This window comes from Triticum aestivum, chromosome 2A, assembly GCF_018294505.1.
Source record: "Triticum aestivum cultivar Chinese Spring chromosome 2A, IWGSC CS RefSeq v2.1, whole genome shotgun sequence".
Lineage (NCBI taxonomy): Eukaryota > Viridiplantae > Streptophyta > Magnoliopsida > Poales > Poaceae > Triticum > Triticum aestivum.
Genome location: NC_057797.1, coordinates 37,393,766 through 37,465,854, shown reverse-complemented (window position 1 = coordinate 37,465,854; position 72,089 = coordinate 37,393,766). Strand labels below are relative to the sequence as shown.

The following is a 72,089-nucleotide window of genomic DNA, read 5'->3' as shown; positions in this document are numbered from 1 at the left end:
AAAAATGTAGGGAAAATGTAAAACGGCTATAACTTTTGCATACGATGTCGGAAAAAAACATATAATATATCAAAATGTTCAAAACGAAAATCCGCATCTGATGGAGACCGCCTATGGCCTGTTTGCAATTTTTTTAGAATCCTCAAATTCTAAAAGGAAAAAAAGTTATGCTCAAATTTCAGTTTTTTTGATTTTTTGTTAAATCTGGTCAAACTATGGTCAAACTACTTATTCAAGAAGTATTAGTGTTACTAAATAATTATTCAAGAATATTAGTGTTACTAAATAATTATTTTAGTTTTTTTGAATTTTGGTCAACTATGGTCAAACTGTGGTCAAACAATGGTCAAACTACTTATTCAAGAAATATTTGTGTTACTAAATAATTATTTTAGTTTTTTGAATTTTTGTCAAATCTGGTCAAACTATGGTCAAACTGTGGTCAAACTAGGGTCAAACTGTGGTCAAACTACTTATTCAAGAAATATTAATGTTACTAAATAATTATTGATTTTTAGAACAATAGTTTCAAACTCAAACAGTGAAATGTGTGACTTCATGCTCAAGCTAAATTCCTGAGGGTTAATAGGATTGACATCTTACTATTGTCAGGAAAACAACAAGTGCAGACTTGGAAACGAGGGAGAATAGAACCCGGAAGTTAAGCGTGCTCAGGCTGGTGTAGTGAGAGGATGGGTGACCGTTCGGGAATTTAGATGATTTGGAATGATGAGGGATTAAAGGTTAAATTGAGCAGTGATGAGGGGTGATTAGAGATTAGAGGTTAAAATATTTCTAATTTTTTTAAAAAAAAATCATAAAATTTCCTTTAGTACCGGTTGGTGTTACCAACCGGGACTAAAGGTGGACCTCCAGGCAGCGGCCACGTGGAGGGCCTTTAGTCCCGGTTCCAGTAAGAACCGGGACTAAAGGGGGAGGCTTTAGTACCGACCCTTTAGTCCCGGTTCCAGAACCGGGACTAAAGACCCTTTTTCTACTAGTGACATAACGGTGTTGTAAGATGAAAGTCTGGACATGATTTAGCTTTTAAACTTACAGTATACTCCTCTTACAATGTTGTAAGATTTGAAGGTTGAAGATACTACACTTCGGTACAGATCTATATCATTATTTGAGAAGTAAACTTTTAATCTACAGTAGAGTTGTATCTACTAAACATTGGAATTTCTTGATTAATTTTCTGTATCTATCACTGCAATGGTTACAGGTTGATCTTTACTTGCAATCTAATTTGCATGTTGGTGTGTGTTCTTCAGGAATCATGATACTACTTTATGATTTGATTGGTGAAAGAGGTATTTTGTACGGTTCTCTTGTGTCTGACTTGTCTTTTTCTCTCTATATAAAGTAGCATTGAAAATGTCCTTGTATTTCCTTTGACATCTCAGAAGCTCACACCTGAATATCATGATATATGCCTGTAAGAAAGCTCACACCTGAATATCATGATATATGCCTGTAAGAAAGCTCTATATGTTCTTTTGAGTTAAACCTAACACCAAACATTTTAGTTTCTATACTTGTCAGTTAATGCTGGAAAAATGTTTGAATTTTATTTCCTGCACTAGTTGCCTTTGTCTGCTCATACAAAAATACTAGATCCTATGATGTCAAAAATTCATACAGGTTGTGGATGACACTTCCTTTTTCTCGAACGTTGTTCCTATTTTGTCTTATGTGCAGTGTTTTCAAACAGATTTCGATGAGTCTTCACTTTCATAAAACTAAACTTAATATCAGAGGCAATCTCACCATGCCATTATGGGTTTAATTATTTGTCCAGACCTGAAACTGTTGTCATGATTTCTAGGAAGGGCAACTAGATGTGCTTAATTCATGTGCCCAGGCTTGAAACTGCGGACATTTTTTAGCTTCTTATTAAATCGAATATTCACTTGATGCCTTGATGGGAAATTTGTCGAGAAATTTTCTTGATGATGTAGCCGTTTTTCTTCTAAAATTGGGGTGGTGCACTTTTGTAGATTCTGAGTATCGTAATAAATGTAATGGATATAATGTTTTCTAATACTACATGACTTGACATTTGGTCTTTTCCTGTCCAGGTTGAAAATGTTCCTATAAGATTCGTCAAGATACCTTGCCTTAACCATATGCCCTGAGTTTACACAGAACTTACAGGCTTTACTCTTTGTGTTTGTTTCATCTTGTACTGCTCAAATGTCTAGGAACTATAGATGCTAAATTATGAGGGAAGTCTTCATGTGTAATCAATGAATTGCTTACATTGTAAAATGTTTGATGACCAGACTTCATATATATGCGATGTGCATCTGCATAATCTTTTTGCTTTATTTGAATGGATGTGTCATCTTTTGAATCAGGGTGTGTACGTAAATGTGAAATAAATGTAACACCAGAGTGTAATAGCCTTATGAATTGGGATACTTGGCACCACTGGCCCATCATCTGCCAGGAAACCTATTGATTGCTGGCAAAAAATATCTGCCGGGAGAACAGGAACTGCCGGGAGAAGTTTGAACATGATGGCATAAAAACTGCCGGCACATCCCTATCTGTCGGGAATTACAATTCCCGGCAGCCGTTCTTGTGGCAGTTCTATCTGCCGGGAGAAAAACATTCCCGGCAGTATCACTGCCCTTGTAAGTGCCTTATCCCGGCAGTTTTCCTGCCCTTACAACTGTGTTGTGGTGTAGTGTAACAGACAGAGGAAATCCAATTCTATAACTTCAATTCCAGGCCGAAATGGAGGATCTCTCTGTCAACCGAACCAAACTGTCACTATCGTCCTACGCAACAACAACAGGGGGCAAAAAATTCTCGGACTTAGCTCTAATGGGGGACGCGCGGCTGACCGATCATAGACTAGAGCCATCTGAGATGTAAATCGATGGAACGGTAGGGAGTTTATTGCAAAAATGCCAGTGCTGACCGGTCCAAGCTCTGGACTGCCACTTGTCGCCTGTGATTCGCTCTGGACCAAATCATCACATAGGGTGTCAAGTTCTGGGAGCCCTCAGTTACATTTTGCAAGTTTTGGACTAAATCATCACATCTCGTGCAAGTTCATGGATCTGGGGTGCTATTACCTCATATGCTAGCTATGGTCAATTCATATCTCCACATACATTTCATGCAGTTATCTCATGGGTCCCCTCCCGTCCTGTCCGAATAAGAAGAAGAAGAAGAAGAAACAATTTCTCATGCTAGTTGACCGGTTGCACTGGGTTCCAACATCTTGCACTGGACGCGGCAACTCCGGCGCCGTGCATATCCCCTTGTCCGTCCATTCCCGGCCTGCTCGCGCTCATAGAACACAGCCTGTTGCTTGCTGCATCTTATGACTATTGTGCACCATAGCAGCTCCCCATGGCGAAGACGTTCACTTATCTAGGTAATTGCGTTGTCACCAACAAGGAGAAAGAGCACACGGCAACGCGAACCGACGTCCAACAAGACATTGCATTGTTTTTGATATTGCACTGCTCTTATATGTTCTTTTGCGGGAACCTCAAAACTTGCACTGTATTCGGTATTTTTAATGCCGTATATAGATTGACACCAACGTCTAACAAGACAAGATATCGGACCAACACGCCGCCACCGATACTATAACTCTTTGATTTACAAACAACTTCTATCTCGAAAAGTCTAGGATAACTATGAAAGCATCTTATAGTTATAGATCAACGATCTACGTACATATAAGGGGCCAAATTAGACCAATCTGAGCCATGCATGGGGGCGCCGGCCTCTCCGGTCAGCTCGCTCACATGGTTCATGCATGCATGCACGATAGTGCGTCGAATGTGTGTGTGTATGGCTACGCATATAGTGCTCGCCCGCTCGAGGTTTGTAGGTGTATAGCGCTCACCCGCTCGAGGTTTGTACGTAGGTGTATAGCGCTCACTCGCTCGAGGTTAGTAGGTGCGTGCGGTACCACATACACTGGTGGAAAAAGGGCCTTTGGTCGCGGTTCGCAACTGCCATTAGTCGCGGTTGCGCAACCGCGACCGAACGGGCGCGACTAAAGGCCCCACCCTTTAGTCGCGGTTGCTTAAGAACCGCGACTAAAGGCCCGTCCACGTGGGCGCCAGGTGGCCGTCGGGGCGGAGGATCTTTAGTCGCGGTTCTTCTGGCCAACCGCGACTAAAGGCCGCCGCAGGTTTACGGTTTTAGCCCCCCCTTAACCCGTTTTCTGTTTAATATGTATTGTTTTATTTCTTTTATGCTTTATTTTAATTTTGAAGGAGTTTCACATATTCTACGGTACTACATGCATATGAATGTACAATTTCAAACAAATTTGAAATTAGAACCAAAAAGAATTCAAGAGGAATATACAATATATATTCAATATCATCGGATGACCATATACAATTTTGAACAAGTTTCCATACATAATTTAATGCATATAAAGTTCTACGTCCTCGTAATGGTGTTCTCCTTTAGGATGGAGGACTTCCCTCCTGAACCATCCAGCTAGTTCCTCTTGAAGTGGTCGGAAGCGAGCTTCTGGACTAAGCATCATCCGGAGGTTATTCCTCTGAGCATTGGTATCACTCGGAACCCGCTCAGAGGTGTATCTCCGGATCATCTCACAGACATAGTATGCACATAGATTGGTCCCCGCTGGCTGAATATCCTCACCATTCTTAGCCTTTGCCCTTTTGAATTCTAGCTCTTTTTTGAATTCACCGACCTTTGTATCTACAAACCGTCTCCAAACCCTACGAGGCAAAGAAAATTAAATGAACAAGAGAGTTATTAGTTACTTGATATTAGGAAATGAACGAAATAGGCCGATCGATATAGAGCGCAAATGAATGAAAATAATTACTTCTGCAGCATTCTTCTCATGTCGACCCAAAGCTTTGGATCCTTATTCAGAGAGTCGTGGACGAGACATTCTGAGGTGTCAACTTTAATTACTAGCAGAATCCAGTGGAACCTGCGGACACGATACATGCACAATACGTCATGCATAACTCATCGATTAGCCGGCCACATACCATGCATGGAGTAAACAAAAGAGAATGTGCTCAAGACAGAAACACTCACCCAAAATGGTAAGGAAATAGAATATCACTTTTGAGTTCCTGCTTTGTAAGAAACTGCCACAGGTCTGCCTCCATGTCGGCGGGGTGATGCTCTAACACATATCCATTAACGATGTGTGGGTCAATGAACCCAACATTATGGATGTTCCTTACTCTGCATTCCTTAATCTTCATTCTGCATGTATAATAGCGGACACAACAATATAGTTAGGACATATATATAGTGCAGGCAATATGAACGAGATGGGGTAGAAATAAATCACTTACAGAACGTAGCAACTGATGATAGATTTGTCGAGCTCGCGCAGATTGAAAAGCTGGAACAATTCACTCAGATGAATTTGTACATAGTAATGTTTGAAGTGATGCTCATATCTAACTTCCGCATAAATATATTCTTTGGCGTTTTTATTTTTTATGTAACCCTTGTACCATTTCAGCAGACCTTTTATTTGTGGAGGTAGATCCTGTTCCTGCGCAGGCTCGACGAGAGGCCCATTCTTCACATATGTAATTACTACCTCCTTCACTGGCGCCTCATCAAGGCCTAACAGTTCACGAAGAGTAATACCTAAGTTGGCCGCTTGTTCTCTGGCACTCGTTACAGTCAATCCATGTGCTGTCGCAGCTGCTATGATATCGGGGTCATCCGGACCGGCGGCTTTCACTATAAGCGGGGCAATCGATTGTTTACTTTGTTCCCCGAGCTGGGCAACTCGTTTCCCTCTTTTTTTACTTTCTAATTCCGTTTTCTCGGCCTCCTCCAAGGCTTTGTTCTCCTGGTTCTCCGCCCGCTCTTTCTTCTCCTTCAACATGAGTGCCTGCCTACGAAGTTCACGTGCATAGTCGTCAGGCAGATTCTTCGCGGCTTGGGACGGTGTGCTCAAAAATGACTTAGCCCACTTCTTTTGCTCATCAGAAAATACTGGCTTGGGCTCGGGCTCTCTTTTCTTCTTGCAGTCCGCCTTCCATTTCTCATGATCAGCAGCCGCGGCCGCGGCAGTTTCCTCGGCACTACGTTCCCAAGGCCTTGTGGGGAGAGGCTTCAATGATGGCTCCGGTACCTTTGTGGTCTTAGGTACATAAGGGTCCGGGTTAATAATCCAGGACTGCTTCTGCTTCTTTGCCGGAGGTGGATTGGGGGGCGGCGTCTGATCACCCGCCGGACGAGGACTGGGGGCGGCGTCTGATCACCCGCCGGACGTTGTGGACTGGGGGGCGTCGGCTGACGTGACGGAGGTGTAGGTGAACCGCCACCACCGTAGGGGGGTGGACTTGTTGTCCTTGGCGCCTCGCCTGGAAACTTGATAAACTTCTTTTGCCATAGAATAAAATGGCGCTTGACATCTCCAAGTCTTTTCTCCCCTTCAAGTGTAGCAATGTCAATCTCCAGGTCCTCAAACCCTTGGACTATGTCCTCCACCGTGACACGAGCATAGCCATCTTGAATGGGGGTGTTGTGGTGGAGTGCTCCAGGTAAACATGGTAAAGCACTGCCGATGGCTACCTTCACGGACATGTTCCCGATAGGATAATACAGATGACATTCTTTCATCTCCTTTATATCGTCCACGGGGTAGCGAGGAGGCTCCGGTGCAGTAATTTCGACCACCAGAGGCTCCGGTGCAGTAATTTCGACCACCAGAGGCTCAGGTGCAGTAATTTCGATCGTCGGTGCATCTGCACCAGCCGGTGGGGCCTCCGTGGAAGCCACACTGCTTCTCCGCTGCTGGCTTCTGAGATCCGCTGGATGATCTTCATGCTGCGCCCGAGCTGCATCTCGTTCGGCTACTAGTACACTCACGGTTTTCTTCATCACATCCATTTCCGATGCCAACCGCGCCACAACATCTGCTTCCCGATCCATCTTTCTCTTCCGGCTTCTGTAACCGTACGGGTCATCGTTCTGGGGGAACCCTATTTTCCACGGAATGTGCCCCATGCCTCGTACACGTCCTCCGTGTTCAGGATTCCCGAGGGCTTTTGTCAGCGCGTCGTTCTCTCTGTTGAACTTGATCTTCCCCTCTTGAGCATCCCTCATTGCGTCAATAAGGGATTGGGTGGGTTTAATTATTTTGCCCCGGTAAACACAGTCCCCTGTCTCCGGGTTCAGCGTTCCCCCATGCCCGTACCACCAGCTTTTGGCCCTTGGGTCCCATCCCTCCGTACCTGGACGGATTCCTCGCGCCCTCAGCTCGTTCTCCATCTTCTCCCACCTAGGCTCCCAAAGGCGATACCCTCCTGGCCCCATAATATGATTGTACTCCTTCTTAGCCGCATTTTCCTTATTTTTTTCGATATTTGAATGAACTGCTCCGATTTCTTTTGCTTCACAAATTCTGGCCAATCATGTTTCAGTTTCTCATATTGTCCTTTGAAATCCGGAGTCTTGTTCTGCTTGACAAAGTCATGGGCTAGATTTTGCTTGAATTTCCAGAATGCGTCGGCCATCTTATGAAGAGCGAACTGTTTGACTAGCCTCCTCCTCTCCTTGTTTTCCTCAATCTTGTTACCCTCCTCATCGAATTTGTTGTATTCCGGAGGTAGAACGAAATGTTCCATAAGCTTCTTGAAGCAATCTTTTTTTGTTCTCTTATCGACAAAAGTGAAACCATCAATTCGTGCCTTCTTTGGCTCATTCCACTCCTGGACGGTGATCGAGACGTTGTCTCTAACAATGGCTCCGCATTGGCTGACAAACTTGGTGGCGTTCTTGCGGGGCTCCAGCGGCCTGCCGGTTGCACTGTCGACAACCTCGATGGTGCATGTTTCTCCTTGTTTCATCGTCTTGGTTGCGCCACGCTTTGACGACGTACTCGATTGTTTCGACGATCCGGCCGAGGGCTAAAATAAGAAAGAGTCGTGCGCGTTAGTACACACATATTTATTCAAATCAGTTAGTTTGTATCACCAGAGGCTCAATGTATATATATACCTCGGCGCCGGAGGTGGTTGCTACTTCCATTTGAAGATCGTCGTTTATCAACGTTTGTTCGGCATCATCTTGCTGACGGCGCCCTTCATCTTCACCGTCAAGGTTCAGATAAGAAGAGATATCATCTTCTTCTTCTCCGGTCGGCACATATAGAATATCGCCGTTTATGATGCCGAACATATGTGCTTCACCGTCCGGATCATAGTTGTCCATAATCGGGTCAGCTCTATCGTCCGCCATTATGTCAGTCCTGAAAACATGTAGTAAAAACAAATTAATTAAGTGAAGAAGGGGGGCGGTGGCGGTGGCGGTGGCGAAAGGGCGGTGGCGAAAGGAGGGGGCGAGGAAGGGGTGGGAGAGGGTGTCGCGGTAGAGCGCGAGACGGGGCGGCAGACGACGGCGTCACGGAGAGGGGAGGCGAGGACAACACATTTATAACCCTCGCCGTCCCCTCTCGATCCCTAAAAAAACACCGCGCGCATCGCCGCCCCCCTCGCCGCCCCTCTCCGTATAAACAAATTGTCCGAACAGAGCTTGGAGTAGAGTGGCTAGGGTTTGGCCAGGGATGCGGATGGAGACGAACATATGTGGGGTCGGGATGGCCCATGTGCAGGGCGGGGGGTTTGTTTTTCTTCTGTTTTTTTCTTATGTTTTTCTTCTGTTTGTTTTTTTCTTCTGTTTTTCCTTTTTTCTTCTGTTTTTTTCTTCTGTTTTTTTCTTCCTTTTTCCTTCTTTCTTCTTCTTCCTTTTTCCTTTTAAAATCAGAAAAATAAAACTAATTCATTTTAAAATCTTAAAAATACAATTATATATCAAAAAAATCAGAAAAATAAAACTAATTCATTTTAAAACCCCTTGAAGGTTTGACAAAAGGTTTGATACATCATTCAGTTCATCGACCAAATACAAAGTTTGGTACAATAAATTATTACACATCAATTCTTCCCTTGTGTCCCTGCTTGCTTACGATTGTGCCGTATCCATGGAGCATCCTCATCATTTAACTTAATGCTTGGGTCAATGTTCACTTTGAAGGGCGGAATTTCACCAAACATATTATAATCTTCTGACATGTCTGTCTTGCCCTTCACTCCCACGATGTTTCTTTTCCCTGAAAGAACAATGTGGCGCTTTGGATCATCGCATGATGTACTGATCGTTTTCTTATCTTTCCGTTTCCTCGGTTTGCTACTCATGTCCTTCAAATAAAAAACCTGAGCGACATCTTTGGCAAGGACGAATGGTTCGTCAAGGTAACCAAGATTGTTGAAATCCACCATTGTCATTCCGTATTGCTCGTCCACCTTTACCCCACCTCCTGTTAGCTTGAACCATTTGCACCGGAACAAAGGGACCTTAAAGGAGGGTCCATAGTCAAGTTCCCATATCTCCTCTATGTAACCATAATATGTGACCTTTTGCCCATTCTCGGTTGCTGCATCAAAGCGGACACCACTGTTTTGGTTGGTGCTCTTTTTATCTTGGACGATCGTGTAAAATGTATTCCCATTTATCTCGTACCCTTGGAAAGTCGTTATAGTCGAAGATGGTGTCTTGGCCAACATGTACAGCTGATCTACAACATCATTGTCATTCATTAAATGTTTTCTCAACCAACTGCCGAAAGTCTCCATGTGGGCCTTCCTAATCTAGGATTCAGGCTTCCCCGGGTTGTCCGAGCGTAAAATATTCTTGTGTTTCTCAAAGTACGGAGCCACCAAGCTGGAATTGGTCAGTACAGTGTGGTGTGCTTCAGTCAGAGAATGGCCGTCCATACATGTCGTTGATTTCCTTCCGATCGTGCCTTTTCCACTTAGTCTCCCCTCGTGCCGCGATCGAGGAAGACCAATCGGCTTAAGGTCAGGAACAAAGTCAACACAAAACTCAATTACCTCCTCATTTCCATAGCCCTTGGCGATGCTTCCTTCTGGCCTAGCACGGTTACGAACATATTTCTTTAATACTCCCATGAACCTCTCGAAGGGGAACATATTGTGTAGAAATAGAGGACCGAGAATGAAAATCTCTTCGACTAGGTGAACCAAGAGGTGCGTCATAATATTGAAGAAGGATGGCGGGAACACCAACTCGAAACTGACAAGACATTGGATCACATCGTTCTGTAACCGTGGTAGATCTTCTGGATTGATTACCTTCTGAGAGATTGCATTGAGGAATGCACATAGCTTCACAATGGCTACTCGAACATTTTCCGGCAGGAGCCCCCTCAAAGCAATCGGAAGCAATTGCGTCATAATCACGTGGCAGTCGTGAGACTTCAGGTTTTGGAACTTTTTCTCCGCCATGTTTATTATTCTCTTTATATTGGACGAGAATCTAGACGGGACCTTCATACTGCTCAGGCATTCAAAAAAGATGACCTTCTCTTCTTTGGTCAGAGCGTAGCTGGCACGACCTTGAAACCATTCCGGATGCCGGTCATCAGGGTCTTTCAAATGTTGCTGGTCCTGCCGTGCTTCCTTTGTATCATTTGTCTTCCCATACACGCCCAAGAAGCTTAGGAGGTTCACGCAAATATTCTTCGTAACGTGCATCACGTCGATTGCAGAGCGGACTTCTAGGACTTTCCAATATTCTAGCTCCCAGAATATAGATTTCTTCTTCCACATGGCTGCATGCCCGTCAGCTCCCTTCGGAACTGATTGTCCGCCAGGACCCTTTCCAAAGATGACTTTCAAATCCTTGACCATATCAAATACCTCAGCACCAGTGCGTTCCACAGGCTTCGGCCGGTGATCTGCCTTGCCGTTGTAATGCTTGCCTTTCTTTCTTAATGGATGAATTTTCGAAAGAAATCGACGATGCCCAAGGTACACGTTCTTCTTACAATTTGGCAAATGTACACTTTCAGTCTCATGTAAGCAGTGCGTGCATGCATTGTATCCCTTATTTGATAGTCCCGAAAGGTTACTAAGAGCAGGCCAATCGTTGATGGTTACGAAAAGCAACGCTCGTAGGTTAAATTCCTCTTTTTTGTGCTCATCCCACACACGGACACCAGGTCTGCCCCACAGCTGTAAAAGTTCATCAACTAATGGCCTTAGGTACACATCGATGTCGTTGCCGGGTTGCTTCGGACCTTGGATGAGCACTGGCATCATAATGAACTTCCGCTTCATGCACAACCAAGGAGGAAGGTTGTAGATGCATAGAGTCACGGGCCAGGTGCTATGGCTGGAGCTCTGCTCGCCAAAAGGATTCATGCCATCTGTACTTAGACCAAATCTTATGTTCCTTGCGTCAGCTGCAAAATCTTTGAACTCTCTGTCGATCTTTCTCCATTGCGTTCCATCTGCGGTGTGTCTCAACTCCCCGTCCGACTTACGGTCCTCTTTGTGCCATCGCAACAACTTGGCATGCTCTTTGTTCCTGAACAGACGTTTCAACCGTGGTATTACAGGAGCATACCACATCACCTTAGCGGGAACCCTCTTCCTGGGTTTCCCGCCCTCAACATCGTCACCAGGGTCATCGCCTCTGATCTTATAATGCAATGCAGTGCATACCGGGCATTCATTCAAATTCTCGTATTCACCGCGGTAGAGGATGCAGTCGTTGATGCATGCATGTATCTTCAGAACCTCTAAACCTAGAGGGCAGACAACCTTCTTTGCTTCGTACGTACTGGCGGGCAACTCGTTATTCTTTGGAAACATATTCTTCAACATTTTCAGCAAGTTTTCAAATGCCGAGTCAGCTACACCTGCCTGTGCCTTCCATTTCAGCAAATCCAGTGTGCAGCCCAGCTTTTTCAGACCATCATCGCATCCAGGGTACAACGACTTTCTGTGATCCTCTAACATGCGATCCAAATTCTCCCTCTCCTTTTCAGTTTCGCAGCGTCTCCGTGCATCAGCAATGGTCCGACCAAGATCATCAACGGTCTCATCACGTGCCTCTTCTTCACCTTCACCTTCACCTTCCCCTTCACCTTCCCCTTCACCTGCCCCTTCACCTTCCCCTTCACCTTCAGCATCCTCCATGAAAGTATCACCGAAATGAGCAAGATAGCTTTCATCGTTGAAATCATCCCCTTCTTCATCTTCTTCCATTATAACCCCTCTTTCTCCATGCTTGGTCCAACAATTATAGCTTGGCATGAAACCGTGCCGAAGCAGGTGCAGGTGAACTTCTCTTGAGGAAGAGTAACCCTTCTGATTCTTACAGTCAACACATGGACAGATAACAAAACCCTTCTGCTTGTTCGCATTAGCCACTACGAGGAAATCTTTCAAACCCGTAGTGAACTCGCGGGAGAGTCGGTTACCGTACATCCATTGCCGATTCATCTGCATTATTATAATATAAAATATATAATTAACCATCATGCATTTGTTAAAGTAACTAGCTATAAACAATAGAAATTAAACAATGAACAACACACATGCATGCATATTTTATCAATGACACACATGCATGAAAGGTTCAAGTTGCTAACCGCGATCGAGGAGGAACCTCAAGTGTGGCTCCAACACTTCATATCATGTTTGTTTCACGCTGTTGGGCATTTCATCAAACACCTTGTGTGCATAAGAGGAACCAAAAGCAAACCTACACCCCCTTGTGAAGAGAAGTGGCACCAAATGGCTAAGTGAGTGCGCTGAACTGGTATATATAGGGGAGGAGCTTTAGTCGCGGTTGGCCAGGCCAACCGCGACTAAAGGCCTTTGGGCACCTTTAGTCGCGGTTGGCCTGCCCAACCGCGACTAAAGCCCCTCACGTGCACCAGCTGGCCACCGAGCGCCCTGGCCCAAGCCTTTGGTCGCGGTTCGTCTGCCGAACCGCGACTAAAGACTTCATTAGTCGCGGTTCCTACAGTTTCGCGACTAATGGGGCTGGACGGAAGCCTCTTTTTCTACTAGTGATAAGTACGTGCTAGCTAGAGTTTTTCCTCTCCTCCATGTACTGCATCCTCGTCTCCGACGACATACAGATTGATTTCCTTGCAAACTTCACCAAAAGTACTTGCACATGCGAAGCACGTATCTATTCCTTGACCGGCCCAAGTAACCTTCATCATCATCATCGATTCATATGGGATGGGCCAAGCCAGATGAGATTGTCTCATTTTGCATAGAGCTAGGGAACATGTCACCTCTATGAACTTTGAAAACAAAAAAGAAAACATTAGGTGAGTGAGTATTTTTATGGAAACTCCATCAATTTCACTGGGGTTTTAATATCATTTTTGGCGCTTTTATACTAGTTTGTGTAGCAAGTGGAAAAAAATTGAATATTGTTCTAGAAACTTTAACATAAGAAGGTATTGATCTTTCTTCATAATAAAATATAGCTTTGTTACGATTACATGAATTTTAAGATTCGCGAAATATATATGCACGTAATAATAGTCATTCTAGTTCTACTGATTTTTAAGAAGGGCTAAGAGAAAGGACACATGTGATAATATACATGTGCTCAAATATACATGTGATAATAACTCATGCAATAACATACTAAACCCTAGAGGTTGAAGAAAGAAGAGATTTTAGCACCTCAATAATTAACTTGCATCCCATTCAGGTTTTCATGGAGGCTTACGGTGGGGCTTGTCATATCGTCTGGGGGTGTTCTTGGGCGGCGCTGTATAGGGTGCCCAAGTTGCCAGCTACCCATTTGCCTAGTGTGGACCTAATTGTCGAGTGTCTTTTGTCAGGCACTCGGCAATCACATCCTCTGCCTAGTGCCACAAAGAAAACAATAGCCAAAGCCATTGCCACGTGTGTCCTCCCGTCACGAGTAATGGTGATGTGACTGAGTTTGCCGAGTGCCACCTGGCCGGGTCTTGTTGTCCAACTTGTTAGCGTGGCCGCCAATCATTCGCATGAGACCTGGCATATAAGGGGAAACCTAGACTGTGTGCATCAACAAATGAGAGCTTGGAGCGGACGCCAAGGCACTGAACGCGTCCGCGAATGTATAAGGGGCTAAATTAGCCTAATCTGACCAACGCATAGGGCGAAGACCTTTCCGTTCAGCTCGCTCGGTTGGCTCATGCAAGCATGCACGACGGCAAGTCAGTCATGTCATGCGGCTACATGTATATCGCCAACCCACTCAAGACTACTAGCTGCATGTGGCACCATGTACGCACGTGCTAGCTGGAGGTATAGTCCTCTCCTCCACTTCATCCGACTTAGTCTCCGACAACGTACAACTCGATTTCCTGACCAGCTTCATCAAGTAACATTCACCATCGTCGTCATCGTCATCAATTCATATGGGATGGGCCGAGCCAGATGAGATGTTGTCTCTGCAAACTCTAAATAGAAAAGAGGAAACGGTAGGCGAGTGAATTTTTTTATGGAAACTCGATAAATTTTCCTGGGGTTTTATTATCATTTTTGGCCCTCAAACTTTTTATAATAGTTTGGCCAGAAAGTGAGAAAAATGAATATTATTCTCAAAAATTGAACATAACAAGGTACTGATCTTTCTTCACACTATAATATAGCTTTGGTAAAATTATGTGAATTTTGAAAGTCACAAAATATATATGCATGTGATAATAATCTTTTTATTTCTACAGATTTTTCAAGAAAGACTAAGAGAAATGGCACGTGTGATAGTATACATGTGCTCACATGCATGCATGCTAAACCCCGAGCTCGAACAACTAAGAAATTTGAGCACCTCAAATAACTTGCATCATATTTGGTTTATTTTAACACTTTATATAGATTTGGTATCGGCATCCAACAAGACATGAGGTCAGACTCAACACGCCGCCGCCAATAGTATAACTCTCCAATTTACAAACATCCTCTATCTCGAAAATGTCTTGGATAACTACGGGCTTCAGCGGGCGGGTCCCAGTGGACCCCTTCTCTTCGGGCCATGGCTCGGCCTCCTTCTCCTCTCAGTTGGGGTCGGAGGTGGGCTGGTGCTGGTGGAGGTGGGGGCGTGCTGGCCGGTGCTACCTCTTGAGCACTTGCGTTGGTTTTCTCTTGAAGAGGAAAGGGTGGTGCAGCAAAGTAGCGTAAGTATTTCCCTCAGTTTTTGAGAACCAAGATATCAATCCAGTAGGAGGCTACGCGCCAGTCCCTCGCACCTACACAAAACAAATAAATCCTCGCAACCAACGCGATAAGGGGTTGCCAATCCCTACACGGTCACTTACGAGAGTGAGATCTGATAGAGATGATAAGATATTATTTTTTATATTTTTATGTCGAAGCCTACCAGTCTGTCTCCCTGCTAAAAAACAGGTACAACAAACTATATAAGACAAGCCCATTTGTTATCTGTTTTGCCTATAATTTTGCTTGCCCAAATAGCAAATGAAGGTACATACGTACGTCGTAATTATATAACTTCCCTAATCAGCCAATCCTCAAATCCCGTGATTACTCTTTCTACTACTAGTTCTCTCCTTTTCACCTTTCGCATGTAATCCCTAATGGCCAATAGGGGCACAACGCCGCCTGGCTGGAGCACATCATGCATGGATGCGCATGTTGCACACCAAGCGCTGACGCTGAAGGAAATATGCCCTAGAGGCAATAATAAAGTTATTATTTATTTCCTTATATCATAATAAATGTTTATTATTCATGCTAGAATTGTATTAACCGGAAACATAATACATGTGTGAATACATAGACAAACAGATTTCACTAGTATGCCTCTACTTGATTAGCTCGTTGATCAAAGATGGTTATGTTTCCTAACCATAGACATGAGTTGTCATTTAATTAATGGGATCACATCATTAGGAGAATGATGTGATTGACTTGACCCATTCCGTTAGCTTAGCACATGATCATTTAGTATGTTGCTATTGCTTTCTTCATGACTTATACATGTTCCTATGACTATGAGATTATGCAACTCCCGTTTACCGGAGGAACACTTTGTGTGCTACCAAACGTCACAACGTAACTGGGTGATTATAAAGGTACTCTACAGGTGTCTCCGAAGGTACTTATTGGGTTGGCGTATTTCGAAATTAGGATTTGTCACTCCGATTGTCGGAGACGTATCTCTGGGCCCTCTCGGTAATGCACATCACTTAAAGCCTTGCAAGCATTGCAACTAATGAGTTAGTTGCGGGATGATGTATTACGGAACGAGTAAAGAGACTTGTCGGTAACGAGATTGAACTAGGTATTGAGATACCGACGATCGAATCTCGGGCAAGTAACATACCGATGACAAAGGGAACAACGTATGTTGTTATGCGGTTTGACCGATAAAGATCTTTGTAGAATATGTAGGAGCCAATATGAGCATCCAGGTTCCGCTATTGGTTATTGACTGGAGACATGTCTCGGTCATGTCTACATAGTTCTCGAACCCGTAGGGTCCGCATGCTTAACGCTATGATGACAGTTATATTATGAGTTTATATGTTTTGATGTACCGAAGGTTGTTAGGAGTCCCGGATGTGATCACAGACATGACGAGGAGTCTCGAAATGGTTGAGACATGAAGATTCATATATTGGAAGCCTATGTTTGGATATCAGAAGTGTTCCGGGTGAAATCGGGATTTTATCGGAGTACCGGGAGGTTACCGGAACCCCCCGGGAGCTTAATGGGCCTACATGGGCCTTAGTGAAAAAGGTGGGAAGCAAGGGAAGTGTGGGGCGCGCCCCCCCAAGGCCCAAACCGAATTGGTTTAGGGCAAGGGGGGCCGGCCCCCCTCTTTCCTTCTTCCCCCCTCCCAAGTCCTAATCCAACTAGGAAAAGGGGGGAGTAGGACTCCTCCGGCGCGCCTCTCCCCTTGGTCGGCCGCACCCCCCCTTTCTCCTTTATATACAGGGGCAGGGGGGCACCTCTAGACACATAAGTTGATCAAGTTGATCGTCTCTTAGCCGTGTGCGGTGCCCCCCTCCACCATAGTCCACTTCGATAATACTGTAGCGGTGCTTAGGCGAAGCCCTGCGTGGTAGAACATCAACATCGTCACCACGCCGTCGTGCTGACGAAACTCTCCCTCAACACTCGACTGGATCGGAGTTCGAGGGACGTCATCGGGTAAACGTGTGCTGAACTCGGAGGTGCCGTACGTTCGGTACTGGATCGGTCGGATCATGAAGACGTACGACTACATCAACCGCGTTGTGCTAACGCTTCCGCTTTCGGTCTACGAGGGTATGTAGACAACACTCTCCCCTCTAGTTGTTATGCATCACCATGATCTTGCGTGTGCGTAGGAATTTTTTTGAAATTACTACGTTCCCCAACAGTGGCATCTGAGCCTGGTTTTATGCATTGATGTTATATGCACGAGTAGAACACAAGTGAGTTGTGGGCGATATAAGTCATACTGCTTACTAGCATGTCATACTTTGGTTCGCGGTATTGTTGGATGAAGCGGCCCGGACCGACATTACGCGTACGCTTACGCGAGACTGGTTCTACCGACGTGCTTTGCACATAGGTGGCTGGCGGGTGTCAGTTTCTCCAATTTTAGTTGAACCGAGTATGACTACGCCCGGTCCTTGCGAAGGTTAAAACAACACCAACTTGATAAACTATCGTTGTGGTTTTGATGCGTAGGTAAGAACGGTTCTTTCTAAGCCCGTAGCAGCAACGTAAAACTTGCAACAACAAAGTAGAGGACGCCTAACTTGTTTTTGCAGGGCATGTTGTGATATGATATGGTCAAGACATGATGCTAAATTTTATTGTATGAGATGATCATGTTTTGTAACCGAGTTATCGGCAACTGGCAGGAGCCATATGGTTGTCGCTTTATTGTATGCAATGTAATCGCCCTGTAATGCTTTACTTTATCACTAAGCGGTAGCGATAGTCGTGAAAGCATAAGATGGGCAAGACGACAACGATGCTACGATGGAGATCAAGGTGTCGCGCCGGTGACGATGGTGATCATGACGGTGCTTTAGAGATGGAGATCACAAGCACAAGATGATGATGGCCATATCATATCACTTATATTGATTGCATGTGATGTTTATCTTTTATGCATCTTATCTTGCTTTGTTTGACGGTAGCATTATAAGATGATCCCTCACTAAATTATCAAAGTATAAGTGTTCTCCCTGAGTATGCACCATTGCGAAAGTTCTTCGTGCTGAGACACCACGTGATGATCGGGTGTGATAGGCTCTACGTTCAAATACAACGGGTGCAAAACAGTTGCACACGTGGAATACTCAGGTTAAACTTGACGAGCCTAGCATATAACAGATATGACATCAGAACACGGAGACCGAAAGGTCGAGCGTGAATCATATAGTAGATATGATCAACATAGTGATGTTCACCATTGAAACTACTCCATCTCACGTGATGATCGGACATGGTTTAGTTGATTTGGATCACGTGATCACTTAGAGGATTAGAGGGATGTCTATCTAAGTGGGAGTTCTTAAGTATATTGATTAATTGAACTTAAATTTACCATGAACTTAGTACCTGATAGTATCTTGCTTGTCTATATTGATTGTAAATAGATGGCTCGTGTTGTTGTTCCGTTGAATTTTAATGCGTTCCTTGAGAAAGCAAAGTTGAAAGATGATGGTAGCAATTACACGGACTAGGTCCGTAACTTGAGGATTATCCTCATTGCTGCACAAAAGAATTACGTCCTGGAAGCACTGCTGAGTGCCAGGTCTGCTGCTGATGCAACTGACGATGCTAAGAACATCTAGCAGAGCAAAGCTGATGACTACTCGATAGTTCGGTGTGCCATGCTTTACGGCTTAGAACCGGGACTTCAACGATGTTTTGAACGTCATGGAGCATATGAGATGTTCCAGGAGTTGAAGTTAATATTTCAAGCAAATTCTCGGATTGAGAGATATGAAGTCTCCAATAAGTTCTACAGCTGCAAAATGGAGGAGAATAGTTCTGTCAGTGAACATATACTCAGAATGTCTGCGTACCATAATCACTTGATTCAACTGGGAGTTAATCTTCCGGTTGATAGTGTCATTGCCAGAGTTCTTCAATCACTGCCACCAAGCTACAAGAGCTTCGTGATGAACTATAATATGCAAGGGATGAATAAAACAATTCCCGAGCTCTTCGCAATGCTAAAGGCTGCGGAGGTAGAAATCAAGAAGGAGCATCAAGTGTTGATGGTCAACAAGACCACTAGTTTCAAGAAAAAGGGCAAAGGGAAGAAGAAGGGGAACTTCAAGAAGAACAGCAAGCAAGTTGCTGCTTAAGAGAAGAAACCCAAGTCTGGACCTAAGCCTGAAACTGAGTGCTTCTACTGCAAGCAGGCTGGTCACTGGAAGCGGAACTGCCCCAAGTATTTGGCGGATAAGAATGATGGCAAGGTGAACAAAGGTATATGTGATATACATGTTATTGATGTGTACCTTACTAATACTCGCAGTAGCACCTGGGTATTTGATACTGGTTCTGTTGCTAATATTTGCAACTCGAAACAGGGGCTACGGATTAAGCGAAGATTGACTAAGGACGAGGTGACGATGCGCGTGGGAAATGGTTCCAAAGTCGATGTGATCGCGGTCGGCATGCTACCTCTACATCTACCTTCGGGATTAGTATTAGACCTAAATAATTGTTATTTGGTGCCAGCGTTGAGCATGAACATTATATCTGGATCTTGTTTGATGCGAGACGGTTATTCATTTAAATCAGAGAATAATGGTTGTTCTATTTATATGAGTAATATCTTTTATGGTCATGCACCCGTGAAGAGTGGTCTATTCTCATTGAATCTCGATAGTAGTGACACACATATTCATAATGTTGAAACCAAAAGATGCAGAGTTGATAATGATAGTGCAACTTATTTGTGGCACTGCCGTTTAGGTCATATCGGTGTAAATCGCATGAAGAAACTCCATACTGATGGACTTTTGGAACCACTTGATTATGAATCACTTGGTACTTGCGAACCGTGCCTCATGGGCAAGATGACTAAAACGCCGTTCTCAACTATGGAGAGAGCAACAGATTTGTTGGAAATCATACATACAGATGTATGTGGTCCGATAAATGTTGAGGCTCGTGGCGGATATCGTTATTTTCTCACCTTCACAGATGATTTAAGCAGATATGGGTATATCTACTTAATGAAGCATAAGTCTGAAACCTTTGAAAAGTTCAAAGAATTTCAGAGTGAAGTTGAAAATCATCGTAACAAGAAAATAAAGTTTCTACGATCTGATCATGGAGGAGAATATTTGAGTTACGAGTTTGGTCTACATTTGAAACAATGCGAAATAGTTTCGCAACTCACGCCACCCGGAACACCACAGCGCAATGGTGTGTCTGAACGTCGTAATCGTACTTTACTAGATATGGTGCGATCTATGATGTCTCTTACAGATTACCGCTATCGTTTTGGGGTTATGATTTAGAGACGGCCGCATTCACATTAAATAGGGCACCATCAAAATCCGTTGAGACAACGCCTTATGAACTATGGTTTGGCAAGAAACTAAAGTTGTCGTTTCTTAAAGTTTGGGGTTGCGATGCTTATGTGAAAAAGCTTCAACCTGATAAGCTCGAACCCAAATCGGAGAAATGTGTCTTCATAGGATACCCAAAGGAGACTGTTGGGTACACCTTCTATCACAGATCCGAAGGCAAGACTTTTGTTGCTAAATTCGGAGTTTTTCTAGAGAAGGAGTTTCTCTCGAAAGAAGTGAGTGGGAGGAAAGTAGAACTTGATGAGGTAACTGTACCTGCTCCCTTATTGGAAAGTGGTTCGTCACAGAAAACAGTTTCTGCGACACCTACACCAATTAGTGAGGAAGTTAATGATGATGATCATGAAACTTTAGATCAAGCTGTTACTGAACCTCATAGGTCAACCAGAGTAAGATCCGCACCAGAGTGGTACGGTAATCCTGTTCTGGAAGTCATGCTAGTAGATCATGATAAACCTACGAACTATGAAGAAGCGATGGTGAACCCAGATTCCGCAAAATGGCTTGAAGCCATGAAATCTGAGATGGGATCCATGTATGAGAACAAAGTGTGGACTTTGGTTGACTTGCCCGGTGACCGGCAAGCAATTGAGAATAAATGGATCTTCAAGAAGAAGACTGACGCTGACGGTAATGTTACTGTCTATAAAGCTCGACTTGTTGCAAAAGGTTTTCGACAAGTTCAAGGGATTGACTATGATGAGACCTTCTCATCCATAGCGATGCTTAAGTCTGTCCGAATCATGTTAGCAATTGCTGTGTTTTATGATTATGAAATATGGCAGATGGATGTCAAAACTGCATTCTTGAATGGATTTCTGGAAGAAGAGTTGTATATGATGCAACCAGAAGGTTTTGTCGATCCAAAGGGATCTAACAAAGTGTGCAAGCTCTAGCGATCCATTTATGAACTGGTGCAAGCCTCTCAGAGTTGGAATAAACGCTTTGATAGTGTGATCAAAGCATTTGGTTTTATACAGACTTTTGGAGAAGTCTGTATTTACAAGAAAGTGAGTGGGAGCTCTGTAGCATTTCTAATATTATATGTGGATGACATATTGTTGATTGAAAATGATATAGAATTTCTGGATAGCATAAAGGGATACTTGAATAAAAGTTTTTCAATGAAAGACCTCGGTGAAGCTTCTTATATATTGGGCATCAAGATCTATAGAGATAGATCAAGACGCTTAATTGGACTTTCACAAAGCACATACCTTGACAAAGTTTTGAAGAATTTCAAAATAGATCAAGCAAAGAAAGGGTTCTTGCCTGTGTTACAAGGTGTGAAGTTGAGTAAGACTCAATGCCCGACCACTGCAGAAGATAGAGAGAAAATGAGAGATGTTCCCTATGCTTCAGCCATAGGATCTATCATGTATGCAATGCTGTGTACCAGACCTGATGTGTGCCTTGCTATAAGTCTAGCAGGGAGGTATCAAAGTAATCCAGGAGTGAATCACTGCACAGCGGTCAAGAACATCCTGAAGTACCTGAAAAGGACTAAGGATATGTTTCTCGTTTATGGAGGTGACAAAGAGCTCATCGTAAACGTTTACGTTGATGCAAGCTTTGACACTGATCCGGACGATTTTAAATCGCAAACCGGATACGTGTTTACATTGAACGGTGGAGCTGTCAGTTGGTGTAGTTCTAAACAAAGTGTCGTGGCGGGATCTACATGTGAAGCGAAGTACATAGCTGCTTCGGAAGCAGCAAATGAAGGAGTCTGGATGAAAGAGTTCATATCCGATCTAGGTGTCATACCTAGTGCATCGGGTCTAATGAAAATCTTTTGTGACAATATTGGAGCAATTGCCTTAGCGAAGGAATCCATATTTCACAAGAGAACCAAACACATCAAGAGACGCTTCAATTACATCCGGGATCTAGTCCAGGTGGGAGACACAGAAATTTGCAAGATACATACGGATCTGAATGTTGCAGACCCGCTAACTAAGCCTCTTTCACGAGCAAAACATGATCAGCACCAAGGCTCCATGGGTGTTAGAATCATTATTGTGTAATCTAGATTATGGACTCTAGTGCAAGTGGGAGACTGAAGGAAATATGTTCTAGAGGCAATAATAAAGTTATTATTTATTTCCTTATATCATGATAAATATTTATTATTCATGCTAGAATTGTATTAACCGGAAACATAATACATGTGTGAATACATAGACAAACAGAGTGTCACTAGTATGCCTCTACTTGACTAGTTCGTTGATCAAAGATGGTTATGTTTCCTAACCATAGACATGAGTTGTCATTTGATTAACGGCATCACATCATTAGGAGAATGATGTGATCGACTTGACCCATTCCGTTAGCTTAGCACACGATTGTTTAGTATGTTGCTATTGCTTTCTTCATGACTTATACATGTTCCTATGACTATGAGATTATGCAACTCCCGTTTACCAGAGGAACACTTTGTGTGCTACCAAACGTCATAACATAACTGGGATTAGGATTAGGATTTGTCACTCCGATTGTCGGAGAGGTATCTTTGGGCCCTCTCGGTAATGCACATCACTTAAAGCCTTGCAAGCATTGCAACTAATGAGTTAGTTGCGGGATGATGTATTACGGAACGAGTAAAGAGACTTGCCGGTAACGAGATTGAACTAGGTATTGAGATACCGACGATCAAATCTCGGGCAAGTAACATACCGATGACAAAGGGAACAATGTATGTTGTTATGCGGTTTGGCCGATAAAGATCTTCGTAGAATATGTAGGAGCCAATATGAGCATCCAGGTTCTGCTATTGGTTATTGACTAGAGACATGTCTCGGTCATGTCTACATAGTTCTCGAACCCGTAGGGTCCGCACGCTTAATGCTATGATGATAGTTATATTATGAGTTTATATGTTTTGATGTACTGAAGGTTGTTCGGAGTCCCGGATGTGATCACGGACATGACGAGGAGTCTCGAAATGGCCGAGACATGAAGATTGATATATTGAAAGCCTATGTTTGGATATCGGAAGTGTTCCGAGTGAAATTGGGATTTTACCGGAGTACCGGGAGGTTACCGGAACCCCCCGGGGGCTTAATGGGCCTACATGGGCCTTAGTGGAAAAGGAGGGAAGCAAGGAAAGTGTGGGGCGCGCCCCCCAAGGCCCAAACCGAATTGGTTTAGGGCAAGGGGGGCCGGCCCCCCTCTTTCCTTCTTCGCCCCTCCCAAGTCCTAATCCAACTAGAAAAGGGGGGGAGTCCTACTCCCGGTGGGAGTAGGACTCCTCCGGCGCGCCTCTCCCCTTGGCCGGCCGCACCCCCTTGCTCCTTTATATACAGGGGCAGGGGGGCACCTCTAGACACACAAGTTGATCAAGTTGATCGTCTCTTAGCCGTGTGCGGTGTCCCCCTCCATCATAGTCCACCTCGATAATACTGTAGCGGTGCTTAGGCGAAGCCCTACGTCGGTAGAACATCAACATCGTCACCACGCCGTCGTGCTGACGAAACTCTCCCTCAACACTCGGCTGGATCAGAGTTCGAGGGACGTCATCGGGCTGAACGTGTGCTGAACTCGGAGGTGCCGTACGTTCTGTACTTGATCAGTCGGATCGTGAAGACGTACGACTACACCAACCGTGTTGTGCTAACGTTTCCGCTTTCGGTCTACGAGGGTACATAGACAACACTCTCCCCTCTCGTTGCTATGCATCACCATGATCATGCGTGTGCATAGGAAATTTTTTGAAATTACTACGTTCCTCAACAGACGCCGCCCGCTGCCCAGAATCACCACCGTGAGTATGGCCGCCTCCTCAGCCAGTTCCAGACTATTTGTGGTACTGTACCTCCGGCGATGGGCGAGTGCACCAGGAGTCTAGCACATGGTTATTTTTATTCTATTCGTATGCTACATCCTCTTCCTCTTCCATTTTTTTCTCTTCTTATTATGAAATTAAGATCTTGTTTTTCATAGTAAAAGGCTTGTTTTTTCACTTGTTAGGTCTTATATTTGGTAATGACACCAATAATAAATGGATAAATTTGTCAAAGGGTTGTAACCAGAAATATGTGTAAAATAAAGTACGTCTTTTCCGTTCCTGTTTATTTGCCCATAAATTTTTCCATTTAAAAAGCTTGACAACACAAGGTTTAGATGAACCTCATATTTGCTGGACAAAACAAAACCATATATCAAATATATTTTCTCCATACATAGATAAAACAAAGAAGACTTCTATTCATGAGGAGAAAAAAATCTATTATTACTATATTTTATACAGGATCTAGTGATTGGTTTTTACTATGTGTTCAGATCATGATCCCCGTTTCCTTTCCGCCCTCTTCAGCTGAATCCGTTCCTTTTGTTCCCTTCGCTTCAATGCATCAGCTCTCCATCTCTCTACTATCGAGTTCACATGCCTCAAAAAGTTCACATTCACTTCATCAATTTGCATGACACTACAATTTTCCACAGAGAACTTGGCACGGTAAACCTTAGGGCTACCCAGCTCCATCAACTCAAATTGTATCTTGACGTTTTTCCGACAGTTTTGCAAGCAATTGAAGCCGCAACCGGTCTGAAGGAGTACAGGGGAACAACCGTCTCTATCATTCTCGAGCATGAGCGGGACAATCTCTTTCGTGTCGCACCTCTTGAACAAACCCATAGACACATCAGAATCAGATAAGGGCACCTCCCTACTGATCATGTTAGGAAGTCTGCAATACCAAGGATGTGTAGTAATCCGAATCCGCAAGTCGTGGATTGCAGGGCAGCATTGAAGTAACTTGGAGATGATGGCAGCCACGTCGTTTTTGCGCTCTGTGCCATAGGACAATTGGAGCTCTAGACGTTCAAGACGTGGAAAAGTGACCAAGTGCTCGGGTCTCATGCTCTTCTTGCGACCCGCTGTGATGCAATCAATGTTTTGCACCTTCAATCTGATGGCCTTTGCATGCTGAAAGTTGCGGAGGAATTGCCAGAATGGAGCGAAGCGTACCTCGACCCATTTACCATCCTCCTCCTCTTCCTCATACATCAATTCGGGAGTCAAATCAACACGTGCCAACCTTGTCGCCTGTGATCTCATCGAGAACTCCGTAAGGGGTCTGCTGTACTTGAAGATGCGCAAGCATGGCGTGTCGAGCTCAATGCCTTTGCGTGCCCCAAAATGCGCAAGCTTGGAGAGTGGAGCACAATCATCTATTCGAAAGGGCCCCACCAACGTGAGGGTGGTGAGGCTCGTGGAGCGCACCGCCAATGGGTTGTTGTTGTCAGTGCGAGAGAGACTCTGAAAGACGTGGTTTTCGATGTGGAGGCTTCCGAGGCTCGGCGTGGCACGGATCAAGTCCTCGAGATCCTTGGTCAACGACGAGCACATGCGAACCGTAGCACGGGGAGCCGGGGAAGGAGGCAGCGCCGCCCGGTGAAGATTGGAGAGTGCAACAACCTGAGGGTGTGTCCGGGCAAGAAGCTGGGGTCCAGCTTGTACTGCTGTGTGCTCGACATCAACCCGACGCATAGCTCCTCGATTTGCTTCAGGGCCGGCGCGGCGAGCAGGGAGACCATGAGTTCGTAGCTGTCGTCCCTGCTCAACGACCTTCCCTTGACGACGAACAGCGAGAGCTTCCTGATGGGGCACCGGCCGGTCGCACCGAGGGCATCACTGGCGTCGGAGAATAGCTGGTCCTTGAGCCATGAGCAATCGCGGTTTCCCATCTCGCCGTAGGAACTCGAGTCCAGGTTGAGGGTGTCCGTGGTCAGCCAGAGCGGGCGCCATTGTCGGGAGAGGGCGGCTGTGCGGGCAGCGTCCTTGGCGGGGAGGAAGGAGAGGATGAAGACGAGGAGGTCGTTGGTGAGGCCGGAGAGACGATCCGCGGCGGCCATCTCGTCCTGCAAGCTAGGTTCGGATCCAGGAGTGAAAAGATTGGCGTCCTGCTAGCTAGGGCTGGATCGACCCAGGAGGAGGACTGAAACGATCTTAATTATATGATCTCGATCGGCGGCTACAAAATTTTCCATTAGATTTTTTTTTGAGACAAAAATTTTCCATTAGATGGAAACCTAGGTCCAAATGTTTGCAGGCTTGCAGCATCAGGCCAGCCCGTGATTTTATTTTACTTTTGACAACGAGAAGTGTTTGGTGGGGAGTCTATTAATTCACAATGACCGTCGGGTGTGACTAAAAAAAGGGGCTGCTACAAATAAGGCAGATGATTTCTTATTTAGCCGTTCGATCGGTGCACTGGTGGCCGTTGAATTACAACGACGCCACGGTAGCAGCGAGTCAACGCAGCACCATTGCAGACTTGCAGTCCCAGCGCAGCTCCAACGCAGCACCACGGATTGATTCCGGCGAGCTCCATTGCGGCCCCAGCAGAGCTCCGACGCAGCACTGACGCGCCGGCGAAGCTCCATTGCAACTCCGGCCAAGCTCCAATGCAGCCCCGGTGGAGCTCCAACGCAGCTCTGACGGCTCCGGCGAAGCTGCATTGCAACCCTGCCTGAGCTCCACCGCTGCGCTGATGGCTCCGGCAAAACTCCATTGCAACTCCGGCGGAGCTCCACTGCAGCCTGCACGTGGTCCAAGGCAGCGCCGACGGCTCCGGCGAAGCTCCATTGCAACTCCGACGGAGCTCCATTGCAGCCCGGCATGGTCCAAGGCAGCGCCGACGGCTCCGGCGAAGCTCCATTGCAGCCCTGCCGGAGCTCCACCGCAGCGCCGACGGCTCCGGCGAAGCTCCATTGCAGCCCGGCCTGGTCCAAGGCAGCGCCGACGGCTCCGGCTCCACGGGTCACATGTCGCTTGCTGCACTGCAGCTCCCCGCCGATTCGCGTTGCAGCATCACTGGTCGACGGCGAGATCGTGGGGTCGCAACGCTGCTGTGGTTGGACTGGTCGCACCTAGAAAAAAGAGAAAAAGCAGGTGGAGCGGTGATGGCAGCTGGTGGTGCCTGCAGCAGCAGGTTGGGTTGGCTCATGCAGCGGTGGCTGCCGCGACGACGGGCCAGTGGCCGGTGGCGGCTTGCTTATCCTGCGTCCGGAGAAAGAGATGGGGATTTGCTCAGGTAGGAGATGAGGGAGCCGAGAGGCACGCGGAGAGGATAAGGTTGCCAGGTCCACGCCACGCGGGACACGCGTGGCTAGGACGAGGCGACTTACGCGTTGCTGTTATCAGCCGGATGAAAATAAACGATTTCCTTAAAAAAAAAGGACCATCAGGTGGTCGAACGTGCCAGACATGACCTCAAACGAGAGGGAGACACTACTTCGTGAGCTTCCGTGTGCGAGTACCTCTGACTCATGGAATAACGAAAGCTTTTTCTTGGCCCGAAGCTACTTCCATGGAGGTAGATGGTGCCGTTGATGTGGCTGTAGATGCCCCTTAGATCTGCAGCAAGTGTCAGCACTTCCAGACTCCTGGGACGGTGGTGATCTCGTCAAACCTACCGACGCGATGTGTCATCATCTCTACAAACCACGACAATCACACACCACCGAGCACTCGTCTTACCAAAAAATGATTTCGCGCCGTTTTATATATAAAACACCGGCCAACAAGCACCCAGTACAAACGCACGTCACCGCAACATACGCACACACCCAGGACAGGATACATTGACACTGAGCGCAGCAACACCATCCCTACTACCATCACAAAGAGATGAAGCTACATATGACACCATGTGCTCCAAGACGGCGCCTTCAGAAAGGGTACGACACCGGAGCGCCGTCACCGCCCGATCCAAGGATCAGAGTTTCCACTCAAGCCGCATGACGGGCAATGAGAGCCGCGACGACGCCTTCAAGAAGGGAACGATCTTCGCCGCCGCCGGTCCGTCCAAAGATAGAGCAGGTTTTCAACTCGGCCAACACTCACCGCCACCGAACGCCACACCCCGGCAACCACGCCGCCCACACGACGACGGTGATCGGGCAGCGCCAAGGCACGAGCTCTGCCCAAGAGCACCGCGCTACCACCACTAGAGCCGCCATCCCGGCATCCAAGACCTTGCCACCACCTCACCCGAGACCCGCCGCAACCCCAACGAAAGAGACGGGCGGAAAGGTTCCACCTTTCGCACCCCTGGGCGGCCCCCAGCGTCGAGACCCAATAGGCCGGCCAGAACTGGCATCCACCGACCCGTCCTGCTGCCCCGAACGCGAGACGTGCTCGGTCCTGCAGCACCGAGAGGGGAACGACGTCAGTCCTGCTGCACCGTGCGCGAGACGAGCTCGATCCGGCTACACCGTGTGCGAGACGAGTTCGACCCTGCAGCACCGGGCGCGAGACTAGAGGTGGACCACAACTGGGAGAGGACTAGCCCTTTGATGGGACTAGCGCCCGGGCGACGAGAAGATGGGACGAAGGCTTAGACGGTCCAAAAGCAAACGAGCTGACACTAGAGAACCCGGCCGCTGCCGCCGGCAGATCCGTCGAGTCACCGTGAAGCCGCCACGACACCGGGACGCCACCACTACCGGCCCTCCGCACACTGCCGCCCACGGCCGGAGCAGCGGCCACACCCGGCCACTGCCCTACCCTCGTCACCCGGCAAGCTCCAAGTGATGGGATCTACGGTAGGGTGCGGCGACTGCAAATTAAAATTTCCTACGCACAGAACAACCAAGAACATGCTACAGGAGATGGATCACAGTTCGTTACCACTAGACGCGCAGTGTTGTGCAGCGGAAGAAGAGTTGGGGCAGCGCGTCCGCGTGGATCGTCTCCTCCTCGTCCGATCTCCCTCGTACAACCGGTGGTCGGTTCCCACGTACAGGTTCGCCGGAGCGGCGCAAGTGCACTGCCTCTAACAGTATCCGCGCGTGCAGGAGAAACGTCGTGCGGCGGACTACTAGGTCCGATCACACAACCGGCGGCGAGTGGAGGTGTCTATTCGCAACACATGCAAACCCTAGTGACAGCGCTGAAGCGATCAACCCATGAGTGTGCCGCACCTCCACTATATATATAGGCGTCCGTCACGGGCTCAACACTTGGACCTGCACGGACCCTAAAGCCCATAAGTCTACTCGGCCACAATCCGAATACAGTTCGGATCACATCCGACCAGTGTCCTCGGATCCGACCTCGTAGGTTCATTCCCTTAAACGCGCGACCCCTTAGGTTCAAGTCGGCTTGGTTGCAGTTCGTATCACCTCCGAACTGCACGGTTGGTAGCGGCCTCTAGCAAGGCATGCTGAACACCAAGCAGACTATGAAGCTGGTTAGCGAACCTGTACATCACACTTTCATTCCTTTTGCCACACGATATATGTTGTCGAGCTCAAGGCGAGTCTGTCATCCTTGTGCTAGCCCGACCTCTTTCTCGTTTCAGTGATGCCGACCACAAACCGGATTATCTCATAATCCTTGTCGCATGGCCATGCTTATCCTGGTCGGATCACACGAGGGACCCAGAGTATATCTCTCCTGATCGGAGGGGCAAATCCCATCTTGCTTGACCACGTCTCGTAGCATGGTTCTGAACAAACCCGAAACCTACCTTTATAACTACCCAGTTACGGAGTAACGTTTGGTCGGCCCAAAACAAGTTTGTCACCATCCCGAGTATATGCGTCAGCTCAGGTCTTAGGACATAGAACATATGTTGTACTAGAGACTCACAGATGACATATCGCTGCGTCTCATAGTTGGGTCTGTCCGACTTGGATCTTATCTCGACTCGGATCCGACTACGTCGAATCCGACCAGATCCTTCCAAGTCCATATTATCCGATTAGCATCCAATGCTCCATGGCTAGTGAGACCAAGCCATCGACCGTGTCGTATGCTAGTCTAGTTGGCTGCGCGTCCACACAGCCCTTTCAACTAGGGACCTTTTAGGACAGTCATCATACAATGCATAGTCCCACAAATAAGTCACGTACTTGCTGATACACATCATTGATAATGTCCAAAGACTATCTTTATTGATAAACACATAGAAAATATTATCATACATGATTGCCTCTAGGGCATATCTCCAACACCAAGCGCCGAAGCCGCCGAGCACGCACCACCAGATCGGCCCCACGCCATTGCCGGTTTGGGTGGATTAGAGCCAGCCCCGAGGCAGCCGGCCGCACCACCCAGACCCGCACGCACCACCACCACCATTCGGGAGGATGGACCCATGCCGCCCTCGGCCCGTGCCGCGACAGGAGAACGCCAGACGGATCTTGCCGATGCCCGGCCGCCGCCGCCACCGCCACCTCCACGCGCACCACCACCCACCACGCCGCCCGATGCCCGGCAGCACCCGCCACCACAATAGAGCGCCGCCATGCCGCGCCGCCCGTCGCCAGCGCCGTGCCCAGGCCGGAAGAAGCAGCCACACGCCGGCTCCCACCTACGAGGGATCGAGATTTCCTCACCGCTGCCGGCCCCCGGGCTTTGCCCGGCCGAGCCCCGTGGCGACGGTGGAGGGAGGGAGGAGGGTCGGGGGCGTTGGCGGCGGCAGCCTAGGGTTTCCTCCTGGCCGCCGCGCGGGGGCGACACGGGAGGAGAGGAGGGTCGGGGGTCACCGACAAGGCGACAACAGTCTTTTTTTCAGCACTCGTCTTCACAACGGTTGCGTCCACGTTGATCTTGCAACTGCCTGAATGGAGGAGCTATCCTATATGGAGGTTGTCTGAGCATTGCTCTCAACAAAAGGCACATACGAGTATAAACTATAAACTGGAGTAGCTTCCAAGTCCCTGCTGATCCGTCGCCGGCTTCACTGTTCCATGCATGTACATAAGTATTCTGAACAAATAACCACACAGATACGCGAGGCAGTTCCTAAGCTGGCACAGCCGCCGGCTCCCCTTCCCTCTGCTTATCGCTCCAGTGGTGGCGGCAGGGTTGGGGAGCCCCGGTTCCTTTTGGCTCGTGTCTAGGTCTAGGCTGGTTTGTTCAGGCGACGCTGCTCGGTCGGTGCCGACGTCTTCGTTAGGAATAAAAGTTTTGGGGCCACCGCCTTGACAGCGTTCTACGACAACGTTGAGAAGTCACGGATATGTGTCCAGGCAAGGCCTTCAAGACGGTGGTGAAAGTCTTGTCGAGGGTCATGTTTCTTTGGCTTCATCCACGTCGCGTTAGCGGTTCCTCCTATGCTGTCGCGAAGCCGAAAGTGTTGGTGTTGAAGGTGGCCTATGCTGCGGAGGCGGTCTCATCCAAGGTATGGTGCATCTAGAGTTTCTTCGAAGGTGGAAGATGGTTGCCGATTCTGGAGCCTCTCAGTGGCGTTGCCGCATGAGTACATCAAAATCGTGATCCAACAGAAGTGGAGATATGCTCTGGTCGACAATCCACAGTGACAAGTGCGACGCCGTTTGTGGCTGTGCCTGTTCAGAGGCTCACATCGCTGTTTTGCTGCTATGACTTTTTTTTGGATCTTGGCTTGGTGGAGATGTTTTCTTCTCCTTTCCGACGGACACTCCGGCGACGGCGGTGGCTAAAGATTATGGTCGTTTTGTTGGTGCATGCAAGGACCATGAAGATTTTTCTGCAAATTTTCTTTGTTTCTTGCAATTTCTCTTGGTGTGTTGTCTCTGGATTTCTTCTCAGATCTGCCACGTATGCTGTAATATGCTGATATTATTAACATTAACATGGCACCTCTCAAAAAAAAAACATTGCACTACAAAATAAATGCAGATGGTGGTCTGAGTCCTCCTGAAATCACCCGCGTATTACAAAATTCTCTGAACGGAAGGGCTCTAGCAGCTTTAGTTAAGCACGTTTCTAACACAGCTCGACGTGAATTTGGCGCATGAAAAATACATGGTGTGCATCCTCAGAATCCCCAAGAAGGGATAAACGTCATCGCTTTTTCCCCGATAAATGGCGCTTCTATAACTTAAAATGTACTCCCTCTGTAAAGAAATATAAGAGCGTATAGAATTATAGATCACTACTTTAGTTATCTAAACGCCCTTATATTTATTTACGGAGGTTGTAGTATCAAGCGGATACAGTCACACCGAGCGACACTAGTTAGGATGCACACAACCAATAGGAACAAGTTTAACAAAAAAAGTAAATAAACAGTATGATATATTGGTAGCAGTAATCCCTATGAGACCAACATTATGCTTACGTTCGCTTCCTATACTTTCGTTTGGTTTCTACTTTGTGTTCCACAGCGGTATCGCCTTTCCTTTTTCTAGATTGTTTCAACGAGTCAGCTGACTCCCGTTCTATTATTTGTTTCCTTTGATCCAAAGCGTTAGATCTCCATCTCTGCACCATCCAATTGATATGGCTTAAAAAGTTATGCTTTCCATCATCGATTTGCAAGGCCTCAAGCCCCATACAATTCTCCGCAAAGAATTTGGCGAGGCGAATCTCAAAGCTATCCAACTCCTTCAACTCAAACTGCAGCGTCACTTTTTTCAAATGATTCTCCAAGCAATTAAACCGGCAACCAGTCAAACCAGGGAGCTCCGCAACTCGCGAGGAACCATCATCATCCCAGTCGAGCATGAGAGGGACCATCTCCTTGGAGAAGCGCCTCCGGAACAAGTCCATGGACACATCAAAGTCCGATGACGAGGATAACACGTTGCTCTCGCCGTCGTATGAAGTTTGGTAGGGGTGTTGAGTTATATCTTGTACTCAAGTATAAATAGCTTGTTGTCAGAGGGTCTAAAGTGTAAAATGGTGTACTCTTGATTATATAAAAAAAGGAAAGGAAACGGAGAGAACTCTCCAGTACGCTCCTATCCAAATCCTGAGCACACGAACCATGGAGTCTTGCTATCCCCTAGTTAGTGTTCACTAATCCCTACATGGTATCAGACCACGGCGGTCCGGACGGAGCTTGGTGTGCGACATTTGACGGCAGCGTGTTCAAGTACAGCGGATCTGAGGATTTTTTTTGGGGAAGAACGACGGGGAGGTCGGGAGGTGGCGCTCCGGATCTGAGGTATACCCCTGTTTTTCTCCAGGGATTCGTCTTGTGAGTTGCAACCTCAAGTTTGGTCTGAATCCTCTGCGGTTCACTACCTGAAGTTGTGTCTATTTGTGGTGATTCTACTGCGTACGAGTCACTGATTTGTGGTTATTGGTGAGGTTCGTCCTGATAGCTGCTGCGACCTCTGAGAGTTACTGATTTGTGGGCCTAGTTCTGTGAGTTGCCGAGTTAATTCTCAAGTAGTTGCAGTTGTTGGAGCAAGCAGGCATGGGAGATAACAGCAAGGATAAGAGTGTGGATTCAAGTGTTGAAAAACTTTGTGAAAGTATGCAGCGAATGCTTGCTCAGCTGATGGAGCAGGCCCAAGTAAAGTCTAGTAGCTCGACTGAAATTCAGAAGTCTATCCTTGAACCGAATCCAGTTAAATTGACTGGCCCGGGCGACTATTTTAGTTGGGCTCGCAATGCCTCGTTAATTTTGGAAGCTCATGGCCTGCATAAGTACCTAAGTGAAGATGAGAAGAAACCAACGGATGTAGTGCATGAGCAGTGGGAGCAGAATCAAAAGCGAGTCATGGTTTGGCTACTGGGCTCAATGGAAAAAACTGTTCGGGAACAAGTTGAAAGTTTTCAAACTGCTGCTGAAGTCTGGACAAGCATTGAAAAACAGTTTTCTGGTAAATCAAACAAAATGCAGGTTAGCAGAATATTGCATGAGATGTGGCACTTTAGGCAAGATCAAAAATCAGTTACAGAATATGCAGGGGAACTCAAGAAACTTTATAGAGATCTGGAGTTCTTCCGGCCATTCAAGCCACATGATCCTAGAGATTTGTCTCTCCTCAGAGAATGGTTTGAACCATTGTTGGTGCAGGTTTTTTTGGAAGGCCTGAATCCCGAGTTTAAACTTCGCTCTCAGATGATACAAGCATCTCCTGACTGGCCTACCTTGGATCAAACTATTGCTAGTATCCTTGAAGAAGAAACTCGTTTGGCTAACCAGGAAGCAACGCCACAGATGCATGGTGATAATCGTGCTGCACTTACTCACGCACAAACCTCTGTTACTTCTAGGAGTGATCAAGCAAATACTACTAAGTTTGACTACAGAAGGAGAAACAAAGTTGTGTGTGATCATTGTAAGATGCCTGGCCATGTGAAGAAGAATTGTTTCGAGTTGGTTGGTTATCCTCCGGGATGGAAGCAAAGACAAACAAGCAGGTTCAACAGCAGCGGTAACAACTTTGAGAAGAAGCAGGACCGAGCTCATCTTACATCATCGACAACAGAGTTACCTGCAACCGCTGCTCATGCACTAGAAGAGTTCAAGGCAAAGTTGATGGCCGTTGCTACCGAAGGATCTAGTGAAGCTGTCGGCTCTCGGGCTACAGAAGGTGAGAACCATTTACGTGTGCCCTGGATCATTGATTCAGGTGCGACAAATCATATGACAGGATCACCAAAGAATTTTTCATCATACTTGCCTCGTTCTGGGAGAGATAGAGTTCGCATTGCTGATGGGTCTTCAGCTCCCATAATGGGTTGTGGATCTGTTAACTGCACATCAACCCTATCATTAAGCCCTGTCTTACATGTTCCTAATTTTCCTGTGAATTTGTTGTCGGTCAGCTCTATTACAAAGTCACTAAATTGCAGAGCATGGTTTGAACCTAAATTTTGTGTATTCCAGGATTTGAAGTCAGGAAGAATTCTTGGGACTGGAACTGAATATGACGGCCTCTACTACCTCGACAACGCATCGACTTCACTTGCACTTAGTGTGAAATGTGTCTCCGCTACAGATGAGTTGTTATTACTACATTATAGACTTGGGCACCTATCGTTTCAGTCACTAGGCCGCATGTTTCCCTCACTTTTGGCCTCCTGTTGCAAAGAGCAACTCGTATGTGATGTATGTGAACTAGCAAAACATACGAGAACTAATTATCCTAGCAACAGTGAGAGGAGTAATGTACCTTTTGAAGTAGTTCATTCAGATGTTTGGGGGCCAGCAGTTGTAACCTCTCTATCAGGAGAACGGTGGTATGTAACTTTTATTGATGAATCTAGTCGATATACTTGGCTGTATTTGCTCAAGCGGAAATCTGATGTTTTGTCCGCATTTAAAAACTTTTATACTCTGGTGTGCAACCAGTATAATGCTAGTGTTAAAGTATTTCGTTCAGATAATGGAACTGAGTATGTTAACAAGGATTTTGATAATTTCTTAGCTTCACATGGCATTATACATCAAACCACATGTGTGAATACAGCTGAACAAAATGGGGTTGCAGAACGAAAAAACGGACATCTGCTAGAAGTTGCTAGATCCCTCATGTTTATGATGAATGTGCCAAAATTCCTTTGGGGTGAAGCTGTCAAGACAGCGGCATATTTAATAAATCGTATGCCATCAAGGGTTTTAAATCATAAGACTCCGGTTGAGTGTTTGAGTGGTGCTAATTCTTTCATTGTTCCCCCGAAGGTTTTTGGATGTACTTGTTTCGTTCATGACTATAGGAATTCAGCAGGGAAGCTTGATCCACGTGCAGTTAAATGCATATTTGTGGGTTACTCTCCTACCCAGAAGGGGTACCGGTGCTGGAGCCCTACCAAAAAAAGGGTTCTTTGTTAGCATGGATGTCACATTTCATGAAAATGAGCCATTTTATCCTATAGATGGTAAAATTGTTCATGGTGTTGATAGCCAGGGGGAGAATATGAGAAAATATGTTACTCCCAGTAGCCCAGCTCTAACTCCTATGATTGATATATCTCAGCAGGAGAATGAACCAGAGGTGGAGGAAGATGCTAATAGTAACGATGGAAATGAGGTAAGTGACACTTTTCCCAGTCAACAAGTTATTGAGCCTGACACTTCTTCTGAGCCAACAACTAATGATGGGACTGGAGAAGATATTGACCATACTGATGCCCCAGAAAATTCTTCTTCACCGAGGGAGTCTACTCAGGGAGAAGGTATGGTAGAATCTGTAGCAGCTCCCAGTTCTCCTATAGTTGATCCTCCTATTGCATTGCGTAAGTCTGCAAGACGTACTGATATTCCAGCGCGCCTTAAGGATTGTGTTGTCTATAAGCATGATATTGCCAAATTTATTTCTTATGAAAAATGTAGCCCAACATTCCAAGGATTTATTGCTTCTTTAGACTCCACCTCTATTCCAAGAGATTGGAAGGATGCTATAAAGGATTCTAGGTGGAAGACAGCCATGCTAGAGGAGATGGCAGCCTTGGAGAAGAACAATACATGGGAACTCGTGAACTTACCATCTGGTAAAGAACCTGTGGGGTGCAAGTGGGTATACACCATTAAGCATAATCCTGAGGGTAAGGTTGAGAGGTACAAGGCTCGTTTAGTAGCAAAAGGGTATACTCAAACATATGGGATAGACTACGAAGAGACTTTCGCTCCAGTTGCCAAAATGAATACAATACAAACTTTGATATCATGTGCATCTAATCTTGACTGGGACTTACATCAACTAGATGTAAAAAATGCTTTTCTTCATGGAGACCTCCAAGAGGAGATTTACATGCATATACCTCCAGGTTTTGGCACTGCACAAACTGAGGGCAAAGTACTTAGGCTGCATCGATCATTATATGGCTTAAAACAATCACCTCGGGCATGGTTTGACCGTTTTCGACGGGCGGTACTACTAGTGGGTTATAAACAGAGTAATGCCGATCATACTCTGTTTTACAAACGTAATGCAAGCAAACTGGCTATATTGATAGTCTATGTTGATGATATTGTTATTTCAGGAGATGATGAGGAGGAAATTAAGAGATTGAAGTTGCAACTGGCACAAGAGTTTGAAGTTAAAGACTTGGGTCAATTAAAATATTTTCTTGGAATCGAAGTCTCTAGGAGTTCAAAAGGTATCTATCTTTCTCAGAGAAAATATATCTTGGATCTCCTATCAGAAACTGGAATGAAGGGGTGTCGTCCAGCTTCTACACCAATTGAACATGGTTGTCGCCTTGTTAAAGAGGGAGGCTCACCCGTAGACCGGGAACAATACCAAAGACTTGTTGGGCGCTTGATCTATCTATCACATACTCGCCCTGATATTGCTTTCGATGTAAGTGTTGTTAGCCGATTTATGCATGATCCTCGAACCCATCATATGGATGCAGTAAATCGGATTATTCGCTATCTTAAAGGGTGTCCTGGTAAAGGTTTGTTATATTCTTCCCATGGCAATTTACAGATAGAATGTTATACAGATGCAGATTGGGCAGGCTCATTAGATGATAGAAGATCAACATCTGGCTATTGTACCTTTGTTGGAGGAAATCTTGTTACATGGCGTAGCAAGAAACAGAGTGTGGTTGCCAGGTCTACAGCAGAAGCAGAATTCAGATCCATGGCACATGGAATATGTGAAATTTTGTGGTTAAGGATCTTATTAATGGAACTGGGCTTGTTTCGGTCGAAACCCTTAATGCTGTACTGTGATAACAAGGCAGCTCTTGATATTGCGCACAATCCAGTACAACACAGTCGAACAAAACACATTGAGATTGATCGACACTTCATTAAAGAAAAGCTGGACCAAGGAGTCATCTGCATGCCCTATGTGAGTTCTTCTAACCAAGTAGCAGATATTTTAACTAAAGGGTTAGGCAATTCTCAAGTCTTTGTTGCAAGATGGGGTTATTTGATGTATTTGCCCCATCTTGAGGGGGAGTGTTGAGTTATATCTTGTACTCAAGTATAAATAGCTTGTTGTCAGAGGGTCTAAAGTGTAAAATGGTGTACTCTTGATTATATAAAAAAAGGAAAGGAAACGGAGAGAACTCTCCAGTACGCTCCTATCCAAATCCTGAGCACACGAACCATGGAGTCTTGCTATCCCCTAGTTAGTGTTCACTAATCCCTACAAGGGGTCTCTAAGAATCCGAATACGCAAGTCGCGGAGCACCGGGCAGCAATGGAGCAAGTTGGCAATTGCGTTAGCATGACGAGGGTCTGGGTCTGTGAACCCTTCTAGCTCTAGCCGTTCTAGACCGGGTAGCATGACGAGGTGCTCATGCTGCGCGTCCTTGTTCACGGCGATGCACCAGATTTTGTTCACCTTCAACCGGATGGCCTTGACGTGCCGAAAGTGTCCAAGGAATTGCCAGGCTTGGGCAGAGCGTGGCAGGACTAGCTTACTACTCTTATCATCGTACGTCGTCCTAATGCATTGGAGGGTCAAGTCGAGTCGTGCCAGCTTGGTCGGTTGCGACTTCATCCAGAGCCCCGTAAAGATGAAGGTGTTGTAGTTGAAGGTGCGCAGACATGGCGTGTCGAGCTCTGTTCCTTGTAGACAGATGCTGCCGGAGGTGTCCACTAGCGTGAGGTCGGTGAGGCTTGCGGAGTGGAGCTTGAAGCGGGTGGCGCCGGAGTTGGACAGGCAGTAGAAGCTGTGGTCTTGGATGTGCAAGCTGCGGAGGCTCGGCGCGGCACGGACCAAGCCCTCGAGATCCTGCATCGACGACGAGCACCTGTAAAGCCGCAGCGCGGAGAGGCAAGGGAAGGAGAATACGGAGCCGTCGCCGTCCCGTGGCTGCGACTCGAGCCTGCAGAAGACGAGGTCCAGCACGCGGAGGGTGTGTCTCGGCAGCACGGCAGGGTCCAGCTTGTATATACAACGCGTAAGCTTCTCATGCTCCCGCATCATCATCTGGATAAGGACCTCAAACCTGACGCGGAGCACCTCTATATGCTGCAGCAGCGGGGCGCCGAGGAGGGAGGCCATCAGGTCGTAGCTGTCGCCGCTGCTCGTTCCACACATGGAGTTGCCCATGACATCCTCGAAGTAGTCGTTCCCGCATCCCTCGACGGTCAGAGAGAGCTTCTTAATTCCGCCGCACCGGCCGGCTGCGCCGAGAAACTTACAGGCGTCGGAGAAAAGCCGGTAGTTCATCTTAATGCCGGCCAGGCCGCCGCCGGCGTGGTCTTTGCCCGGGTCGCCGTAGGACCTGGAGTCGAGGTTGAGGGAGTCGGTGCCTAACCAGATCGGGCGCCATCGCCGCGAGAGGGCCGAGGTGCGGGCCGCCTCCGTGGCCGGTAGGAATGAGACGATGGAGGCGATTAGGTCATCAGAGAGGTCGGATAGACGATCGGCGCCGTTCATCTATCGTTGTGTCGTTGAGAGCCATAGGGCGTCAAGAAGTGATAAAATATATAGCAAAAATAACCTATGTCGAGGTCGGTTCTGAGTCGCACCGACTACGTACGTACGTACCGGGTGATGGATCGATATATCCGACTTCAAGTCATCTTGAATCCTTCATGCATGATGCACATCTTGCAAAGTTCTGTATGCGCACACATGTATGAACGAACCTTAATGAGCACCGCAGGTAGGAAATAACTAAATACTTGTTCATATGTTCTCATCTCTAGCTCTCACAACACCCAGATGGTCACTTGGTCAAGTTAAAAAAAACCATGTGCACGAAAGAGATTGTCCGTTTCGTACACAAAGTGCATCCAGTTTTCACTGTAACCCTCTTAACTTTTTAGCACATGCTATGTTGCTCCTCTCCAGGGACCCAATTGCTGAAAATATATTTATTCCCATATCATGCATCCGACCCAAAGGCAGGGTGCCGTTGCAAACATGCTAAAACATTCTTTACTTCGAAAACTATAAACATTTTTTTTGCGGGTGAAAAAAAAACTATAAACATTTTGCTTGAACGTATGCAACATACTTAGAAAATTACCTACTGCAGATTTTGTATTAACTAATGTACAAAGGAGCATGGTTTTTCCCATGATTTTCATAATTTACAGAGCAGTGGCCGTATGGGTGGCCGGAGATGATGAATGATGCGCCAGACGTGGATGGGGAACAGAGTGGCCTTGCTTTTCTTCATCTTCGCGGCCTCCTTGGCAACGGCGACGCCGCGGCCGGTGGTTTCCTATCTCTCTTGCCGTCGCCGGAAGTTGCGGGAGGGCGGCCGACCGTCGCCGAAGAGGCAGTGGCCACCCCAGCGGACTTGCCCGGGGTTGGAGCCAGTGCTTTCGGTCGGTGAACATTTTTCATCCCCAACCTATTCTTCCGTGCGGGCGGCGGTGCGGGGGTGGTTTCCGATGGGGACAAGCCAGCAGCGGTGGCCGAGTTGTGGCGGAAGGCTCTTAGCTACCCATTCTGGCAACAGAGGCGGCCATCGGTGGCAACGGCGGTGCATGGAGCGGCATTGGCGGGAAGGAGGAAGCCGCGAGGGCAGGAAAAATAGGCAGGCAAGATTTTGATCGGCCACATGGGCGTCGAGTATATTTAGGCATCATGGGGGTTCTTTTCGGCGAAGGAGTAAAAATTTTACTCTATAGATTTTAGGAGTTTGGCTAGGTGCCGGTTAGAGGAGTATACTGAAAATTTTACTCCATTGTAGACTTTTAGGGGATCGGCTAGAATTGCTATTAGGAATTATTCTGCTATGTCAATCTAAATGATCCTGGGTCCTTCAGGAATCACTGTTCGAGTTGTCAAACAAACCAATGATGGACATATCATGATGTAAATGGTTCTATAAGATATATTTTTTCGTTTTCTAACGACGCAATCTTAGATCTCATGTTCTTAAAACGACAACGGAAAACATAGGAATTTTATTCAAATGGATAAATTCAGTGCTAATTAAAAAAGAACAAAGCCTTTGACATGAGCATGACATTTATGATGATATTCAATTGGTCCAACCAACATACGAGTCTTTGAGATGACTTTCTACATTCTTGTTGCTTCCGGGTGCCCTGTCCAACAAGGTGTGTATGTAAATGACTCAGTTATGGACTGCTCGAACACTGAAAATACATGATAAATTGTTGGGTACAAGTAGCCTAGATCCTGAACCTTTGAATCCTCCAAATGTTAGGCCAATCCTCTGTATGGGGCCACTCCTCTGTATGATGATACATTCAGAAAGACAACTTCTTTATATGGATGAAATCCAAGGATAGTCCGTCGTGACAACCACCAACCATATATTCATTGTCAAGAATATCATCATTTTCAGAGTCTCATTCAACCTTTGCTTCCACTAGCGTTTCCTTGACGGAGTTTATCAACTTCAATTTCTTTTCTAATATTGTTCCACGTCATCGTCAGGTGTTATATTGCAGTTCTTGTACTCTTTGAGATACTCATTGCAGTTACTATCCTGTAAGACCCATGAACCAAGAACCGGACCATCATAAGGCATTATAGGTCTAAGGCAATTGTTATGCTTCAAGACCCAATTCATCTGGCCACTCGATTCCTCAAGGACCCAAACCTGAAGACGATATGTAATACTCTCTCCGTTCTTAAATATAGGGTGTATAGTTTTTGGCACGGAAATTAAAGAACGCATGTGAAAAGAAAATTTCACAAGTTTTGGCAAGATTACACCTGACTAATTGACATGAGAAAATAGAGGAGCTTGCATAATATAAGGAAATGTAATCAAATCCCTAAAAGAATTCCAAACGAGTGGTGCAACGTAATACACCTTATATTTTGATTTTTTTTCTCAAAAATCTGTGCACCTAATATCAAGGAACAGAGGGAGTAGAAGTATATGGAAACCACCCAAAACGACAAATAGATGCAAGGTACACCCCTTTTTCTGATCGTCCAAGACGAAACTTTCGGCATTCGATTAGTTCACCATCCATCGGTGGTTTAATTACTTTTTTTTGCGGGGAATTAAGGAGCTTTATTCATACGATGATCCACCGGCCATGTCAGCCATTAGGCTGGTGACCAGGAACCCCGGGGGGGAGTCCATCCAACACTCTGTCACCTCCAATGTGCATGCATGTTTTGCACAAAGGTGGGCAGGGACATTGGCATGTCTCCTAACATGAAAAATGTCAAAATAAGTAAAGTGAGCAACAAGCTCCTCAATATCTAAAAGTACCGACGCTATTACAGAGCGCGAATTCCGGCGCGATTTCCAGAGGTTGACCACTTCCAAACAGTCTGTTTCAATTTCGACCCGCGCAAAACCACGAAGCATTGCCACCACCACACCCTCACGCACCGCAGTCGCCTCTGCCACCAGAGGATCTGTGATACCTGGACACGGTTTGCACCAAGCTGTGATAAAAGTCGAAGATGATCTGGCCACACCCCCAACACCTCCTCTATGCTCGAACATAGCAACACCAGCATCTGTATTAATTTTGATGCACTCGCCCTCCGGCGGTCTCCACCCGTGCCCTGGCAGCACCAATGCATGCTTGATCGGTATCTCTAGCACTGCCAACGCATCCCTGATACACTTTAGTGACTGGACTGGATCCCGACTGGCTTTATCATGCGTGATATTGTTTCTCGAAGTCCATATTGCCCACATCACAGTGATGATCTTAGCCCTGTCTGACCCATCAAAACGATCATCACAGAGAATATCTCTTGACCATGTCATCGTATGCAGCTCCGGCAGCTTCACGTCCAACCACTGTCGGGCTTCTCTCCAAAAGTTTTGCGCATGGCTGCACTTTATCAAAGCATGGTACATATTTTCCTCAGCTGCAAGACACACCTTGCATCTTGCTGTTGTCGCAATGTGTCTGTAGTGTAGTGTGCCCTCCACAGGAAGAATCCCGCGCAACACTCGCCACCAAAAGACACGAACCTTTGGCAACACGTTCAACTTCCAAAGCCTCGTCCATAGCTGTTTATTCGTCTCGGAAGATTCGGTGACCGACCCTTCTTCTAGAGCGCGATGCTCGTTGCGAATCATGAGAGTTCGGTACGCTGACTTGACTGTATAGATTCCTGCTTTTTCTGTCGACCATGCCCATATATCATCTCCTCCAAACCGCCTCAAGGGTATATTAAGAATAGCCTCTGCTTTCGACGGAATGAAATTTGCATGCACCTCATTACGTTTCCATGTCCCCGACTCCGCATCAATGAGATCTGAGACCCAGACAAGCTCAGCGTTCCCAATCTGCACCGAAGGTCTCATGGAAATAAGGCCAGGGATCCAAGGGTCGTTCCAGATCGATACCATAGACCCAGCCCCGACCCGCTTGATCATCCCAACCTCCAAAGCTTCCTTTCCCGCCAAGATTGCACGCCAAGTGGAGGACGCGTGGGATGGTGAAGAAGCTTCGAGGAAAGTCGTCGTCGGGAAGTACTTCCCTTTGAGCACCCGTGCACAGAGCGACTCCGGGCTCGTGACGAGTCTCCAGCCATGTTTTCCTAGTAGGGCCAGATTGAATATTTGTAGATCTCTAAAACCCATCCCTCCTTTCACTTTCGGAGAAGCAAGCGTGTCCCAATCCGTCCAATGTAAAGACCGACGATCAAGTGAGCTACTCCACCAGTAACGGGCCATGCAAGATCTGAGGCCCTTACAAACTTTCTTTGACAGCTTAAAACAGCTCATCGAAAAGGCCGGGATAGCTTGCGCCACAGATTTCAGGCGAACCTCACGACCCGCACATGAAATCATACGTTTCATCCCACCTTGCAACTTGCTTCGAAGTTTCTCCGTCAGATGCTCGAAGGTACTACGTGGTTTAATTACTTTGTATGTATCATTTGTCAAATATATCCTGCAAAATATACCGTTAATAAACATGCGAATAAATCATATAAGTAGAAAATACTACGTTACTCATGAAGAAATTGGTAGAAAAAAGAGATGAGTTTAAAGAGTTTTAGGTACCTCATTATGAAATCAGTTTTGCAATGCACGTAAAGTGTGCCCCCGTGATAGACGGCATAACGTCTCTCGTACAAGTCAGAAGACCGCATATCAGCGATGGTGCCAGCAGCCTTTCCTTGTCGAATAAAAGACCTTTGCTCCCAACAGCCCGACCTTGAGGAGAAAACATGTAAAGCACACATAGACGGTGGCCATTCAGATTCCTCTATCTCCATAGCAGGGTCTACTTTATCCTCTGAGTCTGATATGTTGTAGTTATATTCTATGGTCTTTCTTTTGTAGTGAGGATGTGGGAGCAGAAACACCTCGTAGTGGGGTGACAACGTGGGATCAAACACAAGGTATTGTTGGTATGCGAAGTCTGGATCTGCCTCCTTGAACATAGACGGGCGCGTCGGTAAAGGATCCCAATGCCGCGTGGCTGGGTTAACCACGTAGTAATGGTCCTCGTGAACATCGAGCAAGAGGAGGCCGTTGCAGTGGTCCACAATGCTGCAGCAATCCAGGCTCTCAGGGTACTCATCGGGACGGGGCAAGTAGTCAAACCTGCCGGAGATCACAGGGCCGGCCGAGGGGCGGGCGAAGAACTCCGACAGAAGCATGCCACGGAAGTTGATGAATATGCCGCCGACGGTCAGCGGGAGGAGGTCCGCGCGCACATTGGTCAGGTTAAAAAAAAACACCTAGCCCGTCGTCACAGCAATAGGTTCAGAAATGATATCTAACTAGTGAACATTCACCACAAGGGCGATCACCTTCTCTGTCGTTGCACGGATCACGGCGCAGGGCCAATGCCTCGGAGATTAGCTGCAGTCTCATTCGCTGTAAAGCGTTTCCTGGCGAACGCTCGCTTTTTTTTTCTCCCAAAAAATCATGGAAGGTGTGTGGAAATATGTACTAAACTTGTTTCTACATATTTGAAGCTAAATTTATTTTTCTCATAGTGAAACATCTCCACATTCATAAATTTATTTTTTTAGATCACACGACAGATTTTTCTTTAATCATAGCGTTTTCGTAAAATTATTAATTACCATGGCATTTTTATCAATCAGTATTGCACTTTTTTTCATATCATGGCAATTATACATATTATGTTTTCTCTGTTTTTATAAGAAATATATGTACTTTTTTTGGTCATGGCATTAAAAAAGCAGTATACTGGGCCTCTGGGCCAATAGGGGTTCATCCTGGCCCTCCTGAGAACGAACGTTTTAGGCCGTTCGCTGGAGGGTGCCTTCATTAGCGAACAAATCGTTCGTTGAAGGGCAACCTCTAGCTGACATGTCCTTAGGGTCCAATAGGTTTCGTTTGATGGGGTGGGCCCCTTTTTTATTAGACAATTCCGCTCATGAAACATCATTACATAGAGTTCTCCAGATGCAATCCAAAGTTACATTGCGCCGGATAAAATTACCAAATAAGCACACAATTACGCTATCAACCACTACATTAGACCGATGATTAACATGACTAAACATGCAAGATGAGAAGTTGTCTACCCAAACTTTGATATCGATGATTACCGTCCCAATGGTCGTGGTATCTATTATCTGAGAATGAACTTCCAAAATGGCAGAAACATAATCAGGTGCAAAGATGGCATTCTGAAAACCTTCTCAACCTTCTTGATGAGCGAGAAGGTTTTCAAAAGATGGTCTTCTGTAAACTTTCTTGAAGATGGCCTTACCACATAGCAAACGAGATTGTTTGGATATGCCAGTTGTTGGGCGCCAGAACCTTGCTTATGAGATCCCGCTCTGGATCCTCCCATCTCTTCTGCATCATTCGGAAAAAAGGTTTTTGCCTCAGACACAATGAGGTTCAGTCGCACCATCAAATCCTCAATGCCTGACCGCCCAGCTTCCATAGATGAATTCCCCTAGGAGCCATCCCCCAGTGCACTTGACCTATCCTTTGCCATCAAAGAATTGTCCACACTCACCCTCTCTCACGTCCACCATGGCTTAAGCAGAGTTCTAACTCTGAGACCAGCCTAGGATGGGCAACCATGCAAGGATCTCCCCATAGTCATCCCGAGTTGCCAAGAAGGAAACCTAGTCGGAGGAGTGGAAGGGCAGGGTAGAGAGGATCAGAACGATGGACTAGAGGGGGAAATTGATCGAGATCACACTCTCAAAGATGGGTTTTGCGCTTGCGGTCGTCGGCCGCTAAACCAAAGAGCACATCTAGACAGGGTTCTTAGGATCAGCTAAGTTATTTTCCTTTTTTTTCTCTTCCCCTACAAACTTAGTAAGAAGAAGAGGAAAATACCAATTGATAATATGAAAAACATTTCTACATATTTCTACCATATTGCGAGCCTAGATTCTTAATAACTAAAAAAATTGGTACAACGTTTAAGCAATATTTGTTTTAGCAAATAAAGTTGTAAGTAAGAGTATACGAAGAGGGGAATCATAAGGTTTGAAAATTGCGTAGCTCTAGAGTTTATTCAGTTCAGTCTCTTTGTATATTAGTGGTGTTTACTATATTGGGACCTCATACCCCCCGCGCGACCCCCAAGGTGCATGTCTTCTTGTGGCTGTTGACTCACAAAGAGTCATCACAAGGTACTCAGCAGGGATAATTTTGCTAAGTGACAGAAGTTAGCTGACATTCTGACAGTAGTTGTTTGCTATGCAGTGAACTTGAAAGTGTCACCCATCTGTTTTACTAATGCAATGTGATACGTTTAATTTGCTATGACATTTCGCGCATGGTGTTATAAAGAGGTTGGATGTAGTTATGAACATGTGGCAAGTCTATGGATGTGCAATACCAACAAATCCAAGATTTAATATGTTAACCAGCGCAATGATGTGTGAACACTTCGAAGCTATGCAATGATTTGCATTTTGGGCGATGTTATTGGTTTGAATTACATGTGGTCTGCCAACGTTCATGAAGCCCGGGCGTGCCCTCTGGCACAGTGGCACTATTGACACCGACTCTTCGATGCCAGTCCCTAATAAACCATTTAGCCGCTTTTTGCAAGATGGACGAGCTTCAAATGATTTCTGCAACATTGTTTCCTCTATGTTTTGTCGTAGTTTTCCTGTAGGTTCCCACTGAATTAAATCAAGAGAAATGCGAGCACTAGTGTCAAGTTTAGAATTTGAACTTTGGTGAGCTGGGGATACAACTGTCCTCGTAACCATCCAACCATGCGAGTGAGATTAAACGTTTTTGACGATCGATGAAACAAAATACATGCATTGCAGATAAGTTTGTCTAGAGATCCTGGAGGGAGAAAGAATTGTGGTCGAGAGAGAGAGAGATGTGAATGTAACAATGCAACCACATTTATTCATGACGTGGACTGATGGACCAGCTTTCCTTGCAGCCAGGGTTGAACATGCAGGATCTTGCGAACAAGAAACCATCCATGCTCAATGGTAAAAGAAAAGAAAAGTGTCACAATTGATAGGAAGCTTGGGGGATTTCGGCGATACACGTTCAGTGGGAACCATCCATGCTCAATGGACTAGCTTATACGAGTTTTGATTTTCGGCCGAAAAAAGTGGATTTCGGCCGAATTTCGGCCATCTCGGCCTGGGGCGAAAAGTATATTTAGACCGAAATTGCTTAAATTTGGCAAATTTTGGTCAAATTTAAGTCAAATTGCACTCAAAATTTGGTCAAATTTCAGCCGAAATTTTTGAAAATGGCCGAAATTCGGCCATCTCGGCCTAGGGCGAAAAAAGCTCAAACCGAAAATCAAAACACAAAGACGAGACACTTGCAGGGACGTCTCTTGGAAGGAGTTGCAGATGCGCCATGTGCAGACCCCAGGAGCGCGCTCAGCTGCCCACTCACACTCAGTGGGAGTGAGAAGAGAAACCAGCAGACGAAGCAAGGTACTCCTCCGTACTAGCTTAGCTACCACCTTTTGGTTGCGTGGGTCGAGGAGGATTGCAAGGGAGGAAAGGAAAGGACACGATGCCGCGGTTGTACAGCCATCCGGTGGTGCACCCCCACCCGGCGGTGGTGGCGGCGCCGCCGGCGCAGGGGCAGATGCAGGGGCAGCAGGCGCCGGCGGCGGAGGCAGAGGCGGTGCATGGGGAGGGGGCGAACGGGGACGTGAACGCGCCGCCTGGGGTGATTATGAGTAACCGGGGGAAGCGGTGCCGGCCCGGGATGCGCCTCGCGCAGGCCGCCTTCGCGGCCGCCGCGGCCGCCGTCATGGCGTCCACCCACGGATTCGCCTCCGTCACCGCGTTCCGTGCGTCCTCTCCTCCTGCTCTCTCCCTTCTCCTCTCCTGCTCCGCGATTTTCTTCCTAGTGTTTCAATTTTGTTTCAGAGCCAATTTGCAGTAGCTACATCGTCTACCTGTCGGGTTTCAGAGAATTTTTCAGGGGTTATTCTTCATCGTGTGGGTTATGTATGTATGTGCCTTTGAATGACTGCATTAGCCATATTTTCCAGCGTCTCTCCCTCTCCCTCTTTGTGACACAAGTTTGCAATGGAAATTATGATTGTGTCCTCGAGAAATGTTCGTGTCTGTTCGTGCATTTTTTCAATTAACTTGGGAGCCTGAAAGAGGCAGTACGATCAGATGGTCGCGTGATCATGTTCCCTGTGATGTTTCCTCAGTTGTCTTTTTTGGACACAACAATGTTTAGCTTGAGATTCTTTTTCTGACCATAAATCCATAGTCATAAGCATTTTCTGCGAAAATCAGGAGTTTGATCTTCACAAGGTTTTTTTTTTTTTGGACAATTCACATGACATAGTTATCTAGGCAGTTTTTTTGTGTACGCTGAAAAGTGTTGTTCACACTTGGTTACCAGAATTCAGGACAGTGTAATTGTAATTGGACAATCGTGTGCATACATTTTCTTCCTTGAGGAAAATATTTGAAGATCTACATTCAGCGCAAAACAAGTATCTGTTTAGTGCCGTAAATCAACGGTTTTTTACTTAGGATGCTGCTGTTATAACTCAAAATACGGGATTTTTCTCTCTTCTGTGGATGAACTTATTGTTGTTCTGTTGAGCAGCTACATCATAGTAGCAGCAACTGTGCAATGCCTCTGGAGCCTCGCTGTGGCCATTGTGGATCTCTATGCACTTCTTGTCAAACGTACCTTCCAAAATGCCCGGCTTTCAGCATACTTGCCCTTGGGGACTGCGTAAGTCATGTTTTCTCAGGCACCTCAAACAAACAACCGGCTGTCATCCATTGTGTTTTGAATAAGCAAAGAATCATCTTTCCTTCTCCTAAAAGCGATTGGTTTTTGACCCTGATGTTTTGTCTGTAGGTCACAGGAGCAATGATCTTCAGCGCAGCATGTGGATCGGCAGGCATCACCGTTCTCCTTGACAATGATCTCAGATCTTGCCCCAGAAATCACTGTCCAAGTTTCATGACTGCTACCGCCATGGCTTTCTTGTGCTGGTTTGTTCGTGTGCCATCCGGTATCACAAGCCTTTGGCGGGCGGTCTACGAAATACAAAGGTCCTAGTTTGTGAAACAAGACTCAGGCTGTTTGGGCAACCAGATCCCTTTGTGACCAAACTGGGACACATCATAGCGCAGCTAACTATACTACGTCCAGGAAGCAAATTAGAAGGGAGTAGCTTGGTGTTGGAAAGTGTGGCTGAGCAGCTCTGGATTTTTCTTTTTCCTTTGAGGATAGTCCTGACGGTTGTTCTGGGGATGAACTGATGGGTTACTTGTGTAGCGCTCAAGGTTTACTGCTATGCTATATCAGTTTTATTTTGCTACTCATATAGTATTTTATTATCAATACCTAGATCTTATAGGTCCTGATATTACTCACATAGCGTGGTTGTGACCTACGATTGCCAAATTATCTGTCGTTTCAGGCCCTTGAGTTGTCGAGTTTTTTATATGTTAGGGTCAATAGATGGCTTCAGTTTTGATTGAAAACCATTTTACATGGCACTTGCATTGCTTTTACTATAGTGCGAAACTCATCTTTGACAACCATCAAGACATCAATGGGCTAAAAGCCTAAACTGAGAAGAAATTGGGCTATCAACAAATGTGATGTAAGTTGTGCAACAAGCAGAGCAGATGGTTCACTTCCCTAAGAGTACATATAAGTAGCCTTTAAGTTTCAAGAACATATAAGTAGCCTTTAAGTTTTCACTGGAGAAAGGGCAGGTTTCGATATTTCAGTCAGAATTTCAAGCCCTAGAAACCCACTGCCACAAACAGAAAAAAAGTTTGGTCTATTCACTCTCGCTTATGTGTGAAGGGATAAGAGGCCAGTGAAGACAAATAAAATTAAAGATGACACAAGATTCAGATTCACATTCAATGTTCTATTCATCTTATATAAGCCAGGTTTGGTTTCAAAGAAGTTCTTGACTTTGCATTCGCAGTCAAGCTCATATAGAAATTGTTATTATTCGAAGAATCTGATATAATTCAGGTCTGATGTTGCAAATCTTGCACACAACAGTATCCCAATAATTCCTCATATGTTCCTATCACATCTTCTATCCTGTAGCTTCCTTCCAAATACAGGAGAACTAACAACAGCATCAGCAAGAACAAGAAAACCAAGGAGCAGAGCATGACATGTCATTCAAGGTAAACCTTGCAGCAGTAGTCGCGGGTTGTTGTGGAGCAGACCGACAAACGGCCACACACACTATAGAGGACTGTTACAAGGTTTCCCCATAATCATCCCGGAGGAAGTTTTTGCCGAGCGAGCGAACTCGCATAGTTTGTTCACTTGCGGTAAAGAATGTCACAATGGCCATGCCGACACAGTAAGGTCAGCATGGGTGTGCCATCAGATGATAGCAAGTCGCCATCGTAGCTTCCCTGCTTCAGCGGTATACGAGCTGTGCTCGAGGAAAGGTAGCTCCGAGTCAAACGGAGAGGGCCCTTCTCCATGTCGAACTCATGGAAGAAATCGAGGCGCTTCACTAACACACCTTGATCCGTCAAGCTCTTGTCCACGACTTCGACACGCAAAGGTATGCCGAGTGCATATGTCAAAGCCCTCATTTGTGTAGCGGTAGCTTCAGCATCCAGGGATCGCACCGCCTTCCAACAGAACTGTTATCACAACGATATATGTGGAATAATTTAAAATGTAATCTGTCAGCGGTAAAATGTAGTACTGGTTATCTTTATTACTGTAAATCAGGGAAAATTGACTAGTGGCAAACTTTATTTCTGAGCTAAAATGTTTATCCAGAGTGAAAGGTAATTAGTATGCCAAGTCTCAAAGACAAAGAGGGCAAGATAATCCATTTGTAGTATATCGAGAATGATATCTGAGGATAGTACGAGGAAGCAGAAATTCCACCTGGAGGACATTCAAATTTTTAGGGATAGATTGCTTGTAGAACTCGTCTGTACGGATTTCAGTCTCAGTAATCAACCTAAGGAGAGATATAACTGGCAAAAACAACATGTTATATACAGAACAAATAGACAAACAACACATCCTAAACAAGGATTGCTATCCTTACTCCTGCCTGAAAAGGACTCCTGCAGGCTTCTCTGGTACAGCCATTCAGAAGTACAGCTACAAAAGACAAGAACTTGTTTGTAAACAAAAATATAACTAACACGAAATGAAGGTATCTTAAACATATCGTCAAGACCTTTCTATGAATATCAAGTTAAAACATACACATACCCTGCTGCAATGACGTTGAGAACCTCATTGAGCTCCTGAAACAAAGTGCAGACACTAGGTTATGTATGTAATTTAAGCTATATCATGAAGAGAATGTCAAAGTGCTACAGGAGTCCATCCCTCTTCCAGAAGTAGTGGCGAAACAATATCATATAAACCCAGCCAAAGATCATGCTGATTGATACGTAATGCTCAATTATGTTCATAGTGAATTTGGTGTTCGCAGCAAACACTTATAGCTGTTAGATAGTGGCGTAGTGCCCACAATTAAGCGAAAATTTGAAATCGAAACTACAATCATCAAGAGCAACATAAAACATGGCAAACTGAAAATTTTATACAACTGTGAAAGAATGAAACATTCTAGTGCCCTACCCATGTAGTGGTCCTGTACTCTGCATCATCTTATCCATTTGTTATTTTCTTTAAGGCATTGTTCAGTCTGTTAATTTTTAGGAGATGGTTGAAGGTTAACAGTCTGACGAGGAAGCATGAGTTCAGTTATTTTTCAGAACAATTCAGGCAACAAAAGAGATACATACTATTGTTAGCAAGTATATATATCCCACATAATTATTTTGTACATAAATGGATAAGGAGATAAGGGGAAAAATGTTTATGCTTTTGTAAGCTAGTACAGTACTTACAGAAACAACACTTGAGAAGTATTCTTCGGGATCTATCGAGAAGTATGCTTTGTTCCACTCAAGACAAGAGAATCTATCTTTAGACATATCCAAGCATTCCATAAGACGAGTAACTTCAGCTTGTTTATCTTGCATCTGTCGAAGGATCTCCTGTAGACAAGCCTATTTGTATTACATTTCCATGCAGATCAAGAAAGGAATACCATCATCATGAGTAAGTAAACTGAAACAGTTACCATGTAGGAGAAGATAAAAGCTCTGTAAAAACAGCTGCCATCTTGGCGAGTTCTTCTGAAGAGCACATAATGCTTACTGAGAATCTATATAAGAAAATGATTTTCAGATATGCACAACAAACTAAATCATGACAATGCTTAGCATGAAATTAGCTGAAGGCAGACAAACCTTCATCTTTTCCTGGATGATGGAATTATCTGGAGATTCACGAACCAATTCCGAGAGTTGTTCCTGCAATAACAAGAATAAGAATCACAAAAGGTAGCATTAAGGTATGATGGATGATATGCAATATTCATCTAACTTGAGCATGGATTTGAATAGTAATGCTGATGAAGCAAAATTGTTTTTATGGTTTTCACACATGGAACAAAACTGAGGACTTCATGGTAAGAGAACTTCTGTTTCAAAGAAGAAGAAATTATAAGGTGCAAAATATTGATTACAATTCACAGTGATAATCATTTAACATCTGCCGACATCATAGTACTTTCCACTGTTTAATTGCTCAATACAACATCTAAGAAATTATACACTGAAAGAATAAACAAACACATAACGACTGGGGCACTCAACAAGCTTACTGTGGAAATGATTGAGAATGCAACTCCCAAATATCATGTGATAGTCAATTGGCAAAAAACTGAATATCTTGTGATAGTCTAGGGTAATAGGACGTTTGGGAGGTCAGGTACACTCAGGTGGTCTGAAACTGAACCGAGCACGAAAAAGAGAATCTACTGCTTTACAGAGTTCATTCACTTCATGGTTGAAGAGCTTACATCATCTAAGATTGCGATTGCTCAATACAACATCTAAGATTATATAATACATAAAACAGTAAGCAAACAAAGAACGACTGGGGCACTGAACAAGTTTACTCCATTATATAGTAAGACATTCGGGCCGTCAGGTACACTCAGGTGGTCTGAAATTGAACCGAGCACGAAAAAGATAATTTACTGCATTATAGAGTGCATTCACTTCATGGTTGAAGAGCTTAAAAAACTCCGAGGTACAGCATTCTCACCTGAGGTCCTAATGCTGTCGGGAGCATGTGGACACCCGAAACCACCAGTGAGGGCACGGTCGGTTCTCCCATCTGAGCAGTAGAGAGAATAAGTTACAATGAAATGATATCATCTGGTATGTTTCCTCGGATCACTCATGAAGTGTGTAGAGAGGAAGTTACCAGGAAGTGACCCCTGGAGCTCCCCTTCCGAATCCTGATCATCCTCTTCTTCCTCCCCTGAATCTTCATCATCTCCTCGCTCCCCTTCTTCCAGCTCCACCTAGAAAATAGCAGAGTATTCCTTGTATAAGAGGAATTTCGAGCACAAATGTAGTGAACAGGGAATACCAGAACATCCTTGTTAGGTTACCAAGTTCAGCTGATTGTACCAAGAACAACTATCAGAAGTTCAGAACACAATTTTGGGTCAAATTAGAAAATCCCACCCGTCTCCCCACGAACTGCAAGAACTTGCAGAAGGGTCCGCGATAATCAAACCAATCCATTGGAGGAACCTATGACCGCGGCCGATGCTACAACCAAGAACTCATCCCCCATGAACTGGCCGCCGCGCCCGATGCCCCGATCCGACAGCCAGCCAAGAACTAATATCCCCCACAAACACAAACTGGGGGCAAGAAACAGGCCAAGAACGACAAAAAGAACACCCAGACGCACCAAATTTCACCGACCGGAAGATGATTCTTGCGAAAATATCTCCGAGCAATCGCCATCGAAGATGCTTCAGGACGCTGAGAACTCACCGGATCCTTGTCGGCGGGAGGCGGCGGGGGCGCTGAAGTGGGAAGCGCCGTCTGGTCGCGAGAGTGCGACTGCGCGGGCGGTGGGGGCAAGCGTGGGGCCTTCGTCGGTCTAGCATCGCCATCGCCGCCGCCGCCGCCGCCGCCGCCGCCGCGGTCTCCGCTGCTTCCCGCGCTGGATGGCTGGGCCAGGTCATCGTATTCTCTCTTCGGGCCCATTTCTTTCCCCTCAGAGATTTTCTCGCTTTTCCCCTCGTCTCGTATAGAAATTCTGTATCGCTCCTCTCAGGGACCCAACTGCTGCGCCATATTTAGGGCATCTCCAGCCGCGTCCCAGTAAGGTCTCCCAGGCGATTTTTTCGCGTCGGCGCAAAAAAACGGCCCAGTCGCGCCCCAGGAGCCCGATTTTCGCCGGCCTGGGCCGAAAACAGCGCCAGCGGACCCAGGCCGAACCCGGCGCGCTGGGGAGCGCCCGGGGGCGCCGGGGCGAACTGTTTTGGCGCGAAACAGCCGCGGGCCCGTCGCGTCAGCGACACGGCGCCTCGTCTTCCCCCAACGGCCTCGGTTCCCGCGGGGAATCAATGCCAAGGCTGCCGCCGGTCAGCCTTACCATTGATTCCTCACGGGCGGCGCGTCACTGGACGGCGCGCCGACGCCTCCCCTCCCTCGCACGCGTACACATGGGTGCGGCGCGGCTATTAGCCGGTGGCCTGCACTCGCCTGTGCCCACACCAGCCCCGCCCCTCGCCGCCGCCCAGCTCCTCCCTCTCCCTACCTCTCTTGAGCGCCGCCGCCCAGCCCCTCCCTCTATCTCTCTACCTCTCCCGAGCCCGTCGCCATGGCGGAACGCTATCCCGGAGACGAAGCGGCGGCCAACGGCTTCGGCCGCCGTTCGCTCCGCGAACAGGAGTCCTGGCTCCTGTTCCAGGTGAACATCCCGGCGCCGCCGAACATGCGCGCCGGGCCGACGGGGTGGAGGCTCAGCGCCGGGGGAGTGCCCATTCCCCCGTTGCCCGACGCCATGGCGAAGCCGCAGTACTTCGCCGAGGAAGTCGAGGTCGTGCACGCCTCCCTCACCGACGCCCAACTCTCCCTACCCCAGTACGCCGCCGACAACCACGCGGCTTGGGCGGCGTATTTCGAGCGCCGCCAGCAGCAGCGCTTGGCGTCCATCAACGGCGCGCCGGTGGTTGGCGGCCGGCAAAACAGCGAGGGGCGCCATCTGTGGTGGGGCATTCCCGGCCGCACACTCGAGGGCGTGCTGACGTACCTCGAGGGCGGCAACGACCCGCCGTTGGCATACCCGGCGAGGGCGGCCGCCCCGGCGCAGCACCGACGCACCGGGCCATGGGCGCCAAGGAGGTTCGGGTCCTCCTCCTCTTCTTCCTCCTCCCGATCTTCATCGCACTCCTCCGGTACTCCGGCCCTGCTCGGCGTCAAGGCCGAGCCCGCGGCGGAGACGCCGCTCGGCCGGCGCACTCGCAGCGCCGGCATCGTCATCAATGAGGGCGGCCGGCGCGCCTGCTCGTCGGCTCCTCCTCCGCGCTTCGTCGAGCCAAAGAGGGAGCCGGGGCTCGCGCCGGTGAAGACGGAGCCGGGGCTCGCGCCGGTGAAGAAGGAGCCGGCCGCGCCGGTGACGACGGAGCTCGACGACGACGACGTGGCCCTGGAATGGGCGCGTAGGGACTCCATAGCGATGGAGAAGGAGCGCCTGGAGAAGGCGAAGGAGCGCAGCGCGTCGCCCTGCTTCGCTTCGCCGAGCGTCGACGCGGCCGCGGCGAAGGCGGAGTCGTCGTCATCTGCGACAGCGACGACGACGACGACGATGCGCCGCCACCAGTCCGCCATGGCGACGCCGGGCAGGGGTCCAGTAGGGGCGCCCGCGTCAAGGAGGAGAAGGCCGACGACGACGATGGCGGCGACGGCGGCCAGTTTTTCCTTTAGATTAGTTTATGTATATGAGCTATGTAATAAAAATCCGCGAACTTCGCCGAAATGTGCGGAAATTTATCGTGTTTGGCCGAATTTTATCGTGCTTAAGCCGAACTTCGCCGAGCTTCTTTTATTTTAAAACGTGCCTCGGGGCGGCCCTGGGGCCGGCGGCTGGGGACCAACTCGCCCCCAGGCCTAATTTTTGCGCCGGCTCACCCCCAGGCGGTGATTTTAGGCGCCCCCTGGGGGGCCAACGGCTGGAGATGCCCTTATACCCGGGCGTATAATGCATCCCAAAGGGTTCCATTGCAAGTCATACAAAGGCTGAAACATTATTTACTTTGAAAACCAGAACGTTTGCTTGCGGATATGCAACATAGAGAATCGCCTACTGCAGCTTTTGCATTAATTAATGTACAGAGGCGCATGGACATGTTCATGACTTTTTTCCATGAGATCTTTTCTGACCTAAAGAGAAAATCAGAGTGCAAACCCACAAAACAGTAAGATTGCCATGTTACAAAATCACCACAAACATAGCATGTGTTATGTTTTGGATCGAGACCAACCAATCGCATTGCACAAACTCAAACAATGGCCACGTAAAAGAAATCACCGCCGCCGCCACCGTGCACATGGCCACACCATCACCACCACCACCGTGCACATGGCCACCACCACCATCCTCTCGCCCATCACCACCACCGCCGCCGCCACCACCGCCACCATTCCAAAGAAAGACTTCCGTTTGGTTCGAGATCTTCACACGAGTGAGCTCTCGATACTTTCTTGCGGTCTCATCCATTGTGGTTGGATTCATGAACATGATTGTCGGGGATGTGTAGCGACATATGCCAAGGGGTGTTTAATCATGGAGAGGGACAAGAGTACGTCGCCGGGCTCTAGAAGCGGGAGTGAGCGAGACCGCATGCGACTGCGAATCTTACCCAGATTCGGGGCTCTTCGTTGAGATAACAGCCCTAGTAGAAAACAAGCCTTTGGTCCAGGCAGGGCAAGCCCATTAATGTTGGTTCATACACGAACCGTGACCAATGGAGGCATAGGTCCCGGTTCATGAGGCCAAGGCGCGGGCCGGGCCTCGGGGGCCATTGGTCCCGGTTCGTCTAAGACCATTGGTCCCGGTTCCACAAACAAACCGGGACCAATGGACCTTGCTCCTGGCCCACCACCATTAGTCCCGGTTCGTGTCTGGAACCGGGACCAAAGGTGTTTTTTCCAAACAAAACTATAATATACTACAATAGCAAAAAGAATCAACTAAAAAGCTTTAATAAAACTCTAATAGGAAAAGGGATCAACTAAAAAGAATCACTAAAAAAAATTTATGCAACTTAAATTAGATAAAATTTATGCAACTAAAATGAAAACCTTTGTAACAGATGAGTTTTCGTCCGAAGCCCTGATACTTCGAAAGAGATTGTCCGTTTTGTACACGAAGTGCATCCAGTTTTCGCCGTAACCCTCTCAACTTTTTAGCACATGCTACGTTGCTCCTCTCCAGGGACCCAACTGCTGAAAATATATTTATACCCGTATCATGCATCCGACCCAAAGGCAGGGTGCCGTTGCAAACAGGCTGAAACATTCTTTACTTCGAAAACTATAAACATTTTTTTGCGGGTGAAAAAAAACTGTAAACATTTTGCTTGAACGTATGCAACATACTTAGAAAATCACCTACTGCAGCTTTTGTATTAACTAATGTACAAAGGAGCATGGTTTTCCCATGATTTTCATAATTTACGGAGCAGTGGCCGTATGGGTGGCCGGAGATGATGAATGATGCGTCGGATGTGGATGGGGACACTAGTAGAAAACAGGGCTTTGGTCCAGGCCGGGTCAGCCCATTAGTCCCGGTTCAGTCCAGAACCGGGACCAATGTGGGCATTGGTCCCGGTTCGTGAGCCCAGGTGGCCGGCCGGGCCACGTGGTGTTGGGGAACGTAGCAGAAATTCAAAAAATTTCTTACGTATCACCAAGATCTATCTATGGAGAGACCAGCAACGAGTAGAAAGGAGAGTGCATCTACATACCCTTGTAGATCGCTAAGCGGAAGCGTTCAAGTGAACAGGGTTGATGGAGTCGTACTCGTCGTGATTCAGATCATCGATGATCAAGTGCCGAACGGACGGCACCTCCGCGTTCAACACACGTACAGCCCGGTGACGTCTCCCACGCCTTGATCCAGCAAGGAGAGAGGGAGAGGTTGAGGAAGACTCCATCCAGCAGCAGCACAACGGCGTGGTGGTGATGGAGGAGCGTGGCAATCCTGCAGGGCTTCACCGAGCACCTACGGGAGAGGAGATGTGTCACGGGAGGGAGAGGGAGGCAACCAAAGGCCTTAGGTATGATTGCTCCTCCTTTTCCCCACTATATATAGGGCCAAGGGAGAGGGGGGAGGCGCAGCCTTGCCCCCTCCTCCAAGGAAGGGGTGCGGCTAAGGATGGGGAGGAGTCCATCCTCCCCAAGGCACCTCGGAGGTGCCTTCCCCCTTTAGGACTCTTCCCTTTTTCCTTTATCTTGGCGCATGGGCCTCTAGGGGCTGGTGCCCTTGGCCCATGTAGGCCAAGGCGCACCCCCTACAGCCCATGTGGCCCCCCGGGGCAGGTGGCCCCACCCGGTGGGCCCCCGGGACCCTTCCGGTGGTCCCGGTACAATACCGATGACCCCGAAACTTGTCCCGATGGCCGAAACAGGACTTCCTATATATAAATCTTCACCTCCGGACCATTCCGGAACTCCTCGTGACGTCCGGGATCTCATCCGGGACTCCGAACAACATTCGGTTACCACATACAAGCTTCCTTTATAACCCTAGCGTCATCGAACCTTAAGTGTGTAGACCCTACGGGTTCGGGAGACATGTAGACATGACCGAGACGTTCTCCGGTCAATAACCAACAGCGGGATCTGGATACCCATGTTGGCTCCCACATGTTCCACGATGATCTCATCGGATGAACCACGATGTCAAGGACTCAATCGATCCCGTATACAATTCCCTTTGTCTAACGGTATTGTACTTGCCCGAGATTCGATCGTCGGTATACCGATACCTTGTTCAATCTCGTTACCGGCAAGTCTCTTTACTCGTTCCGTAACACATCATCCCGTGATCAACCCCTTGGTCACATTGTGCACATTATGATGATGTCCTACCGAGTGGGCCCAGAGATACCTCTCCGTTTACACGGAGTGACAAATCCCAGTCTCGATCCGCATAAAACAATAGATACTATCGGAGATACTTGTAGTGCACCTTTATAGTCACCCAGTTACGTTGTGACGTTTGATACACCCAAAGCACTCCTACGGTATCCAGGAGTTACACGATCTCATGGTCAAAGGAAGAGACACTTGACATTGGCAAAGCTCTAGCAAATGAACTACTCGATCTTTTGTGCTAGTCTTAGGATTGGGTCTTGTCCATCACATCATTCTCCTAATGATGTGATCCCGTTATCAACGACATCCAATGTCCATAGCCAGGAAACCATGACTATCTGTTGATCACAACGAGCTAGTCAACTAGAGGCTCACTAGGGACATATTGTGGTCTATGTATTCACACGTGTATTACGATTTCCGGATAATACAGTTATAGCATGAATAAAAGACAATTATCATGAACAAGGAAATATAATAATAATACTTTTATTATTGCCTCTAGGGCATATTTCCAACAGTCTCCCACTTGCACTAGAGTCAATAATCTAGTTCACATCGCCATGTGATTAACACTCACAGGTCACATCGCCATGTGACTAATACCCAAGAGTTTACTAGAGTCAGTAGTCTAGTTCACATCACTATGTGATTGACACTCAATGAGTTTTATGTTTGATCATGTTGCTTGTGAGAGAGGTTTTAGTCAACGGGTCTGAACCTTTCAGATCCGTGTGTTCTTTACAAATCTCTATGTCATCTCCTAGATGCAGCTACCACGCTCTATTTGGAGCTATTCCAAACAACTGTTCTACTTGGAGCTATTCTAAATTATTGCTCCATTATATGTATCCGGTCTCTCTACTCAGAGCTATCCGGATAGGTGTCAAGCTTGCATCGTCGTAACCTTTACGACGAACTCTTTTACCACCTCCATAATCGAGAAAATTCCTTAGTCCACTAGTTACTAAGGATAACTTTGACCGCTGTCCTGTGAGCCATTCTTGGATCACTCTTGTACCCCTTGACTGACTCATGGCAAGGCACACTTCAGGTGCGGTACACAGCATAGCATACTGAAGAGCCTACGTCTTAAGCATAGGGGACGACCTTCGTCCTTTCTCTCTATTATGCCGTGGTCGAGCTTTAAGTCTTAACTTCGTACCTTACAACTCAGGCAAGGACTCCTTCTTTGACTGGTCCATCTTGAACACCTTCAAGATCATGTCAAGGTATGTGCTCATTTGAAAGTATTATTAAGCATTTTGATCTATCCTTATAGATCTTGATGCTCAATGTTCAAGTAGCTTAATCCAGGTTTTCTATTGAAAAACACCTTTCAAATAACCCTATATGCTTTCTAGAAATTCTACATCATCTCTGATCATCAATATGTCAACAACATATACTCATCAGAAATTCTATAGTGCTCCCACTCACTTCTTTGGAAATACAAGTTTCTCATAAACTTTGTATAAATCCAAAATCTTTGATCATCTCATCAAAGCGTACATTCCAACTCCGAGATGCTTACTCCAGTCCTTAGAAGGATCGCTGGAGCTAGCATACCTTTTAGCATCCTTAGGATCGACAAAACTTTTCTGATTGTATTGCATACAACCTTTCCTTACGAAAACTAGTAAGGAAACTTGTCTTGACATCCATCTGCCAGATTTCATAAATGCAGCTAATGCTAACATGATTCTGACGGACTTTAAGCATCGCTACGAGTGAGAAAATCTCATCGTAGTCAACTCCTTGAACTTGTCGGAAAACACTTCGCCACAAGTCGAGCTTCATAGATGGTGACATTACCATCCACGTCCGTCTTCTTCTTAAAAGATCCATTTATCTCAATGGATTGCCGATCATCGGGCAAGTCCATCAAAGTCCATGCTTTGTTCTGATATATGGATACTATCTCGGATTTCATGGCTTCTAACCATTTGTCGGAATTCGGGCCCACCATCGCTTCTCCATAGCTCGTAGGTTCATTGTTGTCTAGCAACATGACCTTCAAGACAGGATCACCTTACCACTCCGAAGTAGTACGTGTCCTTGTCGTCCTACGAGGTTTGGTAGTGACTTGATCCGAAGTTTCATGATCAATATCATAAGCTTCCACTTCAATTGGTGTAGGTGCCACAGGAACAACTTCCTGTGCCCTGCCACACACTAGTTGAAGAGACGGTTCTCCACCATCCTCCCACTCAACTCTTTCGAGAGAAACCTTTCCTCGAGAAAGGACCCGATTCAAGAAACAATCCATATTGCTTTCGGATCTGAATTAGGAGGTATACCCAACTGTTTTGGGTGTCCTATGAAGATGCATTTTATCCGCTTTGGGTTCGAGCTTAATCCTGAAACTTTTTCACATAAGCGTCGCAGCCCCAAACCTTTAAGAAACGACAACTTAGGTTTCTCTAAACCATAATTCATACGGTGTCATCTCAACGGAATTACGTGGTGTCCTATTTAAAGTGAATGTGGTTGTCTCTAATGCCTAACCCATGAACGATAGTGGTAATTCGATAAGAGACATCATGGTACGCACCATATCCAATAGGGTGCAACTATGATGTTCGGACACACCATCACACTATGGTGTTCCAGGCGGTATTAATTGCGAAACAATTTCCACAATGTCTTGATTGTGTGCCAAAACTCGTAACTCAGATATTCATCTCTATGATCATATCATAGACATTTTATCCTCTTGTCACAATGATCTGCTACTTCACTCTGAAATTACTTGAACCATTCAATAATTCAGACTTGTGTTTCATCAAGTAAATATACTCAACATCTACTCGAATCATCTATGAAGTAAGAACATAACGATATTTACTGCATGCCTCAGTACTTATTGGACTGCACACATCAAAATGTGTTACTTCCAACAAGTTGCTATCTTGTTCCATCTTATTGAAACCGAGGCTTTTCAGTCATCTTGCCTATGTGGTATGATTTGCATATCTCAAGTGATTCAAAATCAAGTGAGTCCGCACGGTCCATTTGCATGGAGTTTCTTCATGCATATACACCAATAGACATGGTTCGCATGTCTCAAACTTTTCAAAACGAGTGAGTCCAAAGATCCATCAACATGGAGCTTCTTCATGCGTTTTATACCAATATGACTTACACAGCAGTGCCACAAGTAAGTGGTACTATCATTACTATCTTATATCTTTTGGCATGAAAATGTGTATCACTACGATCGAGATTCAATAAACCCTTCATTTTAGGTGTAATACCATTGAAGGTATTATTCAAATAAACAGAGTAACCATTATTCTCCTTAAATGAATAACCGTATTGCGATAGACATAATCCAATCATGTCTATGCTCAACGCAAACACCAATCTCGGTGGTAGAGGGAGCGTGCGATGCTTGATCATATCAACCTTGGAAACGCTTCCAACATATATCGTCAGCTCACCTTTAGCTAGTCTCCGTTTATTCCGTAGCTTTTATTTCGAGTTACTAATACTTAGCAACCGAACCGGTATCCAATACCCTGGTGCTACTAGGAGTACTAGTAAAGTACACATTAACATAATGTATATCCAACATACTTCTATCGACCTTGCCAGCCTTCTCATCTACCAAGTATCTAGGGTAATGCTGCTCCAGTGGTTGTTCCCCTTATTATAGAAGCACTTAGTCTTGGGTTCAACCTTGGGTTTCTTCACTAGAGCAGCAGCGGAATTGCTGTTTCATGAAGTATCCCTTTGTTCCCTTGCCCTTCTTGAAAACTAGTGGTTTCACCAACCATCAACAATTGATGCTCCTTCTTGATTTCTACTTTCGCGGTGTCAAACATCACGAATATCTCAAGGATCATCATATCTATCCCTGATATGTTATAGTTCATCACGAAGCTCTAGCAGCTCGGTGGCAATGACTTTGGGGAAACATCACTATCTCATCTGGAAGATTAACTCCCACTGGATTCAAGTGATTGTTGCACTCAGACAATCTGAGCACAAGCTCAACGATTGAGCTTTTCTCCCTTAGTTTGCAGGCTAAGAAAATCGCCGGAGGTCTCATACCTCTTGACGTGGGCACGAGCCTGAAATCCCAATTTCAGCCCTCAAAACATCTCATATGTTCCGCGACGTTTCGAAAATGTCTTTAGTGCCTCAACTCTAAACCGTTTAACTGAACTATCACGTAGTTATCAAAACATGTATGTCTGATGTTCACAACATCCACAAACGACGTTTGGGGTTCAGCACACTGAGCGGTGCATTAAGGTCATAAGCTTTCTACTGATCGCATAATCGCTACTATCAACTTTCAACTATATTTTCTCTAGGAACATATCTAAACAGTAGAACTATAGCGTGAGCTACGACATAATTTGCAAAATCCTTTTGACTATGTTCAGGATAATTAAGTTCATCTTATGAACTCCCACTTAGATAGACATCCCTCTGGTCATCTAAGTGATTACATGATCCGAGTCAACTAGGCCGTGTCCGATCATCACGTGAGACGGACTAGTTAACGTCGGTGAACATCTTCATGTTGATCGTATCTACTATACGACTCATGCTCGACCTTTCGGTCTCCGTGTTCCGAGGCCATGTCTGCACATGCTAGGCTCGTCAAGTTAACCCTAAGTGTTTTCGCTGTGTAAAACTGTCTTACACCCGTTGTATGTGAACGTAAGAATCCATCACACCCGATCATCACGTGGTGCTTAGAAGCGACGAACTGTAGCAACGGTGCACAGTTAGGGGAGAACACTTCTTGAAATTTTGTAAGGGATCATCTTATTTACTACCGTCGTCCTAAGTAAACAAGATGCATAAACATGATAAACATCACATGCAATCAAATAGAGTAGTGACATGATATGGCCAATATCATATAGCTCCTTTGATCTTCATCTTCGGGGCTCCATGATCATCTTGTCACCGGCATGACACCATAATCTCCATCATCATGATCTCCATCATCGTGTCTTCATGAAGTTGTCACGCCAATGACTACTTCTACTTCTATGACTAACGCGTTTAGCAATAAAGTAAAGTAAGTTACATGGCGTTCTTCAATGACACACATGTCATACAAAAAATAAAGACAACTCCTATGGCTCCTGCCGGTTGTCATACTCATCGACATGCAAGTCGTGATTCCTATTACAAGAACATGATCAATCTCATACATCACATATCATTCATCACATTCTTCTTGGCCATATCACATCACATAGCATACCCTGCAAAAACAAGTTAGACGTCCTCTAATTGTTGTTGCATGTTTTACGTGGCTGCTATGGGTTTCTAGCAAGAACGTTTCTTACCTACGCAATACCACAACGTGATATGCCAATTGCTATTTACCCTTCATAAGGACCCTTTTCATCGAATCCGTTCCGACTAAAGTGGGAGAGACTGGCACCCGCTAGCCACCTTATGCACCAAGTGCATGTCAATCGGTGGAACCTGTCTCACGTAAGAGTACGTGTAAGGTCGGTCCGGGCCGCTTCATCCCACAATACCGTCGAAACAAGATTGGACTAGTAACGGTAAGCATATTGAACAACATCAACGCCCACAACTACTTTGTGTTCTACTCGTGCAAAGAATCTACGCAATAGACCTAGCTCATGATGCCACTGTTAGGGAACGTAGCAGAAATTCAAAAATTTTCTTACGTATCACCAAGATCTATCTATGGAGAGACCAGCAACGAGTAGAAAGGAGAGTGCATCTACATACCCTTGTAGATCGCTAAGCGGAAGCGTTCAAGTGAACGGGGTTGATGGAGTCGTACTCGTCGTGATTCAGATCACCGATGATCAAGTGCCGAACGGACGGCACCTCCGCGTTCAACACACGTACAGCCCGGTGACGTCTCCCACGCCTTGATCCAGCAAGGAGAGAGGGAGAGGTTGAGGAAGACTCCATCCAGCAGCAGCACAACGGCGTGGTGGTGATGGAGGAGCGTGGCAATCCTGCAGGGCTTCACCGAGCACCTACGGGAGAGGAGATGTGTCACGGGAGGGAGAGGGAGGCAACCAAAGGCCTTAGGTATGATTGCTCCTCCTTTTCCCCACTATATATAGGGCCAAGGGAGAGGGGGGAGGCGCAGCCTTGCCCCCTCCTCCAAGGAAGGGGTGCGGCTAAGGATGGGGAGGAGTCCATCCTCCCCAAGGCACCTCGGAGGTGCCTTCCCCCTTTAGGACTCTTCCCTTTTTCCTTTATCTTGGCGCATGGGCCTCTAGGGGCTGGTGCCCTTGGCCCATGTAGGCCAAGGCGCACCCCCTACAGCCCATGTGGCCCCCCGGGGCAGGTGGCCCCACCCGGTGGGCCCCCGGGACCCTTCCGGTGGTCCCGGTACAATACCGATGACCCCGAAACTTGTCCCGATGGCCGAAACAGGACTTCCTATATATAAATCTTTACCTCCGGACCATTCCGGAACTCCTCGTGACGTCCGGGATCTCATCCGGGACTCCAAACAACATTCGGTTACCACATACAAGCTTCCTTTATAACCCTAGCGTCATCGAACCTTAAGTGTGTAGACCCTACGGGTTCGGGAGACATGTAGACATGACCGAGACGTTCTCCGGTCAATAACCAACAGCGGGATCTGGATACCCATGTTGGCTCCCACATGTTCCACGATGATCTCATCGGATGAACCACGATGTCAAGGACTCAATCGATCCCGTATACAATTCCCTTTGTCTAACGGTATTGTACTTGCCCGAGATTCGATCGTCGGTATACCGATACCTTGTTCAATCTCGTTACCGGCAAGTCTCTTTACTCGTTCCGTAACACATCATCCCGTGATCAACCCCTTGGTCACATTGTGCACATTATGATGATGTCCTACCGAGTGGGCCCAGAGATACCTCTCCGTTTACACGGAGTGACAAATCCCAGTCTCGATCCGCATAAAACAATAGATACTATCGGAGATACTTGTAGTGCACCTTTATAGTCACCCAGTTACGTTGTGACGTTTGATACACCCAAAGCACTCCTACGGTATCCAGGAGTTACACGATCTCATGGTCAAAGGAAGAGACACTTGACATTGGCAAAGCTCTAGCAAATGAACTACTCGATCTTTTGTGCTAGTCTTAGGATTGGGTCTTGTCCATCACATCATTCTCCTAATGATGTGATCCCGTTATCAACGACATCCAATGTCCATAGCCAGGAAACCATGACTATCTGTTGATCACAACGAGCTAGTCAACTAGAGGCTCACTAGGGACATATTGTGGTCTATGTATTCACACGTGTATTACGATTTCCGGATAATACAGTTATAGCATGAATAAAAGACAATTATCATGAATAAGGAAATATAATAATAATACTTTTATTATTGCCTCTAGGGCATATTTCCAACACGTGGGCCATTGGTCCCGGTTCATCTGGACCTTTTGGTCCCGGTTGGTGGGATGAACCGGGACCAATGGGCCTCACTCCTGGCCCACCACCATTGGTCCCGGTTCGTGGCTTGAACCGGGACCAAAGGCTCCCCTTTAGTCCCGGCTCATGTCACCAACCGGGACCAATGAGGTGCCTATATATACCCCTCGCTCGCGAGCAGAGCACCCCAGTGCTCTGTTTTTCTTTGGCCGAGGGGGAGAGGGCTTGGTGGTGCTCTAGCTCACCTCCTATGCACACAAGGTGTTCGATGGAATGCCCGAGCCACACTAACTTAAGCTTTCTCCTCTCCAAGGTCGACCTCCAAGCTCCATTTTCCATAATATTTGTCTAGGTTTAGCGGTCCGTCACGCCCCGTCCCCGTCTTTACTGTCGTCGATCACCCGCGCCGAGCTCATCGCCGGCACCACCGTGGTGAGCCTCTTGTTCTTATCTTCTTTCTGAAAGGAAAAATATTCTTACTTGTATGTTTACATAGATACTTGTATTATTTTCTTACTTTTATTATTGCATCTTATATAGTGCAATGGTTTTGGTATCCGCCCCCGTCGGCCCTCGTCCTGTCTATGATTCGGATGTGGTATATATATTATCTTTATAACTATTGGTTCATTTATTGTTTATGAAAATTATGCCGACCAACATGACATAGATTTTATTTATGTAGGATGTATGTGAATCGGAAATGCCAACCGACCCTATTGTCGAGAGGTTAAATTTAGTTGAAGAAGAAAACAATCTGTTGAAGGAAAAAATAAAAAAATTGAGGAGGAGAAGATGATATTGGAGTTGCATGTTGCGGATGTCGTCGATGATCACAAGATCAAGATGGATGCAATGCGCTTGAAGATTAGAAAGATTAGAAAATATGCCATTCATACCGAGGCTTGGTATCATTTTGCCGTTGGATCAATTGTTACCTTGGTTGCGATTATGATCGCATTTGTTTTCGCATTGAAATGTTTTACATAGTTTCAATGTATGGTTTAATTAATTAGATGCTCTGGAGAGCTATATGTTGTTAGATGAGAACTATGTATGCACTTTGGTTTTAATGTGATGATGAACTTCTATTAATTTGGACACTTAATTATATACAATGCACGTAGATGAACCGACAATGGATGTACGGTGACAGACACACCCGCGAGTACATTAAGGGCGTGCATGAGTTTCTCGATGCGGCTGAGGCAAACAAGCAGAATGGTTTTATGTGTTCTCCATGCACTAAATGTGGGAATACGAGGTCTTACTCTAACCGGAAAATCCTTCACTCCCACCTGCTTTACAAGGGTTTCATGCCACACTATAATGTTTGGACGAGGCACGGAGAAATAGGGGTTATGATGGAAGACGGCAAGAAGAAGAGTACGATGACAACTATGTGCCCCCTGAATACGGTGATGCTGCAACGGGGGGAGCTGGTGAAGATCAAGAGGAACCAGACGATGTGCCCAATGATGCTGCAACGGGTGAAGCTGATGAAGATCAAGAGGAACCAGACGATGTGCCTGATGATGATGATCTCCGCCGGGTCATTGTCGATGCAAGGACGCAATGCAAAAGTCAAAAGGAGAAGCTGAAGTTCGATCGCATGTTAGAGGATCACAAAAAAGGGTTATACCCCAATTGCGAAGATGGCAACACAAAGCTCGGTACCGTACTGGAATTGCTGCAGTGGAAGGCAGAGAATGCTGTGGCTGACAAAGGATTTGAGAAGCTACTGAAAATATTGAAGAAGAAGCTTCCAAAGGATAATGAATTGCCCGACAGTACATACGCAACAAAGAAGGTCGTATGCCCTCTAGGATTGGAGGTGGAGAAGATACATGCATGCCCTAATGACTGCATCCTCTACCGCGGTGCATACAAGGATCTGAACACAAGCCCGGTATGCGGTGCATTGCGGTATAAGATCAGACGAGATGACCCTGGTGATGTTGACGGCGAGCCCCCCAGGAAGAGGGTTCCTACAAAGGTGATGTGGTATGCTCCTATAATACCATGGTTGAAACGTCTGTTCAGAAACGAAGAGCATGCCAAGTTGATGCGATGGCACAGTGAGAACCGAAAGAAAGATGGGAAGTTGAGCGAACCCGCTGACGGGTCGCAGTGGAGAAAAATTGAGAGAAAGTACTGGGATGAGTTTGGAAAGGACCCAAGGAATGTATGGTTTTCTTTAAGCGCAGATGGCATTAATCCTTTCGGGGAGCAGAGCAACAATCACAACACCTGGCCCGTGACTCTATGTATGTATAAGCTTCCTCCTTGGATGTGTATGAAGCGGAAGTTCATTATAATGCCAGTTCTCATCCAAGGCCCTAAGCAACCCGGCAACGAAATTGATGTGTACCTAAGGCCATTAGTTGAAGAACTTTTACAGCTGTGGAATGGAAACGGTGTACGTACGTGGGATGAGCACAGGCAGGAGGAATTTAACCTTAAGGCGTTGCTGTTCGTGACCATCAACGATTGGCCCGCTCTCAGTAACCTTTCAGGACAGACAAACAAAGGATACCACGCATGCACGCACTGTTTAGATGACACTGAAAGTATATACATGGACAAATGCAGGAAGAATGTGTACCTGGACCATCGCCGATTTCTTTCGACCAACCATCAATGTCGAAAGAAAGGCAAGCATTTCAATGGCGAGGCAGATCACCGGAAGAAGCCCGCCATGCGTACCGGTGATCACGTACTTGCTATGGTCAATGATTTACACTACGTAATCTTTGGAAAGGGTCCTGGTGGACTAGCTGTTTCGAATGACGCTGAGGGACACGCACCCATGTGGAAGAAGAAATCTATATTTTGGGACCTACCCTATTGGAAAGACCTAGAGGTCCGCTCCTCAATCGACGTGATGCTCGTGACGAAGAACCTTTGCGTGAACCTGCTAGGCTTCTTGGGCGTGTATGGGAAGACAAAAGATACACCTGAGGCACGGGAGGACCTGCAACGTTTGCATGAAAAAGACGGCAAGCCTCCGAAGCAGTATAAAGGTCCTGCCAGCTACGCTCTTACGAAAGAAGAGAAAGAAATCTTCTTTGAATGCCTGCTCAGTATGAAGGTCACGACTGGATTCTCGTCGAATATAAAGGGAATAATAAATATGCCAGAGAAAAAGTTTCAGAACCTAAAGTCTCATGACTGCCATGTGATTATGACGCAACTGCTTCCGGTTGCATTGAGGGGGCTTCTACCGGAAAACGTCCGATTAGCCATTGTGAAGCTATGTGCATTCCTCAATGCAATCTCTCAGAAGGTGATCGATCCAGAAATCGTACCAAGGCTAAGGAGTGATGTGGCGCAATGTCTTGTCAGTTTCGAGCTGGTGTTCCCACCATCCTTCTTCAATATCATGACACACGTCCTAGTTCATCTAGTCGACGAGATTGTCATCCTGGGGCCCGTATTTCTACACAATATGTTCCCCTTTGAGAGGTTCATGGGAGTCCTAAAGAAATATGTCCGTAACCGCGCTAGGCCAGAAGGAAGCATCTCCATGGGCCATCAAACAGAGGATGTTATCGGGTTTTGTGTTGACTTCATTCCTGGCCTTAAGAAGATAGGTCTTCCTAAATCGCGGTATGAGGGGAGACTGACTGGAAAAGGCACTCTTGGAAGAGACTCAATAATATGCAGGGACGGATATTCTTGGTCTCAAGCACACTACACAGTTCTACAAAACTCTACCTTGGTGACCCCGTATGTCGATGAACACAAGAACAGTCTGCGCTCCAAACACCCGGAGCAGTGCGATGACTGGATTACATGTGAACACATCAGGACTTTCAGCAGTTGGTTGGAAACACGTCTCAAAGGTGACAACACTATTTGTGATGAGTTGTACTTGTTGTCCAGGGGACCATCTTTGACTGTATTGACTTACAAAGGATACGAGATAAATGGGAATACATTTTACACGATCGCCCAAGATCAAAAGAGCACCAACCAAAACAGCGGTGTCCGCTTTGATGCAGCAACCGCGAGTGGAAAGGGCACATATTATGGTTACATAGTGGACATATGGGAACTTGACTACGAACCTGATTTTAAGGTCCCTTTGTTTAAGTGCAAATGGGTCAATCTGTTAGGCGGCGGGGTACAGGTAGACCCACAGTACGGAATGACAACAGTGGATCTGAAAAATCTTGGGTACACTGACGAACCGTTCGTCCTAGCCAATGATGTGGCACATGTTATCTATGTGAAGGACATTGTCTACCAAACCGAGAAAAAGAAAAGATAAGGAAGCGAATACATCATACGATGAGCCAAAGCGCCACATAGTTCTTTCAGGAAAAAGGAACATCCTGGGAGTGGACGGCAAGATAGACATGTCTGAAGATTATGAAAAGTTTCATGAAATTCCTCCCTTCAATGTCAAGGCTGACCCAAGCATCCTGATAAATAATGAAGATTATCCATGGTTACGGTGCAATAAGCAAATGACACAAGCGAAGAAAAAGTGAAGACTTTCTCCCGCAACTATTATGATGATACCATGCCAACTTTGTAACACACAAACATGCTACCATTGTCCGTTTTGTACATGCACATGCTATGTGGGTGAAATTATGATACCATGCCAACTTTTAACTTTTTCAGAGTTCATTTGAAATGCTTTCATGTCTTATGGTTCGGCCCTCGTAATACCATGACCATTAGTCCCTGGCCCATGCCAACTTTCAACTTTTAACTTTCTAAAACTAATGGCACTAACAGAAAGTTTATAATTTTGCTCCTCGCCCCTGGCCCATGACCATTAGTCCCGGTTTGTGCCACAAACCGGGACTAAAGGGTTGGTCCTCGTTGCGGGCAGAGTTTAGTCCCACCTCGCCAACCGAAGGGGGCTCACACCGGTTTATAAGCCCTTCCTTCTCTGCCTTGTTGAGCTCCTCTCAAAGTGAAAATAGATGCCCTAATAGAGAAAAGTTTAACCTAAATTCATAGTGAATTTCTCTGAAATTCATAGAAATTTACTAGGAATTTAGGTTGAATTTTCTCTATAAGCGCATCTATTCTCATTTTTAGTAAGTTAATCACAAACTTGTGATTCAAACAATTTTCAAAGAATTCAAATTTTAACTATTCAAATTTGAAAACTAATGGCACTAGCAGAAAGTTTATAAGTTTTCTAAAACTAATGGCACTAAGAGAAAGTTTATAATTTTGCTAACCTAAAAGCAAACAGAATTAAAAATTAAAACAAAAAACTAAAAAAGTGTTTTCAAATTTGAAAACTAATGGCACTAACAGAAAGTTTATAATTTTTCTAAAACTAAAAGCAAAAAGAATAAAAAAA

General features: G+C 46.3%; 2 protein-coding genes across 2 annotated transcripts; one reads left to right on the top strand and one right to left on the bottom strand.

Moving 5' to 3' along the window:
* Positions 1-33,821: 33,821 nt before the first annotated feature.
* Positions 33,822-35,370, top strand: LOC123184536 (uncharacterized). Its single transcript, XM_044596637.1, has 2 exons — positions 33,822-34,660; positions 34,957-35,370. The coding sequence occupies exons 1-2, from the start codon at positions 33,841-33,843 to the stop codon at positions 34,992-34,994; spliced, it is 858 nt and encodes a 285-aa protein (XP_044452572.1). The 5' UTR covers positions 33,822-33,840; the 3' UTR covers positions 34,995-35,370.
* A 14,857-nt stretch (positions 35,371-50,227) lies between these two features.
* On the bottom strand, positions 50,228-54,476 carry LOC123184535 (OVARIAN TUMOR DOMAIN-containing deubiquitinating enzyme 1). Its single transcript, XM_044596636.1, has 10 exons — positions 54,239-54,476; positions 53,655-53,754; positions 53,493-53,564; positions 52,631-52,693; positions 52,462-52,545; positions 52,226-52,375; positions 51,579-51,613; positions 51,409-51,464; positions 51,243-51,334; positions 50,228-50,989 (listed from the first exon to the last, which is right to left on the bottom strand). Exons 1-10 carry the CDS (start codon positions 54,430-54,432, stop codon positions 50,657-50,659), a joined length of 1,179 nt encoding a protein of 392 aa, XP_044452571.1. The 5' UTR covers positions 54,433-54,476; the 3' UTR covers positions 50,228-50,656.
* Positions 54,477-72,089: the final 17,613 nt, after the last annotated feature.

Bases quoted from the DNA above. Each gene is read 5' to 3' on its own strand.
- LOC123184535 (XM_044596636.1), bottom strand. From the start codon at position 54,432: ATGACCTGGCCCAGCCATCCAGCGCGGGAAGCAGCGGAGACCGCGGCG. The intron at 51,614-52,225 runs GTAAGTACTGTA...ACTTTGTTTCAG, and splicing joins ACTTCTCAAGTGTTGTTTCT to GAGCTCAATGAGGTTCTCAA. The intron at 50,990-51,242 runs GTGGAATTTCTG...TTGTGATAACAG, and splicing joins AAAATTTGAATGTCCTCCAG to TTCTGTTGGAAGGCGGTGCG.
- LOC123184536 (XM_044596637.1), top strand. From the start codon at position 33,841: ATGGTTTGGCTACTGGGCTCAATGGAAAAAACTGTTCGGGAACAAGTT. The intron at 34,661-34,956 runs GTGAGAACCATT...TGTGTATTCCAG, and splicing joins CGGCTCTCGGGCTACAGAAG to GATTTGAAGTCAGGAAGAAT.